The sequence below is a fragment of the Jaculus jaculus genome, chromosome 7 (assembly GCF_020740685.1).
Source record: "Jaculus jaculus isolate mJacJac1 chromosome 7, mJacJac1.mat.Y.cur, whole genome shotgun sequence".
Classification (NCBI taxonomy): domain Eukaryota; kingdom Metazoa; phylum Chordata; class Mammalia; order Rodentia; family Dipodidae; genus Jaculus; species Jaculus jaculus.
The window spans coordinates 85,292,853-85,364,624 of record NC_059108.1 but is presented as its reverse complement, the minus strand read 5'-3'; the positions used below and the strand labels follow the sequence as shown (position 1 = coordinate 85,364,624).

The 71,772-nt window shown below is 45.2% G+C and overlaps 2 protein-coding genes, 2 non-coding genes and 4 pseudogenes across 4 annotated transcripts; 5 read left to right on the top strand and 3 right to left on the bottom strand.

Moving 5' to 3' along the window:
• Positions 1–2,900: 2,900 nt before the first annotated feature.
• Positions 2,901–4,183, bottom strand: LOC105945107 (annotated as a pseudogene).
• Positions 4,184–6,891: 2,708 nt separating this feature from the next.
• On the top strand, positions 6,892–10,040 carry LOC123462097 (annotated as a pseudogene).
• Positions 10,041–23,642: 13,602 nt separating this feature from the next.
• On the top strand, positions 23,643–23,806 carry LOC123462652. Its single transcript, XR_006638436.1, has one exon. It is a non-coding gene; the product is annotated as a U1 spliceosomal RNA (small nuclear RNA).
• Positions 23,807–30,378: 6,572 nt separating this feature from the next.
• LOC123462108 (ubiquitin-fold modifier 1-like) lies at positions 30,379–30,636 on the top strand. The gene has a single exon (XM_045154175.1). The coding sequence runs from the start codon at positions 30,379–30,381 to the stop codon at positions 30,634–30,636; it is 258 nt and encodes an 85-aa protein (XP_045010110.1).
• A 10,607-nt stretch (positions 30,637–41,243) lies between these two features.
• LOC123462619 lies at positions 41,244–41,407 on the bottom strand. Its single transcript, XR_006638406.1, has one exon. It is a non-coding gene; the product is annotated as a U1 spliceosomal RNA (small nuclear RNA).
• A 6,113-nt stretch (positions 41,408–47,520) lies between these two features.
• Positions 47,521–50,256, bottom strand: LOC123462094 (annotated as a pseudogene).
• Positions 50,257–54,250: 3,994 nt separating this feature from the next.
• Positions 54,251–58,088, top strand: LOC123462322 (annotated as a pseudogene).
• A 9,830-nt stretch (positions 58,089–67,918) lies between these two features.
• Positions 67,919–70,486, top strand: LOC123462093 (pre-mRNA-splicing factor SYF1-like). The gene has a single exon (XM_045154168.1). It carries the CDS (start codon positions 67,919–67,921, stop codon positions 70,484–70,486), a length of 2,568 nt encoding a protein of 855 aa, XP_045010103.1.
• Positions 70,487–71,772: the final 1,286 nt, after the last annotated feature.

Sequence of the window (71,772 nt, the reverse complement as noted above, 5' to 3'; positions counted from 1 at the left end):
TTTTTGTTTAATTTTTTTTATTTTTATTTTTTATTTATTTATTTGAGAGCGACAGACACAGAGAAAGACAGATAGAGGTAGAGAGACTGAATGGGCACGCCAGGGCTTCCAGCCTCTGTAAACGAACTCCAGACGCGTGTGCCCCCTTGTGCATCTGGCTAATGCGGGACCTGGGGAACCGAGCCTCGAACCGAGATCCTTAGGCTTCACAGGCAAGCGCTTAACCACTAAGCCATCTCTCCAGCCCAAGAAAGAGTCGAGAGAGAGAGAGAGAGAGAGAGAGAGAGAGAGAGAGAGAGAGAGGGTGGGAGGGAAGGAGGGAGGGAGGGGGAGAGAGAGAGAGAGAGAGAGAGGGAGAGAGGGAGAGAGAGAGAAGACATATGGGGAAAGAGCCATCCAGGAAAGACAGAGAGAGATGGACGCAGTATGAGAGCACCAAGGCCTCTTGCCACATCAAACATGTGGTGCTGGGGTATTGAACCTGGGCTGGCAGGAATTGCAAGCAAATGGCCTTAGCCGTGGAGCCATCTCCCACATTCTTTGTTGCTCTTTTTAAGGAGTGAAGCTAGAGTCTAATTTCTCTCTTTATCTCACTCTTTTCTCTCCCTCTCATTTTTTATTTGGTAATTTTTTGTTTTGTTTTGTATTTTTGAGGTGGGGTCTCACTCTAGTCCAGGCTGACCTGGCATTCACTATGTAGTCTCAGGGTGGCCTTGAAGTCATGGCAATCCTTCTACCTCTGCCTCCCAAGTGCTGGGATTAGAGGTGTGCGCCACCATCCGTGGCTTTATTTGGTAACATTTTTATTGAATACATAATTCTTTAACATTTGTTGTAATATGTGGCCTCCCCCATCACCTTTTTCCTGGGGGGCCCTCCTCACTAGATTTCTGGGTGTTCACTGTGGGGTGATGTGGGCCTGTCTCTGGGGGTATTATGTTTCAGGGCATTTATACCTGCTTTTTGGCTGTTACAACCTACCCATCTCTTCTTCCTCAACAGTTGCTGCGCCTCAGCAGGTGGTCAGTTAGCGCTGACTGCTTTGTAACCTGCATGTGTCTGCGATGATGTGCTTCAGTTCACCACAACGTTGCTATTTTCCTAGGTGTAGAAGGCTGCCTAGTATTTTCTTCTGGATCCTAGCAGATGTGGTAGAGGTGGCCCATCTCGTTGTGGGTATTCAGCAGTCTTTCCTTGTTTTCATGGGTCATGGTTCTCTCCAAAATTCCCTGCTATTTATAAAACATTAGATTCTCCCAGCAAAGGTGAGAGCAGTTTTGATTAAAAGAGACATGTCCAGGAGCTTGAGAGACACTTTAACAAGGGAATCCACTCATCTTGTACAGGGAATGCTGGGGCATCTCTCTCAATGTTGTGGTTTTCCTGACCATCTGGAGATGGCTTGGTTTTCCATACCAGATATGAATTCTCTTCCACTGAGCAGGCCCCATGTCCAATTGGAATGCAGTTGCTCACCCAAAAAGGCTGTTTGCCACTACTGCACAAGTGTGTATTCTTGTCTTTGAATGGAACACATAGTTCCTGCAGCACTAGTTTTCCACTAACGCTTAATTATCCACTTGGTGGACAGGGCATGGTAGTACGTGCCTGTCATCCTAGCAGATTTGGGGCCAGCCTGGTCTACATAGTGAGTACCAGGCCAGTCAAGGCTTGTCCCTAAAGCATAAAATAAAATAACAATTCACCAGGTGATACTTACATCTAAGCAAATGATAGAATTTAGTCATTTTACCATTTACAAACTTCAAGAAAATGCTGGGCGATGTCTCCACCCCAATATATTAAAAAAAGAGCACACAATAAAAATCCCATCCAATTTAAGAGACAAGTGTTAACATAAATGGATCAAGTCTCAACAGTACAGTATGCCTTCACACATGAAAATGAGAAGAAACAACTTTAGGAGAGCCAACTTCAGTCCTATCTTAACACTTCACAGGAGCAAGATGTTAGATGGCTCGCTTTGTACAAGGATGATTTGAGAAGTTGTAATAAGGTCTTAGCTGCTACCTAGGAAGCCTGTTCAAGAATCTCTCCATATCAACCACGCAGTCGGTAAAGTGTGACTCGAGAGACAGAGTGAAATTGCATCAGGTAAAGACCCAGCCACCAGCAGTTGGCACAGATCATTCCTCAATTCCTAGTGACTCTAAGTTAGAAGTCCCTGTGCTCAAAGACCTTGGCTGTGAAAGCAGATACCAAGACACCGTATCAGGCTACAGCGGAAAACCCTGTCTACTACTGACACCAGACTACGCTTTACATAAGCAGTGGACTGACTTTAAAGCTAACTAAAGGGCATTTCATATTCCTTAAAATGAACAAAGCTTAAAAAATTACGCTAGGTCAATATTAACCTTCTTATGTCACTAAGTAAATTTTGAATGGGCTACCACCAGTGGTAAACAGAATACTAGGTACTTGCTATGGAAAATAATAAATCAGGCTCCCCCCACCGACAGTACAATGTTTGCGTGTAAAGTGCTTGTTTTATTTACAAACTAGGTAGGTAAACGTTGAAGCCTGATTTGAGACAGTAAGGCTAGCATTTCAACTGCCCGAGGAAGTGACCACTCAGGGTAAAGCCCAGCCTTCCAGTGAATGCCAGGATGAAGTCAGGGGCAGCCAGAAGGCTTGCAAAAGACAACAAGGATACAGTCTTCTCTAAGAATCCGAGTAGCTTTTGTTTTAAATATGCCTTTTCTTTCCAGGTGACACCACCAGCATTAGTGAACAGGATTGGTTGAGGTAGCTACATGGTTTTACAGATGCCGTTAATCAACTTTAATGACAATGCATAGTGTAGTTGGATTAACTGATTGTTCATAACAAGGGGAGACGTCAGGAAAAAATACAGAGCCCATCTCCAGTCAGTTCACTTAGAAATCAGCATCCAAGGTATAAGACTTCTTTGTTGGGCTTGACGTCACTCCTGACCTCTCATACTCACCTGCTCTCTTCTCAAAGAAGTTAGTCTTGCTTTTCAAAGTCAAATCGGTTTTCTATTCTGAAAATCTTATTAAACCCAGCTGCAATATAAGCCCGTCCACCGCGTTTTCAATGTACTGCTTCATTAACGTGCAATTCACCCCTGTGAGCTTCACAGGCAGGCTTCTGTGAGGAAGTCCTGTTCCCTCCTGACAGCATTAATAATTATTTCCTAAACTCGGTGCTCTGATGGTCTGTGTACCAGGTGCTCGAACCCCAGATGGGCAAAATCACAGTGTTGACCTTCATCTCCTCGAATAAGCTCCTTGGAAAAAGTGAGGGCAGCAACAGTCCCTGTTACTTGAGCCCACAAAAGATTCCTTCCACAGTAGTAAGAGCTGAAACACGTTCTGCAAAAGTAGCGCTTTTGTCCCCAATCCAATGGAAGGTCCTCGGACTTCTTCAAACAGGCATTGAAAAAGAATTCCATTTCTTTGGAATCTTTAATATAAGTGTCAACAAGGAGCCTGTATATCTCAGAATGTATGTTTCTCTAGCAATTTGGAACCCAGAGAAAGAGCGGCCTCTGTAATGTGAAGTCCTTGGCTAAATCGGTCTACCAAGTTTCCTTTTACATGCCGTCACTGGTCGCAAAGAAAGCCAGAAGATGAGATATAAAATATCTCTGCTCAGGAGTCAGGGCTCCCACTGCTGAATATCCTTGGAAAGATGCACCGGCTCAGCGGTCCAGAGGTAGGCCTCAGCGTTCTTGCACATCTTCCTGATAACCTGGCACTGGAGACCCTGGAGGGAGGAGAGCGGAGGGAAGAGGGGCCAGGGCGGGAGGCGGGACCAGATCTTCCCATTGGACGAGCCTGGCCCCGCCCCCGGCGCTGCCCGGCGTTCGCGCGTGGGTGGGACTTCCGGGAAGCTCCGGAAGCCGCGGCCCTCCGCTGCGAGGCCTCAGGCTCAGGGGCAGGATAGCCAGGCCCTCTCCGCGGACACGACTCCGGACCCGTCCGCCGGCCCCGGCCACCGAGGGGGTGAAGCCCGAGGAACGCTGCGGGCGGCGTCGCTGTCGCCGGGACGCGGGAGAGCAGTGTTCGCGACCTCCGCCACAGTGACTGCTGGAGGCCGAGCCCCGCAGCGCCCTGTGGCTTGGCCGGTGACCTGGTCTCCTCAATGTTCCGCGTTCACGGATAACATGAATCTTGTAACCACACTTCCCCAGCATCTTCTTTGGGCGCCAGGTTTGCCTTGGGCTCCGACACCCCGCTAACCCCTCAGACCATTGACGAAAGCCAAGCCTACAAGTTGGGGCTCTCTGGAGGCAGGCCTATCATTTCTTTTATATCTTTGATAGTTTGCAGTGTATGCTTCCACAGCTTAGCCTCATTCTATTGTCAACAGTTTTAATAGTTTTGATGCTATTGTAAATCATATAGTGTTCGTGATTTCATATTCAGACGTAAGTATTGTTTTTGCATGTTCATAAGGTATCCTACAAACTTTATTATTTCAATATTTCTGCCATTCCTGTGTAATGAACACAATGAATTGTGGTTAATTTTAATTGTCACTAACACTGATCAATTTGCAGAGCCTAGGATCATGAATTTCTAAGAATATACATATCAAATTACAATGAACTAATCACAAATTAGAGTAACTACAACAAAGCCATGAATAACAAATGTCAGGGAAAATGGAGGCTATGAATCCTCATCAATACCAGTTAAAACTTTAAAACACTGAGCCATCTTATAAATGATTTAGAGATTCTTATGCCTGTTACTCATAGACTCACAGTGGGTCCAAAAGTTTATGTCAGTATGCTAAGTGGTAGACAACACTGGGGGCCCCAGAGAATCAAGAGGGCACTCATAAACATTGCCTTAGAGAGCAGATGGTCCTGAGCTCTCCTGCTATACGCAGTTGGCCTCAAGCCCAGTTTGCAAGAGAAGCCAGCTCATCAAGCTAGCAGTAGCCCAGGAAGCATTCACTTGGAGAGCTGAAAGCCCTGAGCCTCACTGTGCAGGAGGGCTGCTCCCTCTATCCACCCCCAACCCCAAGGTGCAGAGGAACTCCGCATCTGGAGCTACCACAGTGGGCTCCAGCACTGGGCATGACTCTGTATCCTTCCAGCCCACGTTTAGTCTGACCAATGGAAAGCCCAGATCTGAGATCTGTAAGAAAAAAGGATTTTCTTTTCTTTTTCTGTTTTCGTCTCCTAAATACGAGTGTCTCAGTATTCTTCGGGCTGTCCTGGAACTTAGTCTGCATTCAAGGTGAGTTTTGAGCTTAGCCAACCACCTACTCCTGCCTCCAGAATGCTGCGTTAGTAGCAAGTGTCATGTATCACCACGTCCAGTCAAGTCCATCACAGAACTTGCTCTTTCCTCAAACACAAAAAGAGAATCAAACTGGCTGACATGGGGTGCCACTATTACAAACTGACACCTAAGTGGAGAATGAAAGGATATATATATAATCTGGTACCCCAGCCCTTTTCCTTTTCTGTAGATAAGAAGGCCTTTATTGTGTTTTAAATTTGCTTTTTAGAAAATTCTTCTCATACTACTTCTCCTGTACCCCTTTCCTCTGAGGCATTCCTCTGTAGGGTTATTGGTATTTGAGGGAGAAACCCCCTGATTCTGGGAGTTATGTGGGCAAGAAACTTAGAAACTGTACGGCTAATATATTTAGATGAAAAACAATTTATTTATTTATTTGAGAGAGAAAAAGAGTAAGACAGAGAGAGGAGGAGACAGATATAGAGAGAGAATGGGTGCTTTGGGCTACTAGCCACTGCAAACAAACTCCAGATACAGGTGTCATCTTGTGCTTCTGGTGTAGATGGGTATTAGGGAATTGAAAATGGGTCCTTAGGCTACACAGGCACGTGCCTTAATTGCTAAGCCATCTATCCATCCCTATATGGCTGCCTTTAAATGGATACAGTTGATTGAGAATGAGTGAGGAGGTTCTGACACTCCAGGACTCCAGGAGATCCACCAAAATGTTGGGGTCACCTAGGGCAGTTAACCACTGCTTGTGAGATAAACCCACCCTACTTTCTCTTCTATCTTCAACAACAAAGATTATATTATGAATTATTCAGTTTATTTAGGGAGAAATCTTGAGGTACATTTAAAGAGAATTTACAATCCTTGAGAAGCCTGGGCAGAGGTTTGGCAGTGCATTAATAATCATAATTACACCTGATTATGGCTTCTTCCCAGGGATCAATGATTGTGCCAGAAATATCAGTAGAGAAAGAGGCAGGGGTCAAGGGAGTCATCACTTCCTCAATATTCGTGCCTCATGGTAAAGATGGCAGGTCCAATTCATGGGCTTGAGATCCCATTGATGCTCAAAGCCCACAAAAGCTCCGATTCTCTCTCTCACTTTCAGTCCTTTACAGACATATCTCTCAGATCATTGAAGTTATATTATGCTTTCCTAGAATACAGGCTTTTACTAGAGAATAAGATAAAATGGGTAAACTGAGTCTTAAAATATTTATTCAGGTTTCAAACTCCTTAGAGAACATAGGCTTGCATTAGAGAGATTGCTTAGTGGTTAAGGCACTTGACAGGGATGCCTAAAGACCCATGTTCAACTCTGCTGATCCCATGTATACCAAATAACCAATAGGGAGGCAAGTGCAATCTCCCACATGGCCACTAGGTGGCAAAAGCGTCTAGAGATCAATGGTAGTGGATGAGACCCTGTGTGGCAATTATGTCTTTCCCTCTCCTCCTCTCTAAAACAATATGGAAAAAAAAAAAAACTTAAAAGGAATATAGGCTTCAGGGGTTATATCAAATAGTAAGGGGTTACATTAAATTGTTACAGAATGTGGACGCAGTCCGATTGATTCATCCGTGCCTGGCGGTGGGCGTGGGTGGTGGTGGGAGGGGGATTGTGGGGGAATGAGGGATGGTGTCCTCAAGAGAATTGACCCAGAATCCCCGGAAGAAGATCTGGTTGCCCTACAGCAACAGCCGGCCGGCTCTGCACGCCTGCCAACCAACATAGTGTTTGCATGACCAACTGCCCGACACTCATCTCCATGGTGGGCCTGCCTGCCAGGGTCAAGACCTACATTTATGAGACGCTGACCCACTACCTGAACTGGATTGGTGTGCACTCTCAGGAATTCAACGTTGGCCAGTATCACCAGGACATGGTCAAGACGTATAAATCTTTTGAGTTTTTCCTCCCAGACGATGAAGAGAGCCTGAAAATCCAGAAGCAGTGTGCTCCAGCAGCTCTCTGTGACATCCGGGGGTTTCTCAGTGAGGATGGGGGACATGTGTCAGTTTTTGATGCAACTAATACCACCAGAGAATGGAGAGCAACCATCTTTAATTTTGGGGAGCAGAACGGCTACAAGACCTTCTTCATTGAGTCTATCTGTGTGGATCCTGAGGTCATAGCTGCCAACATCGTGTAAGTGAACCTGGGCAGCCCTGATTATGTTAGCCACAGAGGATTACATGAGGCGCATCGAGTGCTATGAGAACTCCTATGAGCCACTGGATGAGGACCTGGACAGAGATCTGTCCTATATCAAGATCATGGACGTAGGGCAGAGCTACATGGTGAACCGTGTAGCTGACCACATCCAGAGCCAAATCGTATATTACCTCATGAACATCCATGTGACTCCCCACTCCATCTACCTGTGCCGGCATGGGGAAAGCGAGCTCAACCTCAAGGGCCAGATTGGCGGGGACCAAGGACTATCTTCCTGGGGCAGGGAGTTTGCCAAGAGTCTGGCTCAGTTCATCAGCCACCAGAACATCAAGGATCTGAAGGTCTTGACCAGCCAGATGAAAAGAATCATCCAGACCACAGAGGCATTGGGTGTGCCCTATGAGCATTGGAAGGTCCTCAACGAGATAGATGCGGGTGTCTGTGAGGAAATGACCTACGAGGAAATTCAGGCCCATTATCCACTGGAGTTCGCCCTGCAGGACCAGGACAAGTACCGTTACTGGTACCCGAAGGGTGAGTCCCATGAGGACCTGGTCCAGCGACTGGAGCCTGTCATCTTGGAATTGGAGAGACAGGAGAACGTGCTGGTCATCTGCCACCAGGCTGTGATGCGCGGCTTCCTGGCACACTTCAAAGACAAGGCAGCAGAACAGCTGCCCTACCTCAAGTGTCCCCTGCACACGGTCCTGAAGCTGACCCTTGTGGCTTACGGTTGTAAAGTGGAGTCCATATTCTTGAACGTGGCAGCTGTGAATACACACTGAGACAGGCCTCAGAATGTAGACATCTTCAGGCCTCCGGAGGAATCCCTTGTCACAGTCTCTGCTCACCAGTGACTACATGCCATCCACTGAGGCCCCTGTGCAGGAGTTGGTTGAGTCTCCACACGATGTCAGTCCAGGTTCCTCTCGTGTTTACATTAGGGGCATTGTCACCATGCAGGACCACTGTGGAAGCTGTGCCTGGCTGGTAGTGCCCAGAGCCCTCAGCCTAGCCCAGGGTCTCCTTGTTGACAGCCAGCGACAGGGTTGGATATGGCTGCTGATATGCTCAGAATCCCCAGGCTATTTGCTGTGCAGCTGGTTGAGCTCCTCCTTTGCCCCACTTTCTGGCCCCTTTGCTGTGGCTGGCAGATAGATGGCTGCTTTGTAAAACGTGCAGCCCTAAATGTGAAAGGGAACCTCTCACGGAGATGTCCTCACTGTGGCTTAGCTGCCTGGGTGCACAAGGCAACCCCTGGCCGGGCTCTTCCTGTCCTCTTCATAGCCAGGTCTTCCTGGGGTGCTGAGTATCTCCTACTCAAGGCGAGGCCAACTCTCCCCATACCTCCCTTCCAGGAATGGAGCGCTGCAGCCGCTGGCCAGGCCGATTGGACAGTCGCCCACATTTGGCATTCCTCGAACAGCATGCTTGCTTTGGCACATTGTGACACTGAAGGGAAAGGGAACATTGGAGGTGCCCTTTCCTGACTTCTACCAAGGCCTATGCCGAAATATGCCCAGCTGTTCTCAAGAACTGAACTGGGCGAACATGGAAAGATGGGCCAGCTGTCCTGGTTACCTTCACTTTGGTGCACACACCAAAGTGCTCAAGGAGCCTGGGCTCTCCTTCCCTGGTCATTGTCACCTCTGTCCACACAGGACTATGCACCGCAGGCAAGGATGTTCTTTGCTGTGAGTGGCTCAGAGCTACCCTTAGTCCTGTTAGCTCCTCCCTGGTGTTTGTTACCGTCCACATGTTGCACTGAGGAAGGAGGAAAACAGGCCTTGGTGGCAGCCACTAGCCCAAGGAGAAGTCCTCAGCCCGTCACAACTTTGTCTCATGTCATGGGAGTCTGATAAAAACAACCTTGTGGAGCCTCTGAGTTCTTGTAGGTTTATGCAGCCGATTATGGCTCAGTTTCTCAGCTAGCCAACAGACTGACATGCAGGGCTGGAACCCATACCAGTGGCTGGTGCTCTGCTGCCCACAAACGGGACCTTGGTAAACCAGATCCCTGCATCCAAGAGCCTTTCCAAGTCTGGGCCTTTTCAGGCTTGCCACTCCCATTGTCTGTCTGTAGCCTGCAGAGTCCACCAAGCCCTAAGAGAAGTCAGTGTCCCTGGTCCTGACAAGTGGCTTCCCTCTCCCTCCCTTCTTCCCTCCCTCCCTTTTCTCTCTCTCCCCCTCTCTCTCTCTCTCTCTCTCTCATCAAAGCTGTAGACAAACAGGAATAAATGTCTGGAATGAGCCTGACCCTCTTTGGCTCGATTCCTGTCAGAGCCCTAAGCCCCATCTTGGGTCCAGAAGACCATACCATTGCCTTTGGGACATGGGGAGTGTAACCTTTGCTTTTGTGTCTCTCCAAGTTTGGGTGACTTCTGTCATCTGGACATACTTGTTAGCCATAGAGAATCCCTTTGGTTGGCAGCTGTGAATCTACCTGATGTCACCTGCAAAAAGACCACCGAGGCCTTTTATCTCTGCACGTAGGGGGAGGCGGGAGCCACGTTATAAGAGGGACTGCATGGGGCAGAGGTGTGTCTGGGAGTTAGGGCATGCATGGGAACAGCCCCTCCCTCAGCTGCCTTGGAGTGGCTGCAAGGTGCCTGGGCCGCAGGCATCATCCTGCTCTCCCTAGAATGAATGGCGTTGGATTTCAACCATGCATTGCACTGTGTCCAGCATTCTTTGCAATAAATACTTTTTAAAACATGAAAAAAAAAATTGTTACAGAATGTTGTGGAATCCCAGTCGATGGAGTTTAGCTAGCAGGTGATGTGGGAGGGAAAGGAACAGCATGTATTGCGAATCTAAGAGTGGCTTGTTTATTTTGAGGAAGCACCTTTCCATGTAACCCAAGCTAGCCGGGATTTCATGATCCTTCTAGGGTCACAATTTGAAATTTTAGAGGTGTACAGGAGATTCCCAGGACCCTCAAGTTTCACATTACTTTAAATGAGTTTCACTCAAAGACTGCTTTCCGCAGGCCCTAAACAGAGTTTGACTAGAACCCTTGTCCAAGTCTTGTCTATGTTTGACATTTCATGGGAATTCTAGTCAACCATCTTTGGAGAGGATAGGCTGGAGGATGTGGCTCAGTAGTCACTGGTCCTGAGGCATGCTGGCACCTGCCCACTTTGTCACAATGGATTCACGACGTTGCTAGGCAACCAGATGCTGCTGCCCCTTCTTGTCTGAGTGTTCCACAGATGGTAAGGCAGAGCATCTTTCAGTGGCGTGTTCTGATGGTGCTTGAGACTAGCATAGCTTAGTGTGAGCACTAACACTGGGGGCTTGGGTTACTAATATTCTTATTGGAAGGGCTGCGGTGGGGGACTATAGACAGACAGTGGGGTGGGGAGGGAGGGTGAATACAAGCTGAACTGGGATAAAGGAGGGGGATAGAGTCTTGCAGGAAAGAAGCGGCCAGCAAGGCCATAAACTCTGCCATGAAGCGATTCCTGTCCTTTGGGTACTGGGCTTCCAAACCAGAGCAGTCTGGTTTCCTGCCAGGGTTCAAGTCCTTGGGAAAGATACCTAAAGATGCTTGCCTGGTGGATGTTGACAAGATACGCAATCTCGTCATGCTTAGGATGTACCACGTTTCCCAAAGGACAAGAAAAAAAGGTAAGAGAGACCACATGTGTGACAGCCAGGAAGGGCGATTGGCAGCAGGGCCTAAGGCGGAGAAGTGCCACCCTTTTGGGCTTGGCCCATGGGAGAGGAGAGAAGTGAGCCCCAAGAGCTGCTGTCATGGAGGATGCTGGGTCTTATTCCCACCACAGGCTCCTCAGCATCTTGTCCTGTACACCGTGGATGAGCCTAGGTACCAGAGCTTCATTTAGGAGTGTCAAAACCCAACTCTTAGCTGGTTCCCAAATCCCCTACTAGTACCTCCCCCCTTAGTAGCAGTCTATTGGCAACTAAATAGTGAGTTGTCTACCAAACTAGAGAATGAATATATCGAGTATATAATGGGGTTTCAGTACTTTTTTTTTTCACTCTGACATTCCTTTAGCTGAATGTTTCTTGTATATCAAAGGAAGGATTACTTTGTTTGGAGTGGGTTTTTTGGAGCCGCTTTGTTATTCAGACGCTTTAAAGAACCTATAGTTCTTTACAGAAATAAAACGTACTGAAATGCTGCTAGTGAGTTGACTAAAACTGCCACAGACATGGTGAATATTGTGGAAGGTTACTTGGATGCTGTCTTTATGTTGTTTATTAAGAGAAAAGTTTAAATCATGCCAATTACAGATGAAAACATCCAGAATTATAAATGTCATTTCCATGAGAGAGGGGGTGAAGTGTGTGATCAACAGCAGTTTAGCCAAGCATGGAGGTGCTGCCCACAAACATACCTAGTGGGATGTTGGGCTGGAAATATAGCAAAATTAAGGTCACCACAGCTTTTTGAGATTAATGTTGAAAAAAACACCTTAGACTCATTGTAATACATAACCTTTACATCATATCTCAAAATCGAGTATCATTTTATTATTTTACTTAAATGTTTGTTAATAGCAGTAAGAGCACTGATTATAATATGTGATGAAGATTGAGCTGGTATGTGTTTTAAACAGCTCTCAGGATGTCTATCTATTCCTACTGAAGCATCACAATGGTTTTCTGTAATGTCACTAGGATTTTCAACCCCCATTTCATGGATGAGAGGACTGAGTTATCAAGTACACAAGACCTGCATAATAGGAGGAAAAGATGACATCAAAATAATGAAGAGACCAATTCAGAGAATACATGATGGAGAGTGGAGTTGGGAAAAGGAAATAGAGGGGTTAGGAAATTATGGTTTGTCTATAATTATACAGTTTATCAGTGGAGCGCTATGTTAAGGTATGGAGAGTTGGCTTAGTAATTAAGGTGCTTGCTTGTAAAGCCTATGACCCATCTCCAACTCTTCAGATCCAATCTTAGCAAGACACATGGAGGAGAGGCAAGCGCAAGGTCACACATGCCTACTAGTTGGCACAAGCCTCTGGAGTTTGATGACAGTGGCTGAGGTCCTGGCATGCCATTTTTCTCACTGTCTCTTGCTCTTCCTAATGTAAAATAAAAAAAGTATATTCAAAAAGCGAAATACTGCTTGGCATTGTGGCACACTCCTTTAATCCCAGCACTTGGAAGGCAGAGCTAGGAGGATCATGATGATCAAGATTTCAAAAGAATGATTGTAAATATGTTCAAAGAGGTCAAAGAACAAATCAAAAGAATCAAAGAAGAAATCAAAGAGGAAATCAAAAGAATCAAAGAGGAAATCAAAGAAGACGCAGGACACCAATTTAATGAAATAAAGAAGGCAATACAAGACATAAATAAGGAAATAGAAATAATAAAGAAAAACCAGTCAGAATTACTAGCAATGAAGAACACAGTTAATGAAATTAAAACATTCTGTAGAAAATGCATATACTATGCTTATCAAACTGCCCAGTAAGCTCTTCTCTTCATGTTCATACCCTTATATTAATGCTACTCTCACTGTGGTAGACAATCTTCTCTTTTCAGTTGGCAGTGACTTTGGGATGACTCTGAAAGCATCATTGTGCTGGAAAGATTGACGAGTGTGTTCAGTACTGCAATATCTCTATCACACCTTCCAGGGCTCAGGATTTTTTGTGGAAGAGATGGCAGAAAGAATGTAAAAGACAATGAAGGGTAGAACTACTTACAACATGCTCCCCACCAGGAACAAAATGGCTTGGATATCCATGACCTCACAGTGCCTGACACTACCAACACAAGACCATCAAAGTTAGGCGGAGAAGATCAGGACATCAAAATAAATGAGAGACTGATTGAGATGGGGTGTATGGAGTTTCAAAGTGGAAAGTGGGGGGAGGGAGAGTATTTACATGGGATAATCTTAAAATCATGGAAGTTGTTAACTTAAAAATTGAAAAAGAAAAAGAATGGCTAGGACTTCCAGTTAAGATGGTGGCTTAGGAACCAAACCAAAGCAGCCTAGTGGAGGAAAAGGCAAAGAATACCCAGCAAAATACACACTTTTACTAAAAAGTGAGGTGTATAAGAAATTAAAAAAGCAGCCTTCCGGTTAAGATGGCGGCATAGGTACCACGCCAAAGCAGCCTAGGGGGGAAAAAAGACCAAAAAAACTCAGCAAAATACACACTTTTACTAAAAAGTGAGGTGTATAGGAAATTGAAGCGGCAGCAGGGAAGTAGAAGAGTTATAGAGCATCCAGAGCCCGCACAGGCGGGAAAAGCGGCTCCGGCAGCTCGGCCAAACGCCGCGGTCGCGGCGCAGCAGAAAGCCGCCAGACTCCGCTCGAGCCGCAGGAAAAGCCAGGTGCGGGAGCTTCCCCTCACACCGCGCTCTCCGCAACTCGGGAAACGTGAGGGGAGGGCGGCAGTGAGCAGCTGAGCGAGGTAGAAGAACACGTGGAACAGCGAGCGAACCCGGGCAACTGCGGCTCTCTCCCCTCCCCCACCGCCTGAGCCCAGCTCCAGCGAACAGAGCAGCGGCCCGGGACCCGGCCACGCCAACTTGGGCTGACAACGGGACCCAAGCAGGAGCAGAGTTCGGCAGCAATATCAGCGGCTCCAGCACCGGTAACAGCGGCCACAGCAGCAGGAGACCCAGGAGTGGCAGCAGCGGTAGACTCGGCGGCAGCAGCTTCAGGGGGAGCAGTGGCAGTGGACACAGCAGCAGCAGCTTCAGCAGCACCGGTGGCTCCAGCAGTGGCAGCTACAGCAGCAGCAGAGGCAGCAGCAGCGGCTCAGTTTGCCCCGTAGGAAAAGCAAGTGCCCAGCTCCAGAAATCAGAACAGCAGCCCGACGACCCAGGCAGCAACTTGACTGAGACCAAAATCACCCAAGGTAACTGGGATTGCACCAGGGAAGGGTCTCACTTGGTCACAAGCTGACTTGGATCCCTCAACAGACCAGAAATCTAAACCTCTTTGTTGATAGAGGATCTGGTCATTATAATAACAACTCTTGCATACATACTCGGGGCTGTTTTTGATTGAATGTGTACAGTGTTTAGTTAAATTTTAGAATCTACCTGTATTTTATTCCACTCAGCCTGCTTGAATACTCCTATAGCAGGGAAACTCAACCCCTAAGAACATCTTTGTAGATACTCTGAGAGTCTTAAGAGCCACACCTAACACCTTAAGGTCCTACCCTGAAAATATATTACATCAAATCAATTGATACAGCTAAGAATACACAGCTAGCTAGAAAATCCAAGCATTAACTTAATCCAAGATGCAAAAATATATAGATTATAACACAAGAAACACTAAAAAGCAAGACGATATAAATCCACCTAAAAGTATTAATGCATCAGAAATGTCCTCCAGTGAGAAAGAGTTAGAGGAAATGCCTGAGAAAGAGTTCAAAAGAATAATTATAAATATGTTCAAAGAGGTCAAAGAACACATGAAAACAATCAAAGAAGAAATCAAAGAGGAAATCAAAGGAATCAAAGAAGAGGCAGGACACCAATTTAATGAAATAAAGAAGGCAATACAAGACATAAATAGGGAAATAGAAATAATAAAGAAAAACCAGTCAGAATTACTAGCAATGAAGAACACAGTTAATGAAATAAAAAACTCTGTAGAAAATCTCACCAGTAGGATGGATGAGGGAGAGGACAGAATATCTAAGCTAGAAGACCAGGTGGCAGACCTAATGCAGTCCAACAAAGAGAAAGACAAACTTATAGAAAAGTATGAGTGGGAATTTCAAGATATTCGGGACACTATGAAAAGATCCAATATAAGAATTCAGGGCATAGTAGAGGGAGAAGAACTCCACTCCAGAGGCATAGTAGGCATCTTCAACAAAATCATAGAGGAAAATTTCCCCCAAATTGGGAAAGAGGTGCCAATACAGATACAGGAAGCCTTTAGAACCCCAGCCAGACAAAACCCAGAAAGAACCTCTCCTCGCCATATTATAATCAAATTTCCAAACACACACACCAAAGAAAAAATATTGAAAGCAGTGAGAAAAATCAAGTTACCTACAAAAGCAAGCCCATCAGGATTACAGCAGATTATTCAACACAAACTTTTAAAGCCAGAAGGGCTTGGAGTGATATATTCCAAGTTCTGAAAGATAACAACTGTCAACCAAGGTTACTTTATCCTGTAAAGTTATCCATTCAAATAGATGGAGAAATAAAGACATTCCATGACAAAAGCAGGTTAAAGGAGTATTTGAAGACAAAACCAGCTCTACAGAAAATACTTGATAGAATCCTCCATGCTGAAGAAAAGGAAAAGCACACATATAAGGAACCTAGAAAAAACAAGCTATACTCAAATACCAGTTAACAGAAGAGAGCACAGGTAGAACCAGAAACACACACACACAAAAAAAATGGCAAACATAAATACACACCTTTCAATAATATCTCTTAATATCAACGGTCTCAATGCCCCAACGAAAAGACATAGATTTGCAGACTGGTTTAAAAAGCAGGATCCTACAATTTGTTGTCTCCAAGAAACTCACCTTTCTACAAAGGATAGACATTATCTTAGGGTGAAAGGTTGGAAGACGGTGTTTCAAGCAAATGGGCCTAGAAAACAAGCAGGGGTTGCTATCCTAATATCAGACAGGGTAGACTTTAGTCCGACATTAGTCAAGAAAGATAAGGAAGGTCACTTTATATTGATTAAGGGCACACTGCAACAGGAGGACATTACAATCCTAAACATATATGCACCTAACATGGGGGCTCCCAAATTCGTCAAACAAACACTATTAGAACTAAGGTCACAGATAACACCAAACACAGTGGTGGTGGGTGACTTTAACACCCCACTCTCATCAATTGACAGGTCATCCAGGGAAAGAATAAACAGAGAGGCATCTGGACTAAATGAGCTCATAGAAGGAATGGACCTAACAGATATATACAGGACATTTCATCCAAAGGCTGCAGAATATACATTCTTTTCAGCAGCACATGGAACATTCTCTAAAATAGACCATATATTAGGACACAAAGCAAATCTTAGGAGAGACAGGAAAATTGAAATAATTCCTTGCATTCTATCTGACCACAATGGAATTAAACTACAAATCAGTAGCAAGAAAGGCTATAGAGCATACACAAAATCATGGAAACTAAACAATACACTACTAAATGATGAGTGGGTCAATGAAGAAATCAAAAAGGAAATCAAAAAATTTATAGAGTCAAATGATAATGAGAACACAACATACCAAAATCTCTGGGACACAATGAAGGCAGTTCTAAGAGGTAAATTTATAGCCTTAAGTGCCTATATTAAGAAATTAGAAAGGTCGCAAGTAAATGACCTAATGCTTCGCCTTAAAGCCTTGGAAAAAGAAGAACAAGGCAAACCAAAAGTCAGTAGACGGGAAGAAATAATAAAGATTAGGGCAGAAATTAATGAGATAGAAACAAAAAGAACAATCCAAAGAATTAATGAAACAAAGAGTTGGTTCTTTGAAAGGATAAACAAGATTGATAAACCCTTAGCAAATCTGACCAAAAGAAAGAGAGAAGAGACACAAATTAATAAAATTAGAGATGAAGAAGGTAACATCACAACAGATTCCAGAGAAATTCCAAAAATCATAGGGACATACTATAAAAGCATATACTCCACAAAGTATGAAAATCTGAAAGAAATGGATGATTTCCTTGATCTATATGACCTACCTAAATTAAATCAAAATGAGATTAATCACTTCAATAGACCTATAACAACCATGGAGATCCGAACAGTTATCAATAATCTGCCAACTAAAAAAAGCCCAGGCCCGGATGGATTCACTGCTGAATTTTACCAGACTTTTAAGGAAGAGCTAACACCATTGCTTCTTAAGCTTTTCCAGGAAATAGAAAAAGAAGGAATTCTACCAAACTCCTTCTATGAGGCCAGCATCACCCTGATACCAAAAACCAGGCAAAGATAGAACAAAAAAAGAAAATTACAGACCAATCTCCCTCATGAACATAGATGCAAAAATTCTCAACAAAATATTGGCAAACAGAATACAAGAGTATATCAAAAAGATCATTCACCCTGACCAAGTAGGCTTTATCCCAGAGATGCAGGGATGGTTCAACATACGCAAATCTATAAATGTAATACATTACATAAACGGGTTGAAGGACAAAAATCACATGATCATCTCATTAGACGCAGAGAAACCATTTGACAAAATCCAACATCCCTTCATGATAAAAGTCCTACAGAGACTGGGAATAGAAGGAACATATCTCAATATAATAAAGGCTATTTATGACAAGCCTACAGCCAACATATTATTAAATGGGGAAAAACTGGAAGCTTTTCCACTAAAATCAGGAACAAGACAAGGGTGTCCACTGTCCCCACTTTTATTTAATATAGTTTTGGAAGTCTTAGCCATAGCAATAAGGCAAGAGACACACATAAAAGGGATACAAATTGGAAAGGAAGAAATCAAGTTATCATTATTTGCAGATGACATGATTCTATACATAAAGGACCCTAAAGACTCTACTAGCAAGCTGTTAGAGCTGATCAAAACCTACAGCAATGTAGCAGGATACAAAATAAATACACAGACATCAGTAGCCTTCATATATGCTAACAACAAACACACAGAGGATGAAATCAGAGAATCACTCCCATTCACAATTGCATCAAAAAAAATAAAATACCTTGGAATAAACCTAACCAAGGTAGTAAAGAATCTATACAATGAGAACTTTAAAACACTCAAGCGAGAAATTGCAGAAGACACTAGAAATTGGAGAAACATCCCTTGTTCCTGGCTTGGAAGAATCAATATCGTGAAAATGGCAATCTTACCAAGAGCAATCTACACATTTAATGCAATCCCTATCAAAATTCCAAAGGATTTCTTCATGGAAATAGAAAAAACAATCCAAAAATTCATTTGGAATCACAAAAAACCTCGGATATCTAAAATAATACTGAGCAACAAAAAAGAGGCTGGTGGTATTGCCATACCTGATTTTAACCTATACTACAGAGCCATAGTAACAAAAACAGCATGGTACTGGCACAAAAACAGACATGTAGATCAGTGGAACAGAATAGAGGACCCAGATGTAAGCCCAAGTAGCTATAGCCACCTGATATTCGATAAAAATGCCAAAAATACTCATTGGAGAAGAGACAGCCTCTTCAGCAAATGGTGTTTTGAAAACTGGATATATATCTGCAGAAGGATGAAAATAGATTCTTCTCTCTCGCCATGCACAAGAATTAAGTCCAAATGGATTAAAGACCTTAACATCAGACCGGAAACTTTGAAACTGCTAGAGGACAAAGTAGGGGAAACCCTTCAACATATTGGTCTTGGCAAAGACTTTCTGAATACAACCCCAATTGCTCAGGCAATAAAACCACAGATTAACCACTGGGACCTAATGAAATTACAAAGATTTTGCACTGCAAAGGACACAGTGAAAAAAGCAAAGAGGCAACCTACAGAATGGAAAAAAATCTTCGCCAGCTATATATCTGATGGAGGATTAATATCTAGGATATACAAAGAACTCAAAAAGTTAAATAATAAGGAATCAAGCCAATCAAAAAATGGGCTATGGAGCTAAATAGAGAGTTCTCAAAGGAAGAAATACGAATGGCATATAAGCATCTAAAAAAATGTTCTACGTCACTAGTCATCAGGGAAATGCAGATTAAAACTACACTGAGATTCCATCTCACTCCTGTCAGAATGGCCACCATCATCAAAACAAATGATCATAAATGTTGGCAGGGATATGGAAAAAAAGGAACCCTTCTGCACTGCTGGTGGGAATGCAATCTGGTCCAGCCATTGTGGAAAACAGCGTGGAGGTTTCTTAAACAGCTAGAGATTGATCTACCATATGACCCAGCTATAGCACTCCTAGGCATATATCCAAAGGACTCATCTCATTTCCTTAGAAGTACATGCTCAACCATGTTTATTGCTGCTCAATTTCTAATAGCTGGGAAATGGAACCAGCCTAGTTGTCCCTCAACAGATGAGTGGCTAATGAAGATGTGGCACATTTATACAATGGAGTTCTGCTCAGCGGTAAAGAAAAATGAAGTTATGAAATTTGCAGAAAAATGGATGGACCTGGAAAGTATTATACTAAGTCAGGTAACCCAGGCCCAGAAAGCCAAGCGCCACATGTTCTCTCTCATATGTGGATCCTAGCTACAGATGACTGGGCTTCTGCGTGAGAATGAAAGTACTTAGTAGCAGAGGCCAGTAAGTTGAAAAGGAGACATAAAGGATGGAGAAAGGAAGGGAGGAGGATACTTAATAGGTTGATATTGTATATATGTAATTACAATGATTGTAATGGGGAGGTAATATGATGGAGAACGGAATTTCAATTGGGAAAGTGTGGGGGTGGGGAGGGAGGGAATTACCATGGGACATATTTTATAATCATGGAAAATGTTAATAAAATTAAAAAAAAAATCAAAAAAAAAAAAAAAGAAATTAAAAAAGCAGGAGACATGTTAGTTGTCAGGGTCGAAGGCTGATGAGCAGCTCTGGCCCCTGTCCGTGGTCTTCACTGCAAGGAGACCAGGTGAGCCTCCCACTGTGGAACGTGAACGGCTGGCAGTGTGGTTTCCTTCGGCATCTGGAGCTTTCCAAAGAAGAAAGCGTCCACTCTTCTGTTTGGAGGACGGAAGACCCCCGGCCCAAGACCTCCATATTTACATATATACACACATACATATATATACACACAAACACATATATATATATGCATACATACATACATATGTCTCTGAAACAAACAAAAAAATATATATACACATATATATGTTTTTATTTGCTTGTTTTTTTCAAGATAGAGTCTTGCTATAGCTCAGGCTTACCTAGAATTCACTATGTAGTCTCAGGGTGGCCTGAAAGTCACAGTGATCCTTTCTACCTCTCCCTCACGAGTGCTGGAATTAAAAGTAGGCCACCACTCCTGGCATAAAAGAATTTTTTTTTCACGTTTTAAAAAATATTTTATTTATTTGTTTGCAGTTTTCAAACATGTGCACAATGTCTTTTTAAAATAAATTTTATTTATTTAACAGTGTCAGAGAGAGAAAGAGGCAGATAGAGAGAAATAGAGAGAATGTGTGCACCCGGGCCTCCAGCCACTGCAAACGAACTCCAGATGTGTGTGCCCCCTTGTGCATCTGGCTAACGTGGGTCATGGAGAATCGAGTCTCAAACTGGGGTCCTCAGGCTTCACAGGCTTAAGCACTAAGCCATCTCTCCAGCCCACATCATGTTTTTTTTTTAATTTTTATTAACATTTTCCATGATTATAAAATATATCCCATGGTAATTCCCTCCCTCCCCACCCCCACACTTTCCCATTTGAAATTCTGTTCTCCATCATATTACCTCCCCATTACAATCATTGTAAAAAATTGAAAAAATCTTCGCCAGCTATATATCTGATAGAGGATTAATATCTAGGATATACAAATAACTCAAAAAGTTAAATAATAAGGAATCAAACAAGCCAATCAAAAATGGGCTATGGAGCTAAATAGAGAGTTCTCAAAGGAAGGAATACGAATGGCATATAAGCATCTAAAAAAATGTTCTACATCACTAGTCATCAGGGAAATGCAGATTAAAACTACACTGAGATTCCATCTCACTCCTGTCAGATTGGCCACCATCATGAAAACAAATGATCATAAATGTTGGCGGGGATGTGGAAAAAAAGGAACCCTTCTGCACTGCTGGTGGGAATGCAATCTGGTCCAGCCATTGTGGAAAACAGTGTGGAGGATCCTAAATCAGCTAAAGATTGATCTACCATATGACCCAGCTATAGCACTCCTAGGCATATATCCAAAGGACTCATCTCATTTCCTTAGAAGTACGTGCTCAACCATGTTTATTGCTGCTCAATTTAAAATAGCTGGGAAATGGAACCAGCCTAGTTGTCCCTCAACAGATGAGTGGCTAATGAAGATGTGGCACATTTATACAATGGAGTTCTACTCAGCGGTAAAGAAAAATGAAGTTATGAAATTTGCAGAAAAATGGATGGACCTGGAAAGTATTATACTAAGCGAGGTAACCCAGGCCCAGATGTTCTCCCTCATGTGTGGATCCTAGCTACAGATGATTGGTCTTCTGCGTGAGAATGAAAATACTTAGTAGCAGAGGCCAGTAAGTTAAAAAGGAGACGTAAAGGGTAGAGAAAGGAAGGTAGGAGGATACTTAATAGGTTGATATTGTATATATGTAATTACAATAATTGTAATGGGGAGGTAATATGATGGAGAATGGAATTTCAAATGGGAAAGTGTATGGGGGGGGCGGGAGGGAATTACCATGGGATATATTTTATAATCATGGAAAATGTTAATAAAAAATTTTAAAAAAATGAAAAAAAAATTTAAAGAATATTACCAATTTAGAGACAATATGATATTATTTTTCCAAAAATATGAAATTGGGCTGGAGAGGTGGCTCAGCTGCCAAAGGGACATGCTTTCAAAGCCTACTGGCTGGGGTTTTATACCCCAGTCCCCACATGGAAGGCAGATGCACAACATGATGCATGAATCTGGAGTTTGTTTGCCACAGCAACAGGCTCTCACACCCATTTACCGCACACACAAACGATCAATAAATCAACCAATAAATAAAATATTTGGGGCTGGAGAGATGGCTTAGCAGTTAAGCACTTGACTGTGGAGCCTAAGGACTCCGGTTTGAGGCTCGATTCCCAAGTACCCACGTTAGCCAGATGCACAATGGGGGTGCATGCATCTGGAGTTCGTTTGCAGTGGCTGAAGGCTCTGGTGTGTCCATTCTCTCTTTCTCTATCTGCCTTTCTCTCTGTCTGTCGCTCTCAAATAAATAAATAAAATATATGTGCTGGAGAAAATGCTTTGCAGTTTAAGCACTTGCCTGCAAAGCCAAAGGACCCAGGTTTGATTTCCCAGTACACAGGTAAAGCCAGACGCACCAGGTGGCAGAAGCATCTGGAGTTTGTTTGCAGTGGCTGGAGGCCCTGGCACACCTATTTCTCTCTCTTTGGTCCCAACACTTGAGAGGCAGAATTAGGAAGATCACAGTGAATTCAAGGCCACCTTGAGAATGCACAGTCAATTGCTGGTAAGCCTGGGCTAGAGTGAGACCCTACCTCAAGAAACCAAAAAAAGCAGAGTGTGGAGGCACATACCTTTAATCCCAGCACTCTGGAGGCAGAGGTAGGAGGATCACTGTGAGTTCAAGGCCACCCTGAGACTACATAGTGAATTCCAGGTCAGCCTGGACTAGAGTGTAACATTATCTTGAAAAACAAAAAACAAAAAAACCTAAAGGTGTGCAGGGGAAACAACTGCTAGGGGAGGACTCTCTGATGGAGCTGCCTACAAATGGTGGTGCAATGTGCTCGAGACTCTCCATCGAGCTGCCTGCTAGTGACGTCATGTGCTCCAGAGACACAGCACAACTTTTGTAATCTAAATTTTTGTAAGTGAATTTGATGATTTTCAGAACTTTAGGGAAATACAAAAGCTTTGCATGACATGGTGGCACATGCTTTTAATCGCAGCACTCGGGAGGCTGAGGTAGGATCTTTGTGAGGTTGAGGCCACTCTGAGACTACATAGTGAATCCCAGGTCAGCGTAGGCTAGAGCAAGACCCTACTTTGAAAACCCAGAGCTGGATAGATGGCTCACCATTTAAGGAGAAGCCTAACAACCTGGGTTCAATTCCACTAAGCCATATCTCCAATCCAACATTTCATTTTTTTTTTGAGAGAGAAAAAGAGGAAGTATGGGTGCCCCCAGAGCCTCCAGCCGCTGCAAACAAACTCCAGTTGCATGTGTTACCCTGTGCTTTTACATGGGTCCTGGGGAATCAAACCTTGGTAATTTGACTTTGCAGGCAAGCACCTTACATGCATTGCTAAGCTATCTCTTCAGCCTCCAACAGTACTTTTTATTCTGTGTTTCTTTTTCTTTGTTTAGTATTTTATTTATTTATTTGAAAGAGACAAAGAGACAGGGACGGAGGGAAGGAGGAAGAGAGAGAGAATGGGCACTCCAGGGCATCCAGCCACTTCAAAGGAACTCCAAATGTATGTGCCCCCTTGTGCATCTGGCTTGTCAGTCCCGGAGAATCGACCGTGAGTGTGAGGGGGTCGGGCAGCGTGGTGAACGTGTGTTGGGGCTGGACGACTCATACTTACCTGGCAGGGGAGATACCATGATCACGCAGGTGGTTTTCCCAGGGCGAGGCTTCTCCATTGCACTCCGGATGTGTTGACCCCTGTGATTTCCCTGAATGCCGGAAACTCGACTGCATAATTTGTGGTAGTGGGGGACTGCGTTCGCGCTCTTCCCTGGTCTTGGAGTTCAAAGTCAGAAGTCACCGACATACTTGTTATGACAAGAAGGGGCTTTCTTAGTATGTGGAAATAGGATTTGTTGTAGTATAGTCACATGATGATTGGGAATTAATTGCTCATGAATAAAGTCATTTTTTCTAGCTCCTCGAATACTGATCTATTATTGTTGTATTTATTTTTAGGGGTCTCTGTCATGTAGTTCTCTGTTACCATTTAAATGTTTTTGTTCTGCAGAGAATCAGTTCAGTGTTTGTTTGTTTTTTTCTTTTCAAGGTAGGTCCTCACTCTAGCCCAGGCTGACCTGGAATTCATTATGTATTCTCAGGGTGGCCTCATCTCATGGAGATCTTCCAACCTTTGCCGCCAGAGTGCTGGGATTAAATGCATAGGCCAACACACCTGGCTCCTTACTTTTTTTTTAAACCCTATGCCTCAAAGTATTTCTGGTAGTTCAGTGGCTTTTTTTTTTTAACTGATCCACGAACTGGTAAAGCAGCAATGCTACAAAGTGCAGCTGAATGGGAGATAAATTCATCCTTCATCCTCTGACTAGTTTGATCAATTATGCCAGATATTTCATAGCATAACTGTAGTTTCCAATCTGGATTGGGGGTTTTCAAATCCAATTTGAGAGAAACTGTAATAGCCAACTTATTTATTTGAGTTATTTAATATTTATATTATTTGAGAAAGAGGTAGAGAGACTGGACATGCCAGGGCCTCTAGCCCCTACAAATGAACTCCATATGCATTCACCCCGTATCTGGTTTACGTCGGTCCTGGGGGAACGAACCAGGGTCCTTTGGCTTTGCAGGCAAGTGTCGTAACCGCTAAGCCATCTTCTCCAGTCCAAGGAACTTGTTTTTAGCTCCAAACACTTGAGCCACATTCTGAACACAGGAACAGTTGCTTTCTCTCCTTCCCTCATTCCCTACATCCCATCCACTACCACTGTGCTCTAGCTATGCACATCTGCATTTTAGAAGAGCCTTGTCCATTTGTGTTTCTGCTTAATAGTCAAGAACTGCTGACATACTGTGAATAGAATGTAAAATTTGAAACAATGCAGATTTTAAAGGTTATAATAGGTGTCTTGTGCTTTAATACTCTCTTGTAAGACTATTCTTTAGGCAGATGAATCAAACAACTATGTAAATTACTAACACTGAAAATGAACCAAACTGAAAAGGAAAACTTCCAGGCAGAGTCTTTCTACTGTATCCTGTCATTGAAGAGGATAAACAGTGCCACTGACTGGCAAAGCCGGGACCACCAGTCTGAGGGAAAACAGGGCCTTGGGAGGTGGGCAAGGAGTCAGCGAAGTGACAGACACACACACAAGGTTAATGTATCTGAGTGTGTTTTACTGAAGTAGAGCATCAGGTTATATACAATTCCAGCTGCATAAGCTTAGCTTTTGTTTATTCATGTGGTACAATTTTTATGAACAGCCTGCTTCAAGCATCAAGTTTTTTGTTTTGTTTTGTTTTTTCGAGGTAGGGTCTCACTCTGGTCCAGGGTGACCTGGAATTAACTCTGTCATCTTAAGGTGGCCTTGAACTCATGGTGATCCTCCTACCTCTGCCTCCTGAGTGCATCAAGTATTTTTAACAAAAGTTCTAACAGGGCGACTTCATAAATCTAGTATGTTTTCTTTCTTGAACCATGCCATAAAAATGGATGTGTATCAAATCCTGCCTTTTCATAATTGGATCCCAGTTGTTTCCTAATGCTTTCTCTTTGTGCTTTCGTAAGCAAGCATCAAGGTGGCCTCGACCTAGCAAGTCTGTCCACAAAAGTTAAAGATTATCAAGAAACAAGCTTCCCACCATTGTTTACTAGCATATCCCCATTACCATACACTCCTGTATAAGGTAATGGTTCATCGATTGGTTCTGGTCCTGGGAATTCTGACTGTGGCTTGGAAGAACAGCGGGGTCACAGGAGGAAGCATCACACCATCAGGTGACTCAATTTTTGGAAACTGTTCCATATCTAATTTTTACTAAATTGTGAAAGAACATCATGCTGCTGTCATGTGTCAGGAACAGAGCAGTAGTAATGAAGAAAACAGCTATTAGACAGCAGCAAAAGGCACTACACACCTCGAAAATGCACGTCCTTCCAGGAGGCTTTCTTCCTTGAAGCTTTCGCCTCAGCCTGGTGAACAGGTCACGCAGACTCCACTGTAGTTGACGTGGAAAAACAGGGCACAAAACTCAAACAAAAACCAACCAAACAACAATAACCACAACAGAAAAAAATACATATACATATATACACACACACACACACACACACACACACACATCAATTTATTTTCTGATCCCCAAACTAGACTCTAAAGCCTGGTCCTCTTCAGTCCACCTCCCAAGTGTCACATGCTAGGTCTGTACCCCGTACCTAGCATGACCCAGCTTTCTACAGCACAGACACAACCCCCTTACTAATACTGGGGCCTAAATCAGCCGTGGTTACTACTGCTAATTGTTCGCACTGTTAGAAATTATTCAGGTTTCATTTATAGGCTTCATCCTCCTTCCATTAAAAATTTTTTAAAATGTGTACAATCCCAGCAATGAGGAGGCAGAGGTAGGTGGATCTCTGTGAGTTCCAGGCCACCCCGAGACTACATAGTGGATTTCAGGAGAACCTGGGCTAGTCAGGGAGACCCTACCTTGAAGTCCCCTCCCCCCCAAAATCAGACCACTCTGACCAAACCACAACTTGCCAAGTCAACTGCTAAAGCGTTTACCACACAAGGATTAACAGGAGTGTGGGAGTGGCTCGATCAAAGGACAGATGAGATGCCGCTACACATTTCCCAGGGGACACTAAAATGACATGAGCACACAGCCATTAAAACAAGTAGGTGCCCTGTTCTTTCTTTCTGTCTATCTGTCTTTCTTCTTATTGACAACTTCCATTATTGTAAACAATATCCTATGGTAAGCCCCTCCCTCCCCCCACTTTTCCCCTTTCAAACTCCACTCTCCATCCTATCCCTTCCCCCTCTCAATCAGTCTCTTTCATTTTGATGTCATGGTCTTTTCTTCCTATTATGACGGTCTTGTGTAAGTAGTGTCAGGCACTGTGAGGTCATGGATATCCAGGCCATTTTGTGTCTGGAGGAGCACGTTGGAAGGAGTCCTGCCAGTGAAAAGTCAGGCTGGTATCCCGTGCATGGAAAAATTGCGATTCCTGAGCTGTGTTTAAAAAAAGTTTTTCCACGTCGTTATTCGCTGTTGTAGTAAACCATCTGTAGATACGTTGGTACTGGGCAGCCTGGGCAGCTCCGTGCCCTCATTGCGCCACACGTCTTCCACGCGGGACGCGGAGGCGCTCGACCACGGGAGCCGGCATCCTCCGCGCGCTTCCCAATCTGCAGACACCGTCCCCACCCCCGAGACCCCCCGCCAAGGCTGGGCTTTGCGAGCCCCGGCCAGCCTCAGGGGACCCGCAGTGGGAGCGACCATGGCTGTTTCCTGTGGCTTCTTCTAAAGCTTTCGGCAAAATTGGGGACCCAAGCCGAGCTTGGTGGTGCACGACTTTAATCGCAGCACTTGGGAGGCAGAGGTAGGAGGATCGCAGTGGGTTCGAGGCCACCCTGAGGCTACATAGAGAGTTCCAGATCAGCCTGGTTTAGGATGAAGACCCTTGGTCGAAAAAACAAAAATAAATAAATTAATTAATTAATTAAGTAAAGGTCCGATTCGCAGGCGCTGCATCCTCGCAGGACACGATCCGTTTTAAGTAAGATGATTCCATATCCAAACAATCTGGAAATCATTTCTCTTGATGTATGGGGTTTTTTTTGGCAGGAAGGGGTGGTTGGCTTGTTTAGTTAACGGATAGAAAAACAAAACATTGGTACGTGGTACGAAAATGATTGAGCGATCTCCCCATCCCAATTATTATTATGTAGCACAGGGTGGCCTTGAACTCACATCAATTCCACCTACCTCTACCTCTGCTTCCTTAGTGCTGCGATTAAAGGGCGTGTTCCACCATGCCCGGCTTATGTTTTTAATATTTATTTATTTTTTTAATTTAAATTTATTTTTATTTATCTAAGAGAGACAAACACAGAGAGAATCGGCAGGCCAGGGCTTCCAGTAACTACAAACGAAGTGCAGACGCATGCGCCCCCTTGTGCATCTGGATAACGTGGGTCCTGGTCCTGGGGAATGGAGCCTCTACCCTGGGTCCTTAGGCTTCACAGCAAGCGCTTAATCGCTAAGCCATCTCTCCAGCCCTAATTTTTGTTTATTTTTCTTTATTTATTTGAGAGTGACAGACAGAAAGAGGTAGAGAGACAATAGGTGCACCAGGGAGTCCAGCGACTGCAAATGAATTCCAGATATATGCAACACCTTGTGCATCATCTGGCTTACTTGGGTCCAGGGGAATCAAGCCTTGAACCAGGATCCTTAGGCCGCACAGGCAAGTGCTTAACCACTAACTGGCTTTTTTTTTTTTTTTTTTTTTTTTAGGTAGGGTCTCACTCTACACTAGGCTGGCCAGAACTCATGGCAATCGTCTTACCTCTGACCTTATTATTATTGCTATTTTAATATATCTTATTTATTTGTTTGTTTATTTGAGAGAGAGAAATACGGAGAGAGAGTGGGAGGGAGAGAGAGAATGGGGACACCAGGGCCTCCAGCCACTGCAAAAGAACTCCAGATGCATGTGCCTCCTCGTGCATCTGGGTTACGTGGAACCTGGAGAATCGAACAGGGATCCTTTGGCTTCCAAGGCCTTCCAAGGCCTTAACTGCCAAACCATCTCTCCAAACTCTCTCTCTCTCTCTCTCTCTCTCTCTCTCTCTCTCTATATATATATATATATATATATATATATATATATATATATATATATATATATATTTATTTATTTATTTATTTTTCTTTTGAGGCATTTCTCACTCCATCCAGGCTGACCTGGAATTCACTGTAATTTCAGGGTGGCCTTGAACTCACAGCACACCTCAACCTCTGCCTCCAAAGTGGGGGATTAATGGCATGTGCCACCACACTTGGCTTGAGTTTAAAATTTGTTTGTTTGTTTGAGACAAAGAGAGGACAGAGATATAGTTAGTGAAAGAGACAATATTGGCTCATCAGAGTCTCCAGCCACTGCAAAGAACTCAAGACACATGTGCCATCATGTGCATCAGCTTTACATGGGTTCTGGGAGTTGAACCTGTGTGCTTTGGCTTTGAAGGCAAAGAAGTGCATTATGCTGAGCCATCTCTACAGCTCAAAATTTCTTCTTTTATTTTCTTATTTTTTTACAGCCAGGCATGGAGGTGCACACCTTTAGTCCCCGTTTGGGAGGAAGAGATAGGAGGAACCCTCTGAGTTCAAGGCCACCCTGAGACTACATAGTGAATTTCAGGTCAGCCTGAGCTACGGTGAGATTCTTCATCAAAAAAAAAAAAAAAAAAAAAAAAAATTTTCTTTTTTTGAGACAGGGTCTTGCTCAGGCTGACCTGAAACTCACTCCTTAATCACATGTTGGCCTTGAACTCAAGCAATCCTCCTGACTATCCATCCCCAATGTTGGGATTAGAAGCATGTGCCACCATGCTTGGTACTTGCTTAATTAAAAACATATTTACTGGGCTGGAAAGGTTTCTCAGTGGTTAAGGCTCTTGCCTGTGAAGCCTAAGGACCCAGATTCAATTCCCTAGTACCCATGTAAGCGAGATACCCCAGGTGATGCATGGTCTGGAGTTGGTTTGCCGTGGCTGGAGGCCCTGGCACACCCATTCTAACACTTGCTCCCGCGCGCGCACGTGTGTGTGCGGGCACACACACACAAACACACAGTCTCCCTCAAATAAATAAATACTATTTTTTTAGGAGCCAAGCATGGTGGCCTTTAATCCCAGCACTTGGGGGGCAGAGGTAGGATTGCCATGAGTTCGAGGCCACCCTGAGACTACATAATGAATTCCAGGTCAGCCTGGGTTAGAGTGAGATGCTTCCTCAAAAACCAAAACACAAAAACCAAAACAAAGAATTTAAAACCTGGAACTTGGGCTGGGCATATAGGTTGGCAGTAGGTAGATGGTCTGCTTAGCATGTGTGACACCTTGAGTTTAATCCCCAGCATCAACCAAACAATCAGTCTGGGATTAGGCTTTAGAACAATAGCTTATTGTTTTAGCCCTGGCCCTGAGAGTGCCTCTAACCTGGGTACAGGCAGCCAGACTTGTTGAAAAGGTTCAAGCCCTTACTTCAGTCACAGACTTAATCTTGCCACCAAAGTGAATTTAATAGAGATTCAGCTGGGCGAGTTGGTGAATGCCTTTAATCCTGATGCTCAGGAGGCAGAGAGAGCAGGATTGCAGTGAGTTCAAGGCCACATGAGACTACACAGTGAATTCCAGATCAGCCTCAGCTAGTAAGACCCTACCACACACACACGCACACACACACACACACACACACAAAAAATAATAAGATTCAGATCTGTGATTTCTACTTGAAACTATCCTGTCAAAACTTAATAGTACTCCGCCGGTTCCAGACCGGCCTCCGGGGCGTCGGTGTGGCTCCACCATGTCGAAGGTGTCCTTTAAGATCACGCTCACGTTGGACCCGTGGCTGCCCTACAAAGTACTCAGTGTTCCTGAAAGTACACCTTTTACAGCAGTCTTAAAGTTTGCAGCAGAAGAATTTAAAGTTCCTGCAGCAACAAGTGCAATTATTACCAATGATGGAATAGGAATAAATCCTGCTCAGACTGCTGGAAATGTTTTTCTAAAGCACGGTTCAGAACTACGAATTATTCCTAGAGATCGTGTTGGAAGTCATTAGTACATGCAACTTGGAGCACAGTTACCGACCAGAATAAATATTGATGTTTGTCGTTGCTGTAAAATTGAAATCAGGTATTTAAGATACTATGAAAATAACAAGAATCAAAGAAACAATGAACGGTGGCTCTTCTGTCCCTTGTTGTTCATACTTTTCATATGAAGTGGGAAGCCTCATGGGTGGAGGGCACGACCTCCAGAGAAGGTGGTACAGTTGATGGTTGCTACCTCATCACAATTGAGAGTTCACTTGTGGCAAATGGATTATCTGACTTGGCAAATAATTCTTAGCCAGAACATTTTGAAAGTTAAAGTTCACTGTCACACTTGTATTTGAGTTAAAATAGAAAAGGATTATGGGTCATGGATTGCCCCGACCAGCGGGACCTAGTTATTCGTGAGGGCACCAGGAGGACCTTAGCCTGCAAAGAAAATGGGCGAGAGAGGGGAATGGACTCAGGCAAACCAATGCTTGTCGAGAGTCGTTTATTCAGCCAGAAGGCTCATCTTTTAAAGTCAGTTTTAGGTAGGGGAGGGGTAAGGGGCGTAGAGGGTGAGACAGTACAGACTCTTCTTGCACAAGGCATGGATCATATGGAAGACATGAATCATATGGAAGGGGGTCAGGGTGACCTAGGTGGTGGAAGGTTACAAACTCTTCTTGGCCTCAGGCCAGAGACATTGTGGTTGTTCTGAGAAGTCAAAACTCAGGGGCCTTGATACTGCAGGCGCAGAGCAGAATGTTTATTCTTTAGCTAGAATGCAGCAGGGGTGGAGGAGGGGTAAGGGAAAGATGAAGGATTTCTTTTAAGGGTGGTCCCCAACATCTCCCCCTCTCTTATGTAAAAAATGAGGTAAGTGAGGCAGTCATTGCAAAGCCCTTGGTCACATGTTAACAACATTTAGGTTTTAGTGCCAATTGTTTGTCACGTTCAGTGGGTCCCAGGGTAGCCCTGAGGATGTTAAACAGGGAGGCAAGCGTTCCCCAGGGATCGGACAAAGCCATTATATCATTTTGGCAGGATGTTTCTGTGGCCAGAGTGTCTAGAGTGATCCCGACAGTAGGGGCACAAACGGGACCTGAGCCTGTTAGAAAGGTGATGCTAGACCCTTACCGGTCATTGGGTCGGCCTCCTCTCAGTGAGGTCGCCCTGTCTTAGGTGGGCCAAGACTTAGTCACCTGTTCCGTCACTGACTTACCAGGTCACTCACTTTGTGGCAGCGCAACGCACCTCTCCCTTAGAATAAGCTGATAGGGTCCTCCTGGGATCCCAAAGGACGGACTTTGTATGTTAAAAAGATGACCTTAAGCATTTGAAGTTCTTTTTGTAGCCAATAGTAGGAGGGGGAGCGCAGAGACTTGAACCATCACATAGAGGGACGGGACCAGAATTTCCACTGAAAGGAGGGTTTTTTTTTTTCTTTTTTTTTTTTTAAATTTTTATTAACATTTTTCATGAATATAAAATATATCCCATGGTATTTCCCTCCCTCCCCACCCCCACACTTTCCCGTTTGAAATTCCATTCTCCATCATATTACCTCCCCATTACAATCATTGTAATTACATATATACAATATCAACCTATTAAGTATCCTCCTCCCTTCCTGACAGGAGGGTTTTTGCAGGGTGGTAAAGTCTAAAGGTTGAGGGGGAGGGCCGGCAGGTTCTTTGGCTGCATATGTGGCGGAGACTTCTTCAGTTGCCAGGCGATGGTAGTGAACGTCCACCGGCTTGATGGCGGCGTCCACCTGATTCTTAATGAAACTGGTTAGTCGTCTGAAGGCCCAAGGGCTGAAGGAGATAAGCAAAAGGAATCCAAAAAAAAGGGCCTAAGAGACTAGGAAGCAAAGTAGTTAGCCAGGGAGATGTAGAGAACCAACTTTTGTACCATGACTCTTGTTGTTCTCGGGCTCTCTTTCTGTCCTCTAGATTTCTTTTTATTTTGTTAAGACTGTTTTGTACCAAGCCAATCTTATCAGAGTAGAAGCAACATTTCTCCTTTAGAGCCACACAAAGTCCACTTTCCTTTAGGAACACCAAATCTAGCCCCCTCCAGTTTTGGAGTACAACCTCAGAGAGAGGCCAAAGAGTCTTTGAGATCTTGTATCCCCTCATGTATGAGGTTAAGATCTCTGTCCACTAAGGCACTGAGTTGTGTAAAATGCTGTTGGGAGGTTACCAGCGAGGTAATACCTGTTCCCGCTCCCGCAACACCAAATCCCAGGAGCACAGTCAGGGTGAGAGCAGTTAAAGGCTCTCTTTTTGGCCTAATGGCAATGCCTTGATCTATAGTAGTTGTAAAACTTTCAGAATCATGAATGAAAAATCGTGGCAAAACTATAACTACAACACAATAGTCCTTAGTCTGTAAAAAGTCCTTGTTGACAATAAAGGGAGTCAGCCCCATGGAACAAGCAAAATAGGAGTTACTAGGGGCTTTAGTATATACAAAGGATTCATTGATAATAGCAGTTTGGTTGCATACAGGTTCAAGAGTCAGAGGAGGGAGCATATCAGGGCCTAATAGACACAGTCCGAGGCCGGAAATGGATGCAAGAGTAATAACCCCCTCTGGGGCAGAGTGCCAGAATAATCCCTCTGCACTGTTAGTAGACACAGGAGATGTAAGGATGGCAATTCCCTCATAAAAGGGAGGTCCTAGAACTTTTAATCTGTATGGCAATCCAATCAAGCTCTATAATTTTATTTGAGGAACTTTAAATAAACTTATTTTAAGTAAACTTTATCTATGACAACAGGAACGTATGGTGTACGTATTTCTCCCTCTCATGAGAAGACACTCTAACTGCTTTAGGGGACTGGATCGAAGACATCAGATCATTTACTACTTCCTGCTGAACGGGACACGAAGTGGAGACTTGTTGCAGTTAGAGAATCTCTCCTAGAGAGGGGAACTATTTTAATGTACCACAGAGTGTAGGAAGATAATCTTGAAAGAGAACTTTGGAAAGAAAGAATAAAAGTAAGGAGTTACTGAGAAGTGAGCACACAGCAAACTGGTCTTTTTGTAGGTCGAGGGAATCCAGGTAGACAGGCTTGGATAGTCTCAGGACCATCTGAGGATGAGTTGGCTGAGATTTTCTTTCAGAACTGTTCATTAAATGGCACAGTAGTATTTAACATGGCTTGTAAAACAGATGAGATGTTAGCAGAGTTATCAGAAACATATACATAACATTTAATCTTGACAATAAAGAGCTATTGGGTGCCATTAAAGGCTATACAAATATATATATATATTTGGTCTCAAAACTTATTTATATATTTTAGATTTGAAAATAACCCTTTGAACATCTATAGTTGTTTTTCTTTATTATAGAATTAGAGCTGTGGGGAAAAGATATCTTAATGTTTATTTGTTTCCCCTCTTGACCATTTATATTTTTAAGTTATTTTTTAATCTTTGGTTATACATTTCTCTCTGAGTGTTTAAGACCTTGCAGATAGCCAAAAGTTAATTAAGGATTAATTTTGGAGGTCATTAATGGCTCTCCAAAGAGAATTTAGGGACACAGGAGTAGCCCCATAGCTTACTGGTGTCTTTTGCCTGTTAGGATGAGTCAGGGCCATGTTAGCCAAGTAGTTTCCCCTTCTTTGGGAAGTCAGGAGGACTGATTGTTCCTCAATTGTGACTCTCCTGTTTTACATTGTACACCACTTTTGTTTGGGTCTCCATATCCTCCCTGCTCAGGAAGACAGGTGACTTACCAGGGGGCCAGTGTAGAAGTGTCCCATCATCTCCAATGGCCTCATGACATGGGAGCACAGGCCAAAATATTGACACTTTTTACTCTGGTGATTCCAATTGGCTTTGGCTTCTACATAGGTGATTAACACACTTAGAAAGGAAGTTATACCAGCTTGGATGTACATACATATAGAGAACATTTAATTACTGAAATAGACTTAACTAAAGAATGGCACAGGGCTTTTAAAATCATTTTGTCCTAACTTTAAAATTTTTGTTGTACTGTGGTAGCATAAGCCATATATCTGAGGTATAGAAAGTAGGCACATCTCACATTTTAAATATATAACATTTATAAATATAGGTAGAACCTGTTACCAGTCTTGAAAACAGTACCAGTTGATTTACAAACTTAACTCATTTAACCTAGAAAACAAGTAAGACAGTATAAGGTCTTAGCACCTGTGTAAAAACATCTTTGATTAGTTCAGATACCTGTATGGGTACAAATTACCCAGAGAACATTGGAAACAGAACCATGGAGCTTGAATTTTTTTTTTTTTTTTTCAGATGAGGACCATTGTTTGAGCATGAGGCTGTGCCCTAAAGGAGGGAATATGTCTTAAGGGTTAATTTTGTTATAAGTACTGGACTTAAGATGCCAAAATTGAGACAGTTACTTTACATACAACAGAGTAGAATCTGGTCTTTTCTGAGCCCAAACAGCTAGCTAAATATTAATATAACCCTTGATAAATCTTGAAAGAAAAAACATTATTTGACAACCAATGATTTTGGCTTAAACTTGATAGTTATTGATTTCATGCACCACAGAAATTTTAATTAACATAAAACAATTTTATGTTCTACCCATGACTTAAATTTGATAAAACTCAAGCAAACTATCCCAACATACTTCAGCCTGAAATTTTTATTTTTATTTTTTTTATCACTGACGGCCAATATCCTATTTAAGTTTCTTTCTTGTCTCCTTTTCCCATTATTTTCTCTCTCTTCTGCTTTCTTTTTTTTTTTTTTTTGTCTTTCTTTTCTTTTTCTTTTTCTCTCTCTTATGATAAACCTTTTCAGCTTCCTTAATTATGTCTGTCAAAAATAGATCTTGTAAACCCTCCAGATGTTACAATTTTTTTTTTTTTAATGTCTGGAGTGGACTGCCTTATCTATGTCATTGTTATCGCTGCCTGTTGACCCGGAGAAGTAGGGTCAGAAGGAGTATATCTCCGGGAAGCCTCCATCAAGCATTCTAAAAAGATAGAGGGAGGTTACCTTAGCCAGATTCGCGGGGCGGCGAGTAGCCCCCCTGAGACCTGCCATCAGAGCCTGGTGGTAGACTGTCAGTTGCTCCCTACCTTCTGCTGAGTTGTAATTCCATTCAGGTCGGGTGAGAGGGAATCCCACATCAATCTCATTTGGGAGCTAGGTAGGCTGCTCATTTGGGCCTGAGACATGCTAGGGTCAGGGGGAGGACCAAAGGCTCGTAGGGGCAGGGACACGGTGGAATCAGGTCCTCCGGTTTCTAGTCTCTGCAGCGGGCCCATCTCCTCCTCCCTCGGCCAAAGCTGGAGCGGGGAGAGCAGGGGGCTAAGGTGGGGGAGATGGAATCGGGGCAGAGGGCCACTCGGGAGGGTCCTCTATTTCAGGATATATTTTGGGCTGAGCCGAGGGGTCCATGGCCATTCGGCTTGGTTTTCTCATGGCTTGTTGGGCCACTGCCAGGACTCGGGAGCCTGACCGTGGCAGGGGGGTGGATCCAGGGCTTGACCCATGCGGGGGGATCCGTCACTAGTCTCTCCCGGACTAGGATGTATGGCTGTTGATCTGGGTGAGAATGTGCTCCCTTCTGAAAAACAATATTCCTAACAGTAGAAATAATGGTTAGATCAAATGTTCCCTCTGGCAGCCACTCAAAGGAGCAGAAAGTCTGCTATTTACTTTTTAAAAAGTTTTACAGATAAGTCTTGAGCCCTACTTCTAACTTCAGAGAAATGAGATACCGTCAGAGTCAGGGGGGTCATCACAGTCTGTCCCATAATTAGAAACAAGAGTCCACAAACAAACACAAAATAGATACTGACAAAAAGAAACCAAAAACCGTGACGCCTCTGATGCGTCCAGAACAGAAAACCAAATGCAGTTTCAGACGGAAGATGCCTCTGTGGTTTCTCCTGAAGGAGAAATACACAATCTTCCTTCACCAGATAGGAGACTGCCAGCTACCCTGACTCTCCTCAGATCCCGGGGCGTCCCCCAGGATTGCAGCCTGTGGTCCTGCCAACCACCGTTGTCAGGTCCTCACGGTCCCGAACAACAGCTGCCCAAACCGAAATTAAAACAGATCAGAGCAACAGAAATCACAGGAATCACTCAGACAAACACTCAGACAAGCAGCGCTGCAGACATTTACATTGTTTACCTCCAAGGGGGTCTCTGGAGTCCTGGGTAGACATGCAAATCCCTGGACGAGCCCCCAATTGAAAGACCCCCCAGAGGGAGACCTTCACTCAAGTCTCGAGATAGCACGCACCCAAAGACACATAGGAGACCCAACTTGCTGCAAAAGCATGAGGCTTTATTTAGGAAACCAGAGCTCTGGGATTGACACGTATCTCATGCAGGAGACAGCGGAGTTCGACTCTTTGTCATATTGGGTGTTTCTTTTTATAGGGTTTTTAGCAAGGAAGGGAAAAGTGGGTGGGGGGGTTCACAGGGGTATTTGCCAAGCTTGTACAGTTATGTCTACATATTTATGCATAACCAGAGTTTAAGTCCTTTTTCTTTACCTTAATTCCCCTTTCTCTGAGAGAAAACTTTAAGTCCTTAATAAAGGATGCTTCTTTTGACAAAGAATGGCCCATTTTATGGGACGGAATGAGTGAACTTACCAGATCTAGCCGTCTCCTCAGGCAAAGAAGCGGTGATCACAAGAGAACTCCTCCGGAGGATCTTCAATAAGTGGTCTCCGTCCGACTAGGTCCGTGCCTGAGCCCCACGTTTGGGCGCCACTTGCCCCGACCAGCGGGACCTAGTTATTCGTGAGGGCACCAGGAGGACCTTAGCCTGCAAAGAAAATGGGCGAGAAAGGGGAATGGACTCAGGCAAACCAATGCTTGTCGAGAGTCGTTTATTCAGCCAGAAGGCTCATCTTTTAAAGTCAGTTTTAGGTAGGGGAGGGGTAAGGGGCGTAGAGGGTGAGACAGTACAGAATCTTCTTGCACAAGGCATGAATCATATGGCAGACATGAATCATATGAAAGGGGGTCAGGGTAACCTAGGTGGTGGAAGGTTACAAACTCTTCTTGGCCTCAGGCCAGAGACATTGTGGTTGTTCTGAGAAGTCAAAACTCAGGGGCCTTGATACTGCAGGCGCAGAGCAGAATGCAGCAGGGGTGGAGGAGGGGGTAAGGGAAAGATGAAGGATTTCTTTTAAGGGTGGTCCCCAACAATGGATGACAATTGACTTGACATTATCTTACTTGCAAACTCGTAGTTTGATTACTCTATAGTCTGATGACGTTAATAGACATCTCAGTGAAAAAAATCTTAGTTTTTTAAGTTTCAACCTTAATATATCCTATAAATTTTAATTTCTCATCATGAAGCCAAAAGGTGAATTTTTAGATCTATCCATTGTATCTATAAATATTTTAACTGCGATCTTGCAAAATTCAGTGTTTATAATTGAATTGAGAAATGTAGAAACATCTTTTGTTGAGTTATGTATTCTTTTAATACCAACTTACATGACAGAAATCCTCAAGAAACCATTTTTTGAGGATATTTTTGAACAGCGTTCAGAAAGAAGGTTGTTGCAGAGGAGACCTGAAGTGTACGCGTGGCTTTGAGCAAAGCAGCACTGACTGGACGTGCTGATGAGCAGAACTCGCTAAAGACCTGGCCTTTAAGGCAGTGTCACTACTAGTCATCTTGTGGATAAGAAGCCTGGGAGGAAGATGGGCAAGCCCCGATGGCCCGACTGGGACAAGAAAGCAAAGGACAGCAGTGACAAGGAACAGCGCCGAGCTGCAGGAAAAGTCCACGGGCTGGACAAACCTAAAAGAATAGGATGTAGAAAAGCGAAAGGGAAGACAAAATACATGACATAGATTAAGTACCAGATGACAGAGAGGAGGCTATATTATATGAATGTAAACACCTCAGAAATACCCTTGATGAAGGTCCGAAGAAAGATTTGTCCATACAGAGAAAACCTTGATCTCTGCTGTCTTGAAGGATGAATTAAAGGCTCATGACTCAGAGCCGGGACTTGAGCAGCTGCATTTGCAGTAGTGCGCTCTGGAGGCGAGGGGAAGGCAGGTTCTCACTAACTACTCGCTACATCCATGGATAAAGCTCTAGGACCAAGTTTTACCTTGACATGTTTGAGTGTTACAGGGCCTCAGTTTTATTCATAAGAAAATGTAGCACACACAGCATATGAAAGCTACATTAATGGTTTGGGAAATTACTAGATATCGATCACAAATTATCAAAGCAGGGGGTACCAGCTGATTCAGGTAATTCTATTTTTATAAAAATCTAGTACTGAGTGACCCGGCTCTTTATAAAATTAGGCCTCAGTTAAGCAGAACTGTCTGAATACTGTCTTTTAAGTTCTGGGCTTAATTATAATTGTCTTCTTTCTCTTATAACACAAGTCTGCCTGCTGCTTGTGCAATCCACTTAAATGTCCTTTGCTATGAAGTGATATATTTAATACTTATTTGTTTGGTTTTGAAAATTAAATTGTAATCTCAAAAACATGTATTAAGCAACTAGATGTTTTATTATTAAATGTGATCTGTAAGCTCTTTGTGCCTAACGTTTTAAAGCATTGCATTTAAATGCATTACTGGTCCATAATGAATATCTTAGGAAAATACATTTTCTTATATGTAAAAAAAACAAAACAAAACTTAATAGTAGACTGGAGAGATACCCATGAGCTCAGATCTTGAAAAGAAGTACTCTAGGGGCTGGACATGATGGCGTATGCTTTTAATCCCAACCCTTGGGAGGCAGATACAGGAGGATCACCATGAGTCTGAGGTGAGGTCAGCCTGGGCTAGAGTGAGACCCTACCTCAGGAAAAAAAAAAAAAAAAAAATCCTAGGGCTGAAGAGATGCCACAGTGGTTAAGCCACTTGTCTGCAAAGCCTGTGGCCTGATTTGATTCCCCAATACCCACCTAAAGCCAGATGCACAAAGTGGCACGTGCATCTGGACTTTTGTTTGTAGTAGCTAGGGGCCCAGGTGCGCCCATTCTCTCACTCTAATGAATTTTCCTTTCAGTACTGGCAATGATGATCTCCCTACACTTTTGCAATCCATTCTGCACTCCCAGTAGGTGGACATGTTGTGTTCCCACGTGTGGACTGGCAGAGGGCACCGCCTTCTGCCAGGGAAGGCTAACAGACTAGCTATTTCTAACCTTGAAGTGGACCTTCACCAGAAATGGTCATCATGAAGCCCGGATCTCAGACTTCTTGACCCCAGAAGTGCTTTGGTTCTGTCAGAAAGACGCTGGAGTCCTGATTCAAAGAGACCCATTGGCCCACAATGCATTAAAAAAAAAAAAATAAAGAAAAAAAAAGAGCTGTCAAAGATACCCTTCTGTGGACTGACATGGGGTTAACAATGTGCACCGTCCTCAGTAAATTGTGCCCTCCCTCATTAAGTGGATGCTGTGACAACCACCTGCCCAGGTAGGTGATTTACTGCATCTTTGGAGTAGCAAGTTGCATGGCGAATTCCTGTATTATTCTCATTGTTGCCACAAAAGACCTGACAGAAGCTACTGAAGGAAGGAAGTTTGTATGGCTGAAAGTCCATCTCATAGGGAAGGCAGGAGCATGAAGCAGCTGGTCACGTTCACAGGAACGAGAGAGCTCAGCTGACTTTCTCGTGGTTTTTCAGGCTGGCTTGAATGCGCAACCCTCCTTGCCTCTGCTTCTCGAGTGTCAGTATGCCTGGCTTTGATGACAATTTATTTCAGAGAGAGAAAGACAGGCCAATAGAGAATGGGCCGGCCAGTGTCTCCAGCCTCTGCAAAGAAACTCCAGAGGACTTTAGCCGTTAAGGCGTTTGCCTGCCCAGCCAAAGGAGAGCAGTTGGGTTCCTCATTAAGCAGGAAAGCCAGATGCACAAAGTGGCCAAAGCAGTTTGCATTAACTGGAGACCTTGGTGCGTCCATTCTTTCTCCAATAAAGAAGTGTAAATAGGAAAATGACCTGGATATGCATGACTTCAGAGTGCCTGACACTACCTACACAAGACCATCATAATAGGAGGAAAAGAGAATGACAGAATAAAAGGCTGATGGGGCAGGGGAATACGATAGAGAGTGGAGTTGCACAGGGGACATTGGGGCGGGGGGGGGGATTACCATGGGATATTGTTTACAATTATGGAAGTTGTCAACAAAAAATACTAAAACTACAAAAAAAAAAGCGCTCTCAACTAATAAGTTTAAGGCCTGATAGAATAAGATTACTGTTAATCACCAGAATAAATGATTCACTAAGGAAACTACAGATAATTGACAAACACCCTTTTTAACTTTTTTTATTATTATTATTAGAGCAACACAGACAGAGAAAGAGGCAGTGAGTGAGAGAGGGAGAATGGGCACTGCAAAGGAACTCCCGATGCATGTGCCACCTTACCTGGCTTGCTTACGTAGGTCCTGGGATATGGAGCCTCTGGCAGTGCCCGCTAAACCATACCTCCAGCCCTAATTACCTCTTTTTCCAATACCTGTACCTAGTGGCTAAGGAGAGAATAGGAACGAAAAGGAATCGTACAATTCCAACGGGGAAGACTGCCCGGTCGCCTTCACAACTGCGCCCAATAATTTCTTACTTTTGCACTGCGAAGCCAGGGGAGAGCGCGAACGCAGTACCCCACTACCACAAATTATGCAGCCGAGTTTCCCGCATTTGGGGAAATCGCAGGGGTCAGTACATCCGCAGCGCAATGGATAAGCCCCGCCCTGGGAAAACCGCCTTCCTGATCATGGTATCTCCCCTGCCAGGTAAGTAGGAGGCCAACAGCCCCAACGCACGCTCACCACGCCGCCAGACCCCCTCGCAAATCACGGTCGCTCGCCCTCCGGCCGTCCGCATGCGGCTTCCCCCCGCACACTCCCGTGCTCGACTCGCACTCTACACCCAAGCCTTCTTCCCGCCACAAACGGCCCATGAAGGACGCGGAGGCCCGCGACCACGGGGACCGGCAGCCTCCGCGCCGACCTAATCTGCATGCACCCCGCCCCTCCTAGAGGCCCCGCCCACCCGACAAGGATCTGGCCGGCTTCTGTGGACCCACAGAGGGCGCATTGACGCAACTGAGTTGTTTTTAGCAAAAAAACGTGCAGGCCGTGGTGGCGCCCCCAAACCATGACCCTTCCGAGGACTCAAGTATCTCATGCTGTTCTTAGGACACATCACTTTCTCTTTTTTTTCACACTCTCTTTTCTTTGGAGCGGTAGGGTCTCACTGTCGCCCAGGCTGATCTGGAATGCAATCTCTAGTCTCAGGCTGGCCTCCAACTCATGGCGACTCTCCTAGCTCTGCCTCTTCTGACTCCTTAACTCCTTACCATGGCTTCCTGCTTGCTGTACCAGCTTTACCCCAAGACATTTGGCATTCGGTTTGAATAAAGAATTTCTTTTGTCTCCATATACGATCAACATGCAGCTATACTTTTTTCCCAGGTGGGATCTCGCTCTAGCCAGGCTGACCTGGAATTCACCATGAATTAGTAGTCCAAGGCTGGCCTTGAACTCACAGCGATCCTCCTATCTCTTGCCTGGGATTAAAGCGCCACCACGCATGCTAGGGGCTCTTGCCAGTGCAAATGAACTTGACACGTATGCACAGCTTGGTGCATCTGGCTTGGGTACTGGAGAATTGAACTGGGGCCGACTTTGCAAGCAAGTGCCTTTAAGCACTAAGCCATCTCTCCCGCTTTGCTTTAAAATTGGTGTTTGTCGTTCCACACTACCTATGGGGAAGTGAGTGGAAAACTTTGGAGTGTTGGAACTCTCTGAGACAGACAGGGTCTCTTCTTGTTTAAAGCTATGAAGGCCAGACTAGCTGGCCCACAAGCTTTGAGGTTCTCCTGACTCTCCCTCCCATTGTTGGAGGTACATTGGGATTTTGAATGCCCGAGCCACTGTGTCAGGCTTTACAGGAGTGCCGGGGGCCTGAACTCCGCAAGCAACCTTGGGGTGTGCCTTTCAACACTGAGCCATCTCTCCAACCACAGGGCAGTTTTTGTTTGGACTGAAGCACTTTGGAGGTGGAGGCAGGAGGATAAGATCAAATCATCCTCAGCTACACAGTTTCAGGCTAGCCTGAGCTATGTGAGAGCACTGTATTTTCCCCTTTCCCTTTTTCACTTCCACTTTCTTTCCTTCATTTTTTTTTTTTAATTAGAGAGAGAGAATGGGCATGCCAGGGTCTCTAGCCACTGCAAACAACTTCCAGATGCATGTGCCATATTGTGCATCTGACTTATGTGGGACCAGGAGAATCGAATCTGTATCCTTAAGCTTTATAGGCAAGAGCCTTAACTGCTAGGCCATCTATCTAGCCCTGGTGTTGGTAGGGTCTCACTCTGTCCCTGGATGGCTGGAAATCAGGTGATCTTCCTACCTCAGCTTCTCAAGTGCTGGGATTAAAAATGTGTATCACTGGTATTAAAGATCACTTGAGAATCATTCTTTACTATCTTGAATCATAATATATTTTAGGACATGTATGTTTTCTCATTATTTCCTAGGGTGCCCCCTTTAAATGGAAGAGTTGTCTAAGGCATTTTTCTTCCGAAGAGACAACTCCATTATGCAACAAGCAAATGAAGAAATGGTCAACAGGTGGGCACAATGGCGCATGCCTGTAAGCTGACCTACTAGGAAGACTGAGATCGCAGAGTCGCTTGATTCCAGCAGTTTGAAATCAGACGCATCATGAAGAACCAACCCTATTTTGTAAAAGAACAGAGCAATAAATTCTTCTTTTTTTTTTAAATTTTTTATTTATTTATTTGAGAGCGACAGACACAGAGAGAAAGACAGATAGAGGGAGACAGAGAGAATGGGCGCGCCAGGGCTTCCAGCCTCTGCAAACGAACTCCAGACGCGTGAGCCCCCTTGTGCATCTGGCTAATGTGGGACCTGGGGAACCGAGCCTCGAACCGGGGTCCTTAGGCTTCACAGGCAAGCGCTTAACCGCTAAGCCATCTCTCCAGCCCAAATTCTTAAAACTAAGAGTTCTGCTAAATTACTCATTGCTACATACTGACTTTGAAAAGGATCCCAATGCCATATTAAACAGAAATGAGATATTCTCTTTCTTCCTTTCTTTGTCTCTCTCTTTACATCATGTATGGCTATCAGCTTTTCGGGGCTAGTGGTGGAATGTGATGGTTTAATTCAGGTGTCCCCCATAAACTTAATGTTCTGAATGCTAGGTTCCCAGCTGATGGAAATATGGGAATTAAGGCCACCTGGAGGCAGTGTATTTTGGGGGAAGGGCTTTTGGGTATTATATCCAGTTTTCCCTTACCAATATTTGGCACACCCTCCTGTTGCTATTGTCGACCTTATGTTGGCCAGGGGTTGTTGTCCACCCTCTGCTCATGTCCTCATTTTCCCCTGCCATCGTGGGGCTTCCCCTTTAGCCTGTAAGCCAAAATAAACCTCTTCTTGCCAGAAGCTTCTCTTGGTTGTGTGATTTCTACCAGCCATGTGAACTGGACTGCAACACACACCAAAACTACATGGTATAACCCGATTGTTAAAACTTCCACATTGGGACAGATCATGGCTTAGGGATTAAGGCCCATGTCTACGTACCCTAAGGAACCAGGTTGCATTCTGTAGAACCCAGGTAAGCGAGATACACAAGGAGGTGCATGTGTGTGGAGTTAATTTGCAGTAGATAGAGCCCTGGCACACACATTCTCATATTCTCTCTGTGTTCTCAAATCAATATCTTAAAATGTTGTTCATTAATTTTATCTTACTGATTTGTTGATTTCATTGATTTATGTTTTTGCATCCTAGATTATTTAATGATTGGATTTTCTAGTTAGCTGGGTATTATTAGATGTATCAGATAATCTGATGTTATATAGCTTCAGGGTAGGAGCTTAAGGCATTAGGTGTGGCTCTCAAGACTCTCAGGTTATTTATCCATGAGTAGTAATTATGACAACCAGATCCTTAACTGTCCCTTAGGGTGTGTGGTGCCCCACCCACACCCTTATTCCTGACAACAAGGTGGTTAAGATTTCTGATCTGTTGAGGGTTCCAAGAAAGCTTGTGACAAGGTGAGACCTTTCCCTGGTGTAATCCCAGTTACCTCTAATCCTGTTTGGGTCCCGCTGTTGGTTCAAGTTGGTGTGACCGGATCCCTGGACAGCTGCTCTGTTCCCTGGAGCTGGGCACTGGCAGTGGGGGAGGGGAGGCTGCTGATGCTGCTCTAGTTCTCTCACTGTTCCACGTGTTGTTCTACCTTGTGATCTGCTCCTCCGTTATTCACTGCCGCTCTCCTTCACGTTTCTTGAGTTCACGGAGAGCTCAAGTGTGAGTGTAAGCTCACCTCACCTGGCTTTTCCTGCAGCTCAAGCCGAGCCTGGCAGCTTTATAAGGAAGGAAATGAAAGGTTATATAAAACAGAAAGAAGAAAGAGAGAAACAGGAAGAAATTAAGGTTAGGGGCTGGAGGGATGGCTTAGCAGTTAAGGCATTTGCCTGCAACGCCAAAGGACCCAGGTTTGATTCCCTAGCACCCACATTAGCCATATACAGAAGGGGGCATACACATCTGGAATTCATTTGCCTTGGCTGGAGGCCCTGGTGTGCCCATTCTCTCCCTCCCTCACTCCACCTTTCTCTGTCAAATAAGTAAACAAATAAAAATAAAAAAAATTAAAAATTAATGGTAGGCTTCATCTTACGCCCTCCCCCCCGCCAGGGTCCTGTGATAAATCATGAACTTTGAATAACTCTCCTCACAGCTGTCTTTATACCCTCCTCTTAGACCAGCCCCAGGAGTTTCCCCACCCCTATTCACTATGTATTCTGCCCTCCCTTTGTCCCCTCCCTCATATTCCCTCTCTGGACTCTATTATTATTATTACCAGCTCAATCTTCATCAGATATTATAATCAGTGCTCTTACTGCTATTAACAAACATTTCAGTTAAATAATAAAATGATACTCGATTTTGAGATACGATGTAAAGGTTATGTATTACAATGAGTCTAAGGTGTGTTTTTCATCATTAATCTCACAAAACTATCGTGACCTTAATTTTGCTATATTTCCAGCCCAACATCCCACTAGGTATGTTTGTGCGCAGCACCTCCATGCTTGGCTAAACTGCTGTTGATCACACACTTGACGCCCTCTCTCATGGAAATGACACTTATAATTCTGGATGTTTTCAACTGTAATTTGCATGATTTAAACTTTTATCTTAGTACACAACATAAAGACAGCATCCAAGTAACCTTCCACAATAATCACCATGTCTGTGGCAGTTTTAGTCAACTCACTAGCATTTCAGTACATTTTATTCCTCTAAAGAACCATAGGTTCTTTAGAGCGTTGAATAAAATGGCCAAGCCCAGATGGGTGGCACTTCTCCACCATAGACCCTGCTGCCAATTGCCCTTCCTGGCTGTCACACCTGTGGCCTCTCTTACCCTTTTTTCTTGTCCTTTTGGGAAACGTGGTACATCCTTAGTGTGACGAGATTGCATATCTTGTCAATGTCCACCAGGCAAGAAGCTTTCTGGATCTTTCCCAAGGACTTGAACCCTGGCAGGAAACCAGACTGCTCTGGTTTTGAAGCCCAGCACCTAAAGCACAGGAATCGCTTCATGGCAGAGTTTGTGGCCTTGCTGGCCGCTTCTTTCCTGCAAGACTCTATCCCCCTTCTTTTATCCCAGTTCAGCTTGCACTCACCCTCCCTCCCCACCCCACTGTCTGTCTATAGTCTCCCCCCACATCCCTTCCAATAAGAATATTAGTAAGCCAAGTCCCCAGTGTTAGTGCTCACACTAAGCTATGCTAGTCTCAAGCACCATCAGAACACGCCACTGAAAGATGCTCTGCCTTACCATCTGTGGAACACTCAAACAAAAGGCAGCAGCAGCATCTGGTTGCCTAGCAACGTCGTGAATCCATTGTGACAAAGTGGGCAGGTGCCAGCATGCCTCAGGACCAGTGACTACTGAGCCACATCCTCCAGCCTATCCTCTCCAATGATGGTTGACTAGAATTCCCATGAAATGTCAAACATAGACAAGACTTGGACAAGAGTTCTAGTCAAACTCTTTGTTTAGGGCCTGCGGAAAGCAGTCTTTGAGTGAAACTCATTTAAAGTAATGTGAAACTTGAGGGTCCTGGGAATCTCCTGTAAACCCCTAAAATTTCAAATTGTGACCCTAGAATTCCCGGCTAGCTTGGGTTACATGGAAAAGTGCCTCCTGAAAATAAACAAGCCACTCTTAGATTCGCAATACATGCTGTTCCTTTCCCTCCCACATCACCTGCTAGCTAAACGCCATCGACTGGGATTCCACAACATTCTGTAACAATTTTTTTTCGTGTTTTAAAAAGTATTTATTGCAAAGAATGCTGGACACAGTGCAATGCATGGTTGAAATCCAACGCCATTCATTCTAGGGAGAGCAGGATGATGCCTGCGTCCCAGGCACATTGCAGCCACTCCAAGGCAGCTGAGGGAGGGGCTGTTCCCACGCATGCCCTAAATCCCAGACACACCTCTGCCCCATGCAGTCCTTTTAACGTAGCTCCCGCCTCCCCTTCCGTGCAGAGATAAAAGGCCTCAGTGGTCTTGTTGCAGGTGACATCAGGTAGATTCACAGCTGCCGACCCAAGGGATTCTCTATGGCTAACCATTATGTCCAGATGACAAAAGTCAGCCAAACTTGGAGAGACACAAAAGCAAAGGTTACAGTCCCCATGTCCCAAAGGCAATGGTATGGTCTTCTGGACCCAAGAGGGGGCTTGGGGCTCTGACAGGAATCGAACCAAAGAGGATCAGGCTCATTGCAGACATTTATTCCTGTTTGTCTACAGCTTTGACGAGAGACAGAGAGAGAGAGATACAGAGAGAAGGGGGGGGTAGGTTGAGAGAGAGAGAGAGAGAGAGAGAGACACCACTTGTCAGGACCAGGGACACTGACTTCCTTTAGGGCCAGGTGGCCTCTGCAGGCTACAGACAGACAATGGGAGTGGCAAGGCTGAAAAGGCCCAGACTTGGAAAGGCTCTTGGATGTAGGGAACTGGCTTACCAAGGTCCCATTTGTGGGGAGCAGAGCACCAGCCACTGGTATGGGTTCCAGCCCTGCATGTCAGTCTGTTGGCCATCTGAAAAACGGAGCCATAATCAGCTGCATAAACCTACAAGAACTCAGAGGCTCCACAAGGTTGTTTTTATCAGACTCCCATGACTTGAGACAAAGCTGATGGGCTGAGGACTTGTCCTTGGGCCAGTGGCTGCCTCCAAGGCCTGTTTTCTTCCTTCCTCAGTCCAACAGGTGGATGGTAACAAACATCAGGGAGGGGCTAACAGGACTACGGGTAGTTCTGAGCCACTCACAGCAAAGGAACATCCATGCCAGCGGTGCATAGTCCTGTGTGGACAGAGGTGACAATGACCAGGGAAGGAGAGCCCAGGCTCCTTGAGCATTTTGGTGTGTGCACTGTGAAGGTAACCAGGACAGCTGGCCCATCTTTCCATGGTCGCCCAGTTCAGTTCTTGAGAACAGCTGGGAAAAGGTGGACTGAGCCCCAGTTCCCCAATATTTCAGCATAGGCCTTGGTAGAACTCAGGAAAAGGCACCTCCAATGTTCCCTTTCCCTTCAGTGTCACAATGTGCCAAAGCAAGCATGCTGTTTGAAGAATGCCAAATGTGGGCGACTGCCCAATGGGCCTGGCCAGCGGCTGCAGCGCTTCCATTCCTGGAAGGGAGGGATGGGAGAGTTGGCCTCGCCTTGAGTAGGAGATACTCAGTGCCCCAGGAAGACCTGGCTATGAAGAGGACAGGAAGAGTCCGGCCAGGGGTGGCCTTGTGCACCCAGGCAGCTGAGCAACAGTGAGGACATCTCGGTGAGACGTTCCGTTTCACATTAAGGGCTGCACGTTTCACAAAGCAGCCATCTATCTGCCAGCCACAGCAAAGGGGCCAGAAAGTAGGGCAAAGGAGGAGCTCAAACGGCTGCACAGCAAATTGCTTGGGGATTCTGAGCATGTCAGCAGCCACATCCAACCCTGTTGCTGGCTGTCAACAAGGAGACCCTGGGCTAGGCTGAGGGCTCTGGGCACTGCCAGCCAGGCACAGCTTCGATGGTGATCCTGCATGGTGACAATGCCCCTAATATAAACACGAGAGGAACCTGGAATGACCTCGTGTGGAGACTCAACCAACTCCTGCACAGGGGCCTCAGTGGATGGCATGTGGTCACTGGTGAGCAGAGACTGTGAAAGGGCTTCCTCTGGAGGCCTGGAGTTGTCTACATTCTGAGGCCTGTCTCGGTGTGTATTCACAGCTGCCACGTTCAAGAATATGGACTCCAATTTACAACCGTAAGCCACAAGGGTCAGCTTTAGGACCGTGTGCAGGGGACACTTGAGGTAGGGCAGTTGTTCTGATGCCTTGGCTAGGAAGTATGCCAGGAAGCCTCACCATCACAGCCTGGTGGCAGATGACCAGCACGTTCTCCTGTCTCTCCACTTCCAAGTTGACAGGCTCCAGTTGCTGGACCAGGTCCTCATAGGACTCACCCTTCGGGTACCGGTAACAGTACTTGTCCTGGTCCTGCAGGGTGAACTCCAGTGGATAATGGGCCTGAATTTCCTCGTAGGTCATTTCCTCACAGACGCCCATATCTATCTCGTTGAGGACCTTCCACTGCTCATAGGGCACACCCAATGCCTCTGCGGTCTGGATGGTTCTTTTCATCTGGCTGGTCCAGACCTTCAGATCCTTGATGTTCTGGTCGCTGATGAACTGAGCCAGACCCTTGGCAAACTCTCTGTCCTGGGGAGATAGTCCTGGGTCCCAGCCAATCTGGCCCTTGAGGTTGAGCTCGCTCTCCCAGTGCCAGCACAGGTAGATGGAGCGGGGAGTCACATGGATATTCATGAGGTAATATACGATTCGGCTCTGGATATGGTCAGCTACACGGTTCACCCCATAGCTCTGCCCCACATCCATGATCTTGATATAGGACAGATCCCTGTCCAGGTCCTCATCCAGTGGCTCATAGGAGTTCTCATAGCACTCCATGTGCCTCATGAAATCCTCCGTGGCTAACAAAATCAGGGCTGCCCAGTTTCACTTGCATGATGTTGGCAGCTATGACTTCGGGATCCACACAGACTCAACGACAAAGGTCTTGTAGCCATTCTGCTCCCCAAAATTAAAGATGGTTGCTCTCCGTTCTCTGGTGGTATTAGTTGCATCAAAAACCGACACATGTCCCCCATCCTCACTGAGAAACCTCTAGACGTCACAGAGAGCTGCCAGGGTACACTGCTCTGGGATTTTCAGGCTCTCTTCATTGTCTGGGAGGAAAAACTCAAAAGATTTATACATCTTGACCATGGTCCCAGCAATACTGGCCAATGTTGAATTCCCGAGTGGCCACACCAATCCAATTCAGGTAGCGGGTCAGCGTCTTAGAAATGTAGGTCTTGCCCCTGGCAAGCATGCCCACCATGACGATGAGGGTCGGGCAGTTGGTCATGCAACACCACATTGGCAGGCGTGCAGAGCCGGCTGGTCGTTGCTGTAGGGTATCCAGATCTTCTTCAGGGGATTCTGGGTCAATCCTCTTGGGGACACCATCCCTCATTCCCCCACAACCCCCCCCCCCCCACACCACCCACGCACACCGCCAGGCCGGGATGAATCAATCGGACTGCGTCCACATTCTGTAACAATTTAATGTAACCCCTTACGATTTGATATAACCCCTGAAGCCTATGTTCCTTTTAATTTTTTTTTCATATTATTTTAGAGTGGAGAAGAGGGAAAGAGATAATTGGCACACAGGGTCTCATCCACTACCATTGAACTCTAGACGCTTTGCCACCTAGTGGGTATGTGGGAGATTGCACTTGCCTCCCTATTGTGTATTTGGTTTACTGGGATCTGCAGAGTTGAACATGGGTCTTTAGGCATCCCTGTCAAGTGCTTTAACCACTAAGCACTCTCTCTTATGTCAGCCTATGTTATCTAAGGAGTTTTTAACCTGAATAAATATTTTAAGACTCAGTTTACCCATTTTATCTTATTCTCTAGTAAAAGCCTTGTATTTTAGCAAAGCATAATATAACTTCAGTGATCTGACAGATATGTCTATAAAGGATTGAAAGCGAGAGAGATAATAGGAGCTTTTGTGGGCTTTGAGCATCAATGGGATCTCAAGCCCATGAATTGGCCCTGCCATCTTCAGCATGAGGCACCAATATTGAGGAAGTGATGACTCCCTTGATCCCTGCCTCTTGCTCTACTGATATTCCTGGTACAATCATTGATCCCAGGGGAGAAGCCATAATCAGGTGTAATTATGACTATTAATGCACTGCCAAACTGCTGCCCAGCCTTCTCAAGGAGTGCAAATTCTCTTAATGTACATCAAGATTTTTCCCTAAATAAACTGAATAATTCATAATATCTTTGGTGTTGCAGACGGAACAGAAAGTAGGGTGGGTTTATCTCACAAGCAGTGGTTAACTGCCCTAGGTGACCCCAACATTTTGGTGGATCTCCTAGAGTCCTGGAATGTCAGAACCTCCTTACTCATTCTCAATCAACTGTATCCATTTAAAGGTAGCCCTATAGGGATGGAGAGATGGCTTAGCAATTAAGGCACATGCCTATGTAGCCTAAGGACCCATTTTCAATTCCCTAATACCCACCTACACCAGAAGCACAAGATGACCACTGTATCTGGAGTTTGTTTGCCGTGGCTAGTGGCCCAGGGGCACCCATTCTGTCTGTATATATGTGTCTCTTCCTCTCTCTGTCTTCCTCCTGTTCTCTTTCAAATAAATAAATAAATAGTTTTTTATCTCAATATATTAGTCATACAGTTTCTAAGTTTCTTTCCCACATAACTCCCAGATTCAGGGGGTTTCTCCCTCATTATCCAATAACCCTACAGAGGAAGGCCTCAGAGGAAGGAGGTAGAGGAGAAGTAGTATGAGAAGAATTTTCTAAAACACAAATTTAAAACACAATAAAGGCCTTCTTATCTACAGAAAAGGAAAAAGGCTGGGGTACCAGATTATATATATATCCTTTCATTCTCCACTTAGGTTTCAGTTTGTAATAGTGGCACCCCATGTCAGCCAGTTTGATTCTCTTTTTGTGTTTGAGGAAAGAGCAAGTTCTGTGATGGACTTGACTGGGCGTGGTGATACATGACACACTGCTACTAACGCAGCATTCTGGAGGCAGGAGTAGGTGGTTGGCTAAGCTCAAAACTCACCTTGAATGAAGACTAAGTTCCAGGATAGCCCGAAAAATACTGAGACACTCCTATTTAGGAGACGAAAACAGAAAAAGAAAAACCCTTTTTCATACAGATGTCAGATCTGGGCTTTCCATTGGTCAGACTAAACGTGGGCTGGAAGGATGCAGAGTCATGCCCAGTGCTGGAGCCCACTGTGGTAGCTCAAGATGCGGATTTCCTCTGCACCTTGGGGTGGGGGGTGGATAGAGGGAGCAGCCCTCCTGCACAGTGAGGCTCAGGGCTTTCAGCTCTCCAAGTGAATGCTTCCTGGGCTACTGCTAGCTTGATGAGCTGGCTTCTCTTGCAACCTGGGCTTGAAGCCAACTGCCTATGGCAGGAGAGCTCAGGACTATCTGCTCTCCAAGGGAATGTTTATGAGTGCCCTCTTGATGCTCTGGGGAACCCAGTGTTGTCTACCACTTAGCATACTGACAGAAACTTTTGGACCCACTGTGAGTCTATGAGTAACAGGCATAGGAATCTCTAAATCATTTATAAGATGGCTCAGTGTTTTAAAGTTTTAACTGGTATTGATGAGGATTCATATCCCCCGTTTTCCCTGACATTTGTTATTTATGGCTTTGTTGTAGTTACTCTAATTTGTTATTAGTTCATTGTAATTTTATATGTATATTTTTAGAAATTCATGATCCTAGGCTCTGCAAAATGATCAGTGTTAGTGACATTTAAAAATAACCACCATTCAGTGTATTCATTACACAGGTATGGCAGAAATATTGAAATAATAAAGTTTATAGGATACCTTTTGGGCATACAAAAACAATACTCATTTCTGAATATGAAATCAGGAATACTATATGATTTACAATAGCATCAAAACCTTTAAAACTGTTGACAATAGATTGAGGCTAAGCTGTAGAAGCATACACTGCAAACTATCAAAGGTATGAAAGTGAAAGGCCCAAGAATTCAGAAGCTCAGAAATACTATCACACTCCAAAGGGAGCTTAGGCGGGCCCCCTGCGTACCTCAAACTCCAGGATTTACTCTCTGTTAGAAGCAAGTAAAGAATCCCTCTTCTCAGTGTATCAGAGCCCACTCCTAATATAAAACTAGGTAAAAAGGGCATGAGATAGCCCTCAGGGATGGGAAATGAGTAATAAAGTAGACCACTTATTTAGTTTCTGTAAATAGCCTGCACCATAAGCCTTAATAGCCCACACTATAAGCCTTAGTAGCCCACACTGTAAGCCTTAGTAACTCGCACCATAGGCTGTAGCAGCCTGCCTCAGACCACCAAGGTCATAGGAGGCTGATACCAGACTCTGCTACCCCCACCTAAGGAATTGCACAAGTGCTGACCTCCAAGGTCACAGGAGACTGATACCACACTCTGCTACCCCCACCTAAGGACCTGCGCAAATGCTGACCTCCAAGGTCACAAGAGAATGATTGGTCCATGAGGGGCTCGAACAAAGTAAACTAATTGGCTTAGAAACTGTGGGGTGGCACAAACTGACTGGCTAACACCCTGCAGGGGCTCCTGATATTAAATAATAATTGGTCTAATACACAGGCTTTGTTAGAAACCCTATAAAAACTGCCCCGTTCCTGCATTCGGGGCTCTGCAGTCCTCTACCCCTGTGCGGTGTACGACTGTGGGCCCCAGAGCGCTTGGAATAAAATCCTCTTGCAGTTTGCATCAAGACCGCTTCTCCTGAGTGAGTGATTTGGGGTGTCGCCTTATCCGGGCAGAGCGTGGGGACCCCCTGGGGTTTTTTTTCCTACAAAAGAAATGATAGGCCTGCCTCCAGAGAGCCCCAACTTGTAGGCTTGGCTTTCGTCAATGGTCTGAGGGGTTAGCGGGGTGTCGGAGCCCAAGGCAAACCTGGCGCCCAAAGAAGATGCTGGGGAAGTGTGGTTACAAGATTCATGTTATCCGTGAACGCGGAACCTTGAGGAGACCAGGTCACCGGCCAAGCCACAGGGCGCTGCGGGGCTCGGCCTCCAGCAGTCACTGTGGCGGAGGTCGCGAACACTGCTCTCCGCGTACCGGCGACAGCGACGCCGCCCGCAGCGTTCCTCGGGCTTCACCCCCTCGGTGGCCGGGGCCGGCGTACAGGTCCGGAGTCGTGTCCGCGGAGAGGGCCTGGCTATCCTGCCCCTGAGCCTGAGGCCTCGCAGCGGAGGGCCGCGGCTTCCGGAGCTTCCCGGAAGTGCCCACCCACGCGCGAACGCCGGGCAGCGCCGGGGGCGGGGCCAGGCTCGTCCAATGGGAAGATCTGGCCCCGCCCTCCCGCCCTGGCCCCTCTTCCCTCCGCTCTGCTCCCCCAGGGTCTCCAGTGCCAGGTTTTCAGGAAGATGTGCAAGAACGCTGAGGCCTACCTCTGGACCGCTGAGCCGGTGCATCTTTCCAAGGATATTCAGCAGTCGAAGCCCTGACTCCTGAGGAGAGATATTTTATATCTCATCTTCTGGCTTTCTTTGCGGCCAGTGACGGCATGTATAAGGAAACTTGGTAGACCGATTTAGCCAAGGAGTTCACATTACAGAAGCCCGCTCTTTCTCTGGGGTCCAAATTGCTAGGGAAACATACATTCTGAGATATAGAGGCTCCTTGTTGATACCTATATTAAAGATTCCAGAGAAATGGAATTCTTTTTCAATGCCTGTTTGAAGAAGGCAGAGGGCCTTGAGTTGGATTGGGGACAAAAGCGCTACTTATCCAGAACGTGTTATAGCTTTTGCTACTTTGGAAGGAATCTTCTTTGCTGTTCCTTGGGCTCAAGAAACAGGGACTGTTGCCGGCCTCACATTTTCCAAGGAGCTTATTAGAGGAGATGAGGGTCAACACTGATTTTGCCCATCTGGGGTCCGAGCACCTGGTACACAGACCATCAGAGCACCGAGTCAAGGAAATAATTATTAATGCTGTCAGCAGGGAACAGGACTTCCTCACAGAAGCCTGCCTGTGAAGCTCACAGGGGTGAATTGCACGTTAATGAAGCAGTACATTGAAAACGCCTTAGGCTTCACAGACAAGCACTTAACCGCTAAGCCATCTCTCCGGCCCAGGAAGAGTAATTTGGAATGAGTTTTGCGTCCTGTTTATTCTCTTCAATGACAGGATACAGTAGAAAGATACTGCCTGGAAGTTTTCCTTTTCAGTTTGGTTCATTTTCAGTTTTTGTGATTTACATAGTTGTTTGATTCATCTGCCTAGAGAATAATCCTACAAGACAGTCTTAAAGCACAAGACACCTATAATTCCTTCAAAATCTGCATTGCTTCAAGTTTTACAGTCTATTCACAGTATGTCAGCAGTTCCTGACTATAAAGCAGAAACACAAATGGACAAGGCTCTTCTAAAATGCAGATGTGCATAGCTAGAGCACAGTGGTCCTGGGTGGGATGTGGAGGTAATGAGGGAAGGAGAGAAAGCAAAAGTTCGTGTGCTCAGAATGTGGCTCAAGTCTTTGGAGCTAAAAATAAATTCTTTGGACTGGGGAAGATGGCTGAGCGGTTAAGACGCTTGCCTAAAAAGCCAAAGGACCATGGGGTCCTTTGGCTTTGCAGGCAAATACATTAACCATGGAGCTCTCCCTCCAGCCCAGTATTTTTAACTCATTTATTTATTTATTCATTTTTTGGTTGGTCAAGGTACAGTCTCACTCTACCTCCGGCTGACCCACAATGCAGTATGTAGTCTCAGGATGGCCTCGAGCTCAGCGTGGTCATCATTCCTCAGCTTCCCAAGTGCTGGGATTAAAGGCGTGCACCACCACACCTGGTCCTAAGTTAAACTCTCTATCAACAACCAACTTACCACACATTTACACAGTGTATCATGATCACAATCCTCTCCCGGCATCCTCTTTCTTCTCTCTCACCATGACTCTCCACTTGAGGGGGAAATCTTTCTGGCAACTGTGTGGCTAACTTTGTTTTCTTTCTTTCTGTCTTCCTTCCTTTGTTCCTTCCTTTTTTTTTCTTACAAATAACAGAGAAATTGAGAGAAAGATAGAGAAAGAAAAGGAGAGGGAGAGAGAAAGAGAAATAAAATGGGAGAAAGAATGGGAGTGCCGGGGTCTCTAGCCACTGCAAATGAACTCCAGACATATGCGTCACCATGTACATCTGGCTTAACTGGGTACAGGGGAATCAAACCTGGGTCCTTTGGCAGTGCAGGCAAGTGCCTTAACCACTAAGCCTTCTCTCTAGCGCCTGTATGGTTAACTTTGAATGTCTGTGGTTGAGAGCGATACAGAAGTCCTGAGGTTTTGGAGGAATTGCTGAGATCAGGAGATCAAGGTCAACTTCAGCTGTATAGAGAGTTTCTGTCCAGCCTGAGGTACATGACAGCCTGTCTCTAAAGTGAAGTCATGAAAACCACCACCACTTTGTATCTGGAAGACAGTATGGCAAAGCACTCCTTCCTTTCTTTGGCTCTTACACTCTTTCAGCCACCTCTTTGAAAGGTATTCCTGAATCATGGAGAGTGTGATAGATTGTCTTACGTAGTGCTGAACATGACACTGTCACCTCTCAGCATTTTGGTAACTCTTGAATCTCCCCATTGCTCAATACCATCTGAAAAGAGAAGCTTTTGTTTTAAATTTTTTTGTTTAATTTATTTCTTCTTAACAACTTCCATGATTGTAAACAATATCCCATGGCAAGAAGCTTCATTTTTTATGGTATATTTACTGGTTTGTTTATATTTAATTTAAACACGTGTGCACACACACAACCTAATTTACAGTGTGCCTTGCACATGCCAGGCAAGTAAGTGCTTACAGTGATCTTTATCTCCAGACCAATTCTTTTGTGTATTTTCCAATTTTTAGAACTTAAGACTGCAATGCTATTTGCTAGTTGGAGGCTATCTACATGTAAGATTATTTTTTAACAATTCTGTCCTTGTGGAATCTTTAAGTTATGCTATATACATATTTATCATTATTTTTCAGTGCAATCACTCCACCAGTGAGCTATATACCTAGTCCCAGAAGATATATAAATATATTTTTTGTGGATTTTTTTTGGAGGTAAGAATCTCATAGCAGGTTGTGGTGGTGCACACCTTTAATCCCAGCATATGATAGGCAGAAGTAGTAGGATCACTGTGAGTTCAAGGTCAGCCTAGAACCACATAGTGAATTCCAGGTCAGCCTGGGATGGAGTGAGACCCTACCCTGAAAAACCAGCACCACCAACAACAAAAAGAATCTCATGTTAACTCAGGCTGGCCTTAAATTCCTGATCCTATTGCCCTCATTTTTTTGAGTGATACCATTATAGGTATATGCAACCATGTGTGGCTAAATATAATCTTTTTTATTTTAAAAAATACTCTTGAGCCAGGCATGGTAGTGTACACCTTTAATACCAGCACTCAGAAGGCAGAGATAGGAGGATCACTGAGAGTTGGACGCCACCCTGAGAACGAAGCTTTGTTTTTTAAATTTTTTAACATAATTTATTTATTTTTATTATAGAGCAAGAGAGAGAACAAATGAACTCCAGACGCATGTGCCACTTGTGCATCTGGCTTATGTGATTACTGGGGAATTGGACCTGGGTCCTTAGGCTTCACAGGCAAGTGCCTTAAGCACTAAGCCATCTCTCCACACTGAAAATGTTTTTATTTACTTATTCGCTAGCAAAGAGAGACAGAGAGAAGGGAGAGAGAGACAGAAACAATGGGTGTGCCAGAGCCTCCAGTTGCTGCAAATGAATTCCAGATTCATGTGTCACATTGTGCATCTTGCATTATATGGGTACCAAAGAATGAAACCGAGTTTAGTAGGCTTTGAAGGTGAAAGACTCCCAGAGGGAGACCCTCACTCAGGTCCCGAGATAGCATGCACCCAAAGACACATGGGAGACCAAACTTGCTGCAAAAGCATGAGGCTTTACTCAGGAAACCAGATCTCTGGGGTCGATACTTATCCCATGCAGGAGACAGAGGACTTGACCCTGAGCCCTATTGGGGGTTTCTTTTTATAGGTTTTTAGCAAGGAAGGGAAAGGGGGGGGGGTCCACAAGGGTATTTGCAAAGCTTATACAGTTATGTCTACATATCTTATTTGTCCATAACCAGAGTTTAAGTCCTTGGTCAGGCTATCTTGGGAAATTATTTTATTATTTTGGTTTTTCTTAAAACTATATTTTTGTTTTTCTTCTTCCCAGGACATAAAGTTTATGTTGACCCAACCAACCCATATCTTGGGCCACCCACAGCCTATCTTTTAGCCTATCTTTGATTTACTTCTTCCAGGAATATACAGTTCAGGCTGACCCCTAGCTGTTCTGTAGCAAGCAGCTGTTTGTTCCCAAAGTTTACTTTAAAATTTTCCTTCCTGCCTTTCAAAGGGAGGCACTTTAACTGCTGAGCCATCTCTCCAGCCCAATAAGGTTTTTTGTTGTTTTTGTTGTATGTGTTTGGTTTTTCAAGTTAGGATCTTACTCTAGCCTAAGGTGACCTGGAAGTCATTATATAGTCTCAGGATGACCTGGAACTCATGGCAATCCTCCAAGCTCTGCCTCCTAAGTCCTGGGACTAAAGGCGTGCATCCCCCTACCCAGCTGAAGCTTTCTTTTTTTGTTTATTTTTATTTATTTATTTGAGAACGACAGAGAAAGAAGCAGAGAGAAAGAGAGAAAATGGCCACACCAGGGCCTCCAACCACTGCAAATGAACTCCGGATACATGCTCAATTCCACAGGACCCACAGAAGCCAGACGTACAATGGGGCGAACGCGTCTGGAGTTCCTTTGCAGTGGCTGGAGGCGCTGGCACACCTGTTCTCTCTATATATATCTCTGCTTCTTTCTCTCTCTGTTGCTCTCAATTAAATGAACAAAAATAAACCAAAACCAAAGTTTCATGGTGGAGAGATGGCTCAGCGGTTAAGGCACTTGCCTGCAAAACTTAACAAATAAACAAATAAAGCTAGAGACAGAAAGTGGCACATGCATGTGGAGTTTCCAGTCACAGGAGCCCCAGCATGCCTATTCTCTCTATTTCCCTTCTGTCTCTCTCTCTCTTTTTCACTAAATGTAAGTAAATAAAAAATAAATATTAAATCCTAGGAACAAAGCAGCTGGAGGTAACGCTCAGTGGTAGAAATCATAAGCCACCAGGATGGGTCTCCACATGACCAACAACAGCAACATGCCCAGGCTGGCCTTGAAGTCACTATGTAGCCAAGGCTGGCCTCAATCACAGTGTGGCTCTCCTCCCTGCCCTCCTCCACCCCATCCCCGACTCTCTCTGTCTCTCTCTCTAGTAAATAATTTTTTGAGAATGAAATAAACAGGTTTGGTGGTGTGCACCTTTCATCCCAGCACTTGGGAGGCTTAGGTAGGAGGATCAACTTGACTTTGAGGCCACCCTGGGACTACATAGTGAATTCTAGGAGAGCCTGAGATAGAGGGAGACTCTACCTCAAACATAAAAGAAACAAAACAAAAACAACAACAAAAAAGAAGCCGAGGCAGCAGCAGCCAGGCGTGGTGGCATACACCTTTAATTCCCGCACTTTGGAGGCAGAGGTAGGAGGTTCACCATGAGTTCCAGGTCAGCCTGAGCTAGAGGAATACCCTATCTTAAAAAAAAAAAAAAAAACCAGCCGGGCGTGGTGGCGCACGCCTTTAATCCCAGCACTTGGGAGGCAGAGGTAGGAGGATCGCCATGAGTTCGAGGCCACCCTGAGACTACATAGTGAATTCCAGGTCATCCTGGGCTAGAGTGAGACCCTACCTCAAAAAACCAAAAAAAAAAAAAAAAAAAAAAACCGAACAAAGCATAAATAAATTTTTTAATAAATGTACACGTGTGTGATAGTTACGGTGTTGTCAACTTGATGTGTTTAGTAATCCACAGGCTGCTTCTAGGAAGGATCAACTAAGGAGGAGGTCTTTCTCCCAGGGTGAGCCCTTCCCCCAGAGTGGGCGGCCCCGCTCAGAGAGGGACTTGATATAAGGAAGCTCTGGGTAGAAGAGTTCCCTTTTTTCCTTCCGTCCTTCCACTTAGCTGCCAGAGCTGCTCCCTACCTTCTAGTGTGGATTGAAGACCAGTGCGGACTAAAGACCAACATTGACTGAAGACCCATGTGGTTCGAATCCCAGCGGCTCCTCAGGAGGCCTCCAGGCTTTCCGGCACCATCTGCAGTGCCGGTCGGGACTGCTGAGGCATCTGGCCCGTGGACTGAGCAGCTACCAGGTTCGGTGATTCTCAGGCCTGCAACTGCTATTGGACTACTGTAAACTAATCCAATAAATTCCCTTTTTAAAATAATTCATTTTGGTAATTTTGTTCCTCTAGAGAACCCTGACTAATACAGGTGGCATACACCTTTAATTCCCGCACTTTGGAGGCAGAGGTAGGAGGTTCACCATGAGTTCAAGGTCAGCCTGAGCTAGAGGAATACCCTATATTAAAAAAAAAAAAAAAACCAGCTGGGCGTGGTGGCGCATGCCTTTAATCCCAGCACTTGGGAGGCAGAGGTAGGAGGATCGCATCGCCGTGAGTTCGAGGCCACCCTGAGACTACATAGTGAATTCCAGGTCATCCTGGGCTAGAGTGAGACCCTACCTCAAAAAAACAAAAAAAAAAAAAAAAAAACCGAACAAAGCATAAATAAATTTTTTAATAAATGTACATGTGTATATGTAATAATAAATAAATGTATATATGTATATATATGTATATGAAATAAATAAAATAGTAGTAGAAAGAGAGGAAGTAAAGAGAGGGAGAGAGAGAGATAGAGACAGAAGAAAGAATTTCAATGCTCCCTCCAATTGTCTTTCTACAGTATGATTTTCAGCATCCTTATTCTACTGACTTTGTTCTAAGGGAAGAGATATGGGTTGAAGAAATAAAGCTTTGTGTAGACACTGGATATTACAGTTGACACAAGGTCTTCTTTTCTTTTTCCTTTCCTTTCTTCCTGCCTCGCTCTTCCTTAGTTTTACTTTTGAAATTGGGAGTCTCATGATGTGGCCCAGCCTATCACATGTAGAAATTACAGGCATGGGGCTGGAGAGATGGCTCAGCAGTTAAGCGCTTGCATATGAAGGACCCCGATTTGAGGCTCTATTCTCCAGGACTCACGTTAGCCAGATGCACAAAGGGGAGCACGTGTCTGGAGTTCGTTTGCAGTGGCTGGAGGCCCTGGCACGTCCATTCATTCTCTCTACCTCTCTCTCTCTACTTCTTTCTCTGCCTGTCTGTCACTCTCAAATAAATACAAAATAAACAAAATTATTAAAAATAAAAAAAGAAATTACAGGCATGAGTGACATAGCAGGCTGTTTACTGAGACCCAAGAGTAATGTGGATCTAACCTAATCACCTGCACCACCTTTGTGTGGTTGCCTTTAAGGTAGGGTCCCACTCCAGGCTTCCCTGGAACTCACTGTGTACTCCTGGCTGGCATTGGACTGACAAAGATCTTCCTACCTCTGCCTCCCCAGTGCTGGAATTGAATGTGTGCCCACCATACCTTGCCAGCCTAAATTTTTTGAAGTATGCATTTCTGCCACTGATGATATAATCCAGTTTTGCACTGCAGACATAAAACCCCCAGCGCAGGCTGGAGGGATGGCTTGCAGTTAAGGCGCTTGCCTGCAAAGCCAAAGCACCCCGGTTCAATTCCTCAAGACCCAAATAAGCCAGATACACAAGGGGGCATATGTGTCTGGAGTTGATTTGCATTGGCAGGAGGCCCTGGTGTTCCCATTCTCTGTCTTCTGTCTCTTTCTCTCCTCGAAACATATATATATATATTTGAGGGGGTTCGAGGTAGGGTCTCACTCTGGCCCAGGCTGATATGGAATTTACTCTGTAATCTCAGGGTGGCCTCAAATTCAGGGCAATCCTCCTTCCTCTGCCTCCTAAATGCTGTGATTAAAGGTACATACCCCATACCTGGCTGAAAATAATATATTTTTATTTCTTTATTTTTGTTTTTCGAGGTAGGGTCTCACATTAGCTCAGGCTGACCTGGAACTCTCTATTTAGTCTCAGGGTGGCCTTGAACTTACAGTGATCCTCCTACCTCTACTTACCAAAAGCTGGGATTAAAGGCATGCGCCACAACACCCAGCGAAAAAAATGTATTTTAAAAACAAATCTATATTAAGAATAGTGCTGAACCACTGCACTGCATCCCAGCCCCAAAGAGGGAAAACTGGGAGAGGACTCAGGAAAGGGTTCTAGAAGGGCAGACCTAGACTCTGCAGCTGGTAATCCTTACCTACACTTGACAGGCTTTGGCAGAAGGATCTAGAGTTCAAGGTCAGCCTGGGTAAACTGGAACACCTCCTCTGAATGAAACAAAACAGTGAATGGTGGTGGTTGATGTCTGGGTAGGGACAAATGCTTATAATCCCACCACATGAGAGTTTGAAGTTTTGTGAAGGAGTAAAAATTTGTGGCTAGCCTGGGCTACATTGTGAGACCTACTCCAAAAAAAAAAAAAAAACTGTAAGTGGGCTGGAGACTTGGCTTCATGGTTAATGTGTTTGCCTACAGAGCCAAAGGATGCTGGTTCCATTGCCTAGAGGACACATAAGTCAGAAGCTCATGGTTGCACATATCTCTGTGGAGTTCCTTTGCAGTGGCTAGAGGCCTTGGTACATATATTTTCTCTCTTTATCTCTCTGTCTCTCTCACTCACATTAATCAATCAATCAATCAATGTATGTCTGTGCTACCCAGGGATAATGATAAAACTTTTGTAAAACAAATATTTTATTTATGTGTTTATGAAAAAGAGACAGATAGAAAGAGAGAATGGGCACTCTAAGGCCTCTAGCCAGTGCATAGGAACTCCAGACAGATGTGCCCCCTTGTATATCTGGCTTGTCTGGGTCCTGGGAAATCAAACCTGGGTCCTTAGGCTTCACAGGCAAATGCTACAACTGCTAAGCCATTTCCCCACTCCTTCATAAAACCTTTAATCCCAGCACTTGGGAGGCTGAGGTCAGAGGATCCAGGTGGTGAGTTCCAGGTTAGCTGCCACAGACTGAGACCATGCATCAGAAAAGAAAAATAGTGTAGGCCAGGCTTGCTAGCTCACACCTTTAACCCCAGCCCTGTATCAAGTCCTAGGTAGGACTGTGATATTGAGTTCCAGGTCAGCCTGGGTAGAGTGAGACCCTACAGAAAACAAACAAAACAATAATAAGGTGTGGTTGGTAGCACACGCCTTTAATCCCAGCACTGCATCAGAGACCTAGGAAGGAGGATCACTGTGAGTTCAAGGCCAGCCTGGCCTAGAGTGAGATTCTATTAAATTGGGCGTGGTGTGGGTGGTGCCTCACATCAGTTCCTGTCTGGCAGCATAAAAGCAGGAGTCACAGAAGAGGTTCCTCCTAGAGAAGCTTCTGGCTCACAGTTGGCTGCTCTGTGCCACTAGCTGGTGAGCATCTTCTCCTCGGTGAGCAGATATCAGGTAAGGGCAGGGCAGGGCTGGGTGGGGAGGCAGGTAGCGAGGTAGTCAGGCTGCGTAGGAGATGGTGGGGCACAAGGTCAACAGGGAAAGACTCCCCAAGGATCAGGCAAGGGTTTGGGAGGGGAGAGCTTCTCTGAGAAGCAAAAGCTGAGGGGATGGGTTCTCAAGGCCATTGAGGGGCTCTTATGTATGCAACCCTGTAAGCCTTGTTTTGAGATTCCAAGGTCACCCAAGGCCTCTGTCCCTGATTTTTTTTTAAATTTTTTTGTTCATTTTTATTTATTTATTTGAGAGCAACCGAGAGAGAAAGAGGCAGAGAGAGAGTGAGAGAGAGAATATGGGCACGCCAGGGCATCCAGCCACTGCAAATGAACTCCAGATGCGTGCACCCCCTTGTGCATCTGGCTAACGTGGGTCCTGGGGAATGGAGCCTTTAACCGGGGTCCTTAGGCTTCACAGACAAGTGCTTAACCGCTAAGCCATCTCTCTAGCCCTCTGTCCCTGATTTTATTTTTCTAAGAAAGGTCTCACTCTAACCCAGGCTTGCCTGGAATTTTAACTATGTAGTCTCAGGATGGCCTGGAACTCATGGTGATCCTCCTATCTCTGCCTCTCCAGTGCTGGGATTAAAGGTGTGTGCCTCCACGACCAGCTCTTCTGCCTTTTATTATTGATTATTCTTTTTCTTTTTAAATTTTTTGCACTGTTTTGTTTATTTAATACATACAGAGAAAGAGAATGAGAGAGAGAATGAGCATGCCAGGTCCTCCAGCCAGTGCATACCAACTCCATAAGCATGTGCCACAATGTGCACTTGGGTAATGCAGGACCTGGAGAATCGAACGTTGTAAGGCCTGTAGGCAAGCGCCTTAATCGCTAAGGCATCTCTTCAGCCCTGAGTATTCTTATTTATGCTTACTTTTTTTTTTTTTTCATGCTTGTACCAGGCTTTCTTGCCCTTGCTAAAGAACTCCAGATGCTGTGGCCACTTTTGTTTTCAGACTTCTGTGGGTGACTGGGTAATGAACCCTGTGTGGCAGGTTTTTAGAACAAATGTCTTTAACTGCTGAGCTATCTCTCTAGCTGCACCCCTCTTTGTTTTTGAGGTAGGTTCTCTCCTAGCCCAGTCTGACGTGTAATTCATTCAGCAGTCTCAGGGTGGCCTGAAGCTCACAGCAGTCCTCCTGCCTGTGCCTCCCAAGTGCTGGTCTTAAAGGCATGAGTCACCATGCCCTCCATCATGGCCTTATTTTTCAGCCAATTTAATATCCATACCTCACGATGCACATGGCTTAGATTCCACCATCTCACATTATCTTGTGTTGTGGTATGTTTGTATCATTTATTTATTTTTCGGTTTTTGCGGTAGGGTCTTTTCTAGCACAGGCTGACATGGAATTCACTATATAGTCTCATGGTGGCTTTGAACGCACAAAGGTCTCCTAATTCTCCATCCCGAGTGCGTCACCATGCCTGATTTTGTGTTGTTTATTTCTTTCATGGCAGAGCCTCACTGTAGTCCAGGCTCACCTGGAAGTCACTATGTAGTCTCAGGATGGCCTTGAACTCATGGCAATCCTAACTCTGCCTGCTAATTGTGGGGACTGAAGGTGTATGCTAGCACACCCAGCTGAGTTATAACTCTGTGGCAGGGTTTTACTCTAGCTCAGACTGACCTGAAATTCACGCTGTAGCCCAGTTGGGCCAGAACTTTCTGCGATCCTTCTAGACTAACTACCTTGTCTTTATGTTCAGGGTTAGGAGGATGGGCAAGCATTATACCCCTAGCTATATTTGAAAATTTTTATTTTATTTTAATTTTTGAGGTAGGATACCACTCTAGGCCAGGCTAATGTGGAATTTACTTATGTAGTCCCTGCCTATTGTTGAATGCTCAGAGATAGATCTTCCTACATCAGTGTCCTCCCCGCTGGCATTAAAGGTGTGTATTGCCATGCCTGATTTTATTTATTTATTTATTTTTTTTCTGAAGTAGGGTTTCACTCTAGCTCAGGCTGACCTGGAATTCATTCTGTAATCTCAGGATGGTTGAACTCACAGTGATCCATCCACCTACCTGTGCTGGGATTAATGGCATGCATTGCCACACCCAGCTCTGTTCTTATTTTCTGATTGTCAAGTTACTCTACTGCAATGTTTTATTTATTCTTTTATATGTTTGTTTTTGTATTTCTCATTTTTTATTTATTTTCCAGGAAGGGTCTCACCCTTGCCTAGGGTGACCTGGATTTCAATGTAGTCTCATGGTGAACTTAAACTCGTGGCAACCCTCATACCTCTGCCTCACCAGAGTTGGGATTAAAGACATGCTTCACCACCATTGGCTTATTTTTTTGTTTTTCATGGTAGGGTCTTACTCGAGTCCAGGTTGAAATTTTTTTTTTTTCATTAATATGAGGGAGTGGGGTTAAGAGGTAGAGAGATTGGGCACATCAGGGCCTCCGCTTACTGCAAGTAAAATCCAGATGCCTGTACCACCTTGTGCATCTGGCTTTCATAGGTACTGAAGAATTGAATCTGAATCTCACTTGAGCCCCAGACTGACCTGAAATTTTTGCTGTTGTTGTTGGAGGTAGGGTTTCATTCTAGCCACGGCTGATCTGGAATTTACTATGTAGTCTCAGGTTGGCCGCAAACCATCTATCTCAGCCCAGGGCCCTGGAATTTTATATTTTGCTTTGAGACAGGGCATTACTCTGTAGCTAGACAGGAACTCAAGGTAATCCAAATGGAATGTCAGGTGTGAGTCCTCTGCCTGCTGTGGTTTGAGTTCCAGGGCCTCCAGAGCCTCCATCGCTCCCTGAGTAGCTGGTGGCTGATGACCGTCACCAGGGAAACAGAGGCACCGTCAGTGTTTACACACTGGTAAGATCACCAGGCTCCATTAAACCCTCCACGCACATGTGCATGCAAGTAACCTTCATAGGAAAAACGACATTAAAGTAGGAGGAGACCAATAGAGAAGCAGTGGTTCAGTGGGAGACAGAAAAGAAAGAATAGGGGCAAGTTTGATCACACCACTGCAGAGTGTGGTGGCACTTGCTGGCACTGGGGAGGCAGAGAGAGAGGGTCACTGAGTTTGAGGCCAGCATGAGCCTAGAGCGAGACTCTACCTTAAAAATTGATGTCTGGTTAGAGGAAGTTAACAGACAATTCAAGCATGTATCTTAGGTCCTGGGATCTGGTGGCAATTGTATGTGGGGCTTCTGGTGCCTGGGTACACCCAGGAAACCCTGATTCTGTTGCCTTCCACCACTTACTCTATAGCTCCAGTCAGAAGGACCGATGTTGTCTGGGGAAGAAAGTTTGCATGGAGTGCAACACCGATGACACCATTGGGGACTTTAGACTGATCACAGCTCAAACTGGCACCTGTGGGGACAAGTTGTCCTTAAAAAATGGTACACGATATTTAAGGACCACGTATCACTGGGAGACTATGAAATTAATGAGGGAAGGAACCTGGAGCTTTATTACCAATAGAGCAGAATTCTTTCTCCTGCCCTGCTCCCCACCCCCAGTCACACTGGTATGGATGCTTTAACAGTCCACATGAATAAAAACTTAGATGCTGTTTTGTTGATGTCAGCTGTGTGTGAGAGCTGTCAGAAGAGGAGAGTGGGTAGCTGGTTGTTACATGCTTCAGTACACAATAGCCTTTAAGGGGGGACACAAGATCGTCTGCAGGCTGGGTGTATGGCAGTCACATTTGTACTGCAGCACTTTGGAGGTGGAGGCAGGAGGATAAGATCAAACCATCCTCAGCTACACAGTTCCAGGCTAGCCTGAGCTATGTTTTTTCCCCTTTGCCTTTTTCAATTCCACTTTCTTTCTTTCCTTTTTTTTTTTTTACTTAGTGAGAGAGAATGGGCTTGCCAGGGTCTCTAGCCACTGCAAACAAATTCCAGAAGCATGTGCCATCTTGTGCATCTGGCTTATGTCGGACCTAGAGAATCAAATCTATATACTTAGGCTTTGTTGGCAAGTGCTTTAACTGCTAATCCATCTCTCCAACCCTGGCTTCTTTTTTGTTTTGTTAGAGGTAGGGTCTCACTCTGTCCCTGGCTTGGCTTGAAGTCATGGTGATCTTCCTACCTCAGCCTTGCAAGTGCTGGGATTAGACATGTGTATCACCATACCTGGCCCTGTTAGGTTTTTTTTTTTTTTTTTGAAGGTAAGTTGTTACCCTACAAGGCCAGGAGGAGCTGGCCTCTTTACTCTGTAGCCCAGGCTGGCTTCAAACTCACGTGGTGATTATGGTGGTTTTAATTTAGTGTCCCAGTAAATTCATGTATTCTGGATGCTACGTCCCTGGATGGTGGAAATTAGGGAATTGGAGCATCCTGGAGGTGGTGTGTTGGCTTACGGGTGTTATAGCCAGCCTCCCCTTGCCAGTGTTTGGCATACTCTTCTTCTGTTGTTGTCCACCCTCTGCTCATGCCATGTATTCCCTGCCATCCTAGAGTCTCGCCGCATGTTTGTAAACCAAAATAAACCCTTTTCTCCTATTTTAAAAAACAGATTGATGCAGGGAGCCAGAAAAATGGAGGTGGTGGCGCGAATTCAGCGGTCTGAGCGAGAGGATCTTGTCTTTGAGGAAGAGGACCTTCCCTATGAGGAAGAAATCATGCAAAACCCATTCTCTGTCAAATGCTGGCTCCGTTACATTGAGTTCAAGCAAGGGGCTCCAAAGCCCCGGCTCAATCAGCTATATGAGCGGGCACTCAAACTGCTGCCTTGCAGCTACAAACTGTGGTATCGTTACTTGAAGGCACGCCGAGCACAGGTCAAGCATCTCTGTGTGACTGACCCCGCCTATGAAGATGTCAACAACTGCCATAAGAGGGCTTTGTTATTTATGCACAAGATGCCCCGTCTGTGGCTTGACTACTGCCAGTTCCTCATGGGCCAGGCATGTGTCACACGTACACGCCACACCTTTGACCGTGCCCTCCGGGCTCTACCTATCACACAGCACTCTAGTATTTGGCCACTGTACCTGCATTTTGTGCGCTCCCACCCACTGCCTGAGACTGCTGTTCGAGTCTACCGGCGTTTCCTCAAGCTGAGCCCCAAGAGTGCTGAGGAGTACATCGAGTACCTCAAGTCAATTGACCGCCTGGATGAGGCTGCACAGCTTCTGGCCACTCTGGTGAATGATGAGAACTTTGTATCCAAGGTTGGCAAGTCCAAGTACCAGCTGTGGCATGAGCTGTGCGACCTCATCTCCCAGAACCCAGACAAGGTACAATCCCTCAACGTGGATGCCATCATCCGTGGAGGGCTTACCCACTTCACTGACCAGCAGGGCAAGCTCTGGTGCTCACTGTCAGACTACTACATCCGCAGTGGCCTCTTTGAGAAGGCCCGGGATGTGTATGAGGAGGCCATCCGCACTGTGATGACCGTGTGGGACTTCACACAGGTATTTGACAGCTATGCTCAATTTGAAGAGAGTATGATTGCGGCGAAGATGGAGACCACATCTGAGCTGGGACGGGAGGAGGAGGATGCCGTGGATCTTGAGCTACGCCTGGCCCGCTTTGAGCGGCTTATCAGCCGACGGCCACTGCTCCTCAACAGTGTCCGGCTGCGTCAGAACCCGCACGACGTCCATGAGTGGCACAAACGTGTGGCCCTGCATCAGGGCCATCCCCAGGAAATCCTCAACACATACACAGAAGCTATACAGACAGTGGACCCCTTCAAGGTCACAGGGAAGCCACACACCCTGTGGGTCGCATTTGCCAAGTTTTATGAGGACAATGGGCAGCTGGACGATGCCCGTGTCATCCTGCAGAAGGCCACCAAAGTGAACTTCAAGCAGGTTGATGACCTGGCAAGTGTGTGGTGCCAATGCGGGGAGCTGGAGCTCCGGCATGAGAACTATGATGAGGCTTTGCGGCTGCTGCAGAAGGCAACTGCACTGCCTGCCCACCGAGCCGACTATTTGGATGGCTCAGAGCCTGTGCAGAACCGTGTATACACGTCACTGAAGGTGTGGTCGATGCTTGCAGACTTGGAGGAGAGCTTGGGTACCTTCCAGTCAACTAAGGCCGTGTATGACCGCATCCTGGATCTGCGCATAGCCACACCACAGATTGTCATCAATTATGCCACGTTCTTGGAGGAGCACAAGTACTTTGAAGAGAGCTTCAAGGCATACGAGCGTGGTATCTCACTGTTTAAGTGGCCCAATGTGTCTGACATCTGGAGCACCTACTTGACAAAGTTCATCACCCGCTATGGGGGCTGCAAGCTGGAGCGGGCACGGGACCTTTTCGAGCAAGCTTTGGATGGCTGCCCCCACAAATACGCTAAAACCCTGTATCTGCTATACGCACAGCTGGAGGAGGAGTGGGGCCTGGCCCGGCATGTCATGGCTGTGTATGACCGTGCCACAAGGGCTGTGGAGCCTGCCCAGCAGTATGACATGTTCAACATCTATATCAAGCGAGCTGCAGAGATCTATGGCGTCACCCACACCCGTAGCATCTACCAGAAGGCTATTGAGGTGCTATCTGATGAGCATGCCCGTGAGATATGTCTACGGTTTGCTGACATGGAATGCAAGCTTGGAGAGATCGACCGTGCTCGGGCCATCTATAGCTTCTGCTCCCAGATCTGTGACCCCCGGACAACTGGGGCATTCTGGCAAACGTGGAAAGACTTTGAGGTCCAGCATGGCAATGAAGACACCATCAGAGAGATGCTGCGAATCCGCCGTAGTGTACAAGCCACATACAACACACAGGTCAACTTCATGGCCTCACAGATGCTTAAGGTGTCAGGCAGTGCCACAGGTACTGTGTCTGACTTGGCCCCTGGGCAGAACGGGATAGATGATATGAAACTTTTGGAGCAGCGTGCAGAACAGCTAGCAGCTGAAGCAGAGCGAGACCAGCCTTCTCGGGCCCAGAGCAAGATTTCATTTGTAAGGAGTGATGCATCTCAGGAGGAGCTGGCAGAGCTGGCCCAGCAGGCCAACCCTGAGGAGATCCAGCTGGGTGAGGATGAAGATGAGGACGAGATGGATCTGGAACCCTGTGAAGTCCGACTGGAGCAGCAGAGTGTGCCGGCTGCTGTGTTTGGGAGTCTAAAGGAAGACTGACCCACCCTTCCTCTCCACAGCCTCTCTCCCATACCACTCTTGTATACAGCTCTTCCTTGCACATCAAAAAAAAAAAAAAAAAAGATTGATGTCAACAAAGAGGGGTCAGGGGGCGGAGGACAGACAGGGAAGCGGCTAACAATGATAGAAATTTGACTGTATTCACTGAGTACAAAACTAATAAAAAAAATTGCTGCCACAAACTAAATTTAAAAAACCATAGTAAGATAGTGAGGCATTTGGCAGGTTCCACTGTTTGGGTACATGTCATCTTTATGGTGACACGGGATCTCAAGGAAGCAGGAAGCTCTGATTTCCACATGATAACTACTTAAACCACTGCGGTGGTCATAAAGGTGGAGGAATATTGTAATGGGTATGAGATGCAGAGAAGTAACTGGCTTGTATTCTGCTTCTAGTTTTCAGCAATGGAAGTCTGTCTCATCCATGGCTTTGTGCGCTTGGCCTCCATCCCACCTTTCCAGTGGGGCAGTCTCCGTGGCCTGTCCCTGCTCACCAGTGGCCTGGATTTCAGTTTATCATCAAACACCGCAGTCCCATTCTTCTGATGGCTTTGAAAGAAAGGAAGCAAACAAGACTCATGCACAGGCTGAAAACATGACCACAGAGCAAGACATATGCTCACCAGCTCTGGTGGTCTATGCTGCAGAAATTCCCTGGCCAGGTGACAGGGTTTCATGTGTGTTTGAGAGGACACAGTGCTGCGGAGGGAAACCTCCCAAGGACACTCTGTTTGGAGGTACAGCTCCCAGAAGTTCTGTTGAGGCTGATGAAATGAGAGGAGAAAAGAGCCATACATCTCCTGGAGCATTCTGAAAGCCTTCTAAGGAAAACACCCATTTGTTTGCAAGAGTTACGCGTGCCGTGCATGAGCATTTTCAGTCAGGGAATCCGAGAACGAAATCTGGGTCACCTACAGGTCCTTCCCTGCAGTGCCCCTAAAGCAAGTGACAAGGCCCTTCATGCTTCTCGTGAGACTAGGACTAAAGACCATTTGACAATCCTCCTTTACTCTCTTGAATCATAATATATTTTAGGAAATGTTTCCTCATTATTTCCTAGGGTGCCTCCTGCAAATGGAAGAGTTGTCTAAGGAATTTTCCTTCTGAATGACCACTCCGGTATGCAGCAAGCAAGTGAAGAAATGGACAACAGGTGGGCACAATGGCGCGTGCCTGTCAGCCGAGCTCCTAGGAAGACTGAGATGGGAGAGTCGCTTCAGTCCAGTAGTTTGAGATCAGACGCATCGTGAAGAACCAACCCTA

What these genes read in the sequence shown, in the direction of transcription:
- LOC123462108 (XM_045154175.1), top strand. Translation starts at nt 30,379, where the DNA reads ATGTCGAAGGTGTCCTTTAAGATCACGCTCACGTTGGACCCGTGGCTG.
- LOC123462093 (XM_045154168.1), top strand. Translation starts at nt 67,919, where the DNA reads ATGGAGGTGGTGGCGCGAATTCAGCGGTCTGAGCGAGAGGATCTTGTC.